This window comes from Schistocerca nitens, chromosome 5 (assembly GCF_023898315.1).
Source record: "Schistocerca nitens isolate TAMUIC-IGC-003100 chromosome 5, iqSchNite1.1, whole genome shotgun sequence".
NCBI classification, from domain to species: domain Eukaryota; kingdom Metazoa; phylum Arthropoda; class Insecta; order Orthoptera; family Acrididae; genus Schistocerca; species Schistocerca nitens.
This window is the reverse complement of record NC_064618.1, coordinates 394,578,192-394,650,280: the sequence shown is the minus strand read 5'-3', so window position 1 is coordinate 394,650,280 and position 72,089 is coordinate 394,578,192.

The following is a 72,089-nucleotide window of genomic DNA, read 5'->3' as shown; positions in this document are numbered from 1 at the left end:
GAACATCACACAAATCCATGCCTGAGGCAGGATTCGAACCTTCGACCGTAGCGGTCGCGCGGTTCCAGCCTGAAGCGCCTAGAACCGCTCGGCCACATCGGCCGGCTACATGTTACTAATAGGTTATGCTAACATCGAACGTAACTCTATGTTTCCCTAAACTAATTCTATGAAGAGTTAAATGGAAGTGTAACGTATGTGGTATAGAGTACTGACATTAAGAAAATGGAAATTTTAAACTGGGCAGAGAAGATGGTTACAGCTGATTCATGACAGTATAGGGGGACGGATCTAGGGCCATGCGCGGTCATATACCTGTCTTCACCGTCAGGAGAAGTAGGTCGCTTTTTACTATAAATCGAAACAACAGGTTTCCAGCTCCAAGGTTGCCTCAGTCACATTAAAATTTCTTCAGTAAGGACTCACAACTCTCTAACATACCAAATGGCACATTTACTATATGTTACAAGGAAAAAACCCATTAGAAACATTAACACTGGGCATTCCACAGACAAAACAATTCTTGATCAAAATACGCAATCAGTAAAAAATTAAGTAAAGCATTTTGAAGTTTAGCTTCAATCTTTGATATACACTGTAGTTTGTGTCACTGACAACTGGTGTAGAAACATAGAAATTTAATGTCCGCAATGGGTTCTCATTCTGCAGCGGATTGTGTGCTGATATGCAACTTCCTGGTGGATCAAAACTGTGTGCCGAATCGGTACTCGAACCTGAGACATTTGCCCTTCGCCGACAAGTGCTCTATCAGCTAAGCTACCCGAGCACGACCCGACGTGAACAGAGATCGAGGTTGCCCAATTAGCAGGGCACTTGTCGCGAAAGCCAAAGGTTTCGGTTTTGAGTCACCATCCGGCATACAGTTTTGATCCGCCAGGAGTGTCATTTGGTATTATCGTTGTATGAAAGGATGTCATCTTATCTCCTTCTACCACGACTTATCTTTGCTTCGAAAGTGGCTCCATTGTTTATGGGATATGGTCTTTTGCAAAGGTGCTTTATGTTTTTTTTTTAATATTTTAAGTATGACAGACCTTTTATAATGTGCTGATTATTATCAACATAACAACTTGGCCTGAGGTTCAACGTAAAATGAACACGTTTCACAACAACAAAAATTTATAAGGCCTGCAGATGACAGCAAAGTCTGTCGAAACTGATTGTCTTAAATAACGAAAAATGTTATGCGATCTAGGCCGCTGAAATGTTTTTAGCGAATATTGGAAGATCTGCAAAATTATACTTAGGTATAGGAGTAAGCAGACTGAACAGACATTTAAACCTGTAAGCTGAAAGAGCGGCAACAACACCGATGACGACAACCAGCTTATGTTGCCATCGTGAATTGTGTGGCAGAGGACTATCCATGAGCAGATTTAATTATATCAGTATAAATTTCTGTGTGTTCTTTTCGGATCTGCGCCATATATTTCTATTGTAAAGAATGTGACAAAAGTGTTTCGTATTAATATGCAATTTAATTATGAGTCTTTTTACTACGGTGGCTACACGAACTATAATGTTATAGAATAGGTAAATCACAAGTTTGGACCATCACTGACCGACGCACACCCAATGGGCCCGGTTCTTAATTGCTAGGTGTCGTTTTATTCCTTTCTTTTTCGACACTGCCGTGAACCCTGCATTCACTCAGCACTGGACTTTTTAGGCTTTCTCGATTCCTTTTGGATGCACGCTTTCCTTTGACTTGTGTTTTCTATAGTTCCGAACATGTTAGCGAGTCATCTGAGACAATAATTTTCATTTTTTTGAAATTTTCAGTTTGATACTGATTTTTACTTATATTCTGGCTACCGTTATTCTTGTCTCACTTTGGGTCCTAATATTACCCGACTTCGATATTATTGTACTGGGCCTCCCGCGACTGTTATCGAGAACGCACGGTGACATTACAGTAAACATTACATGTACAGTATCAAAACCCATATCACGCAAGTTGTCTGGTCATTAAAACAGTAGAGCACATATTCTGATTGGCTTCAAACACACAGGTAACTACACTACCGAAGCGCACTTACTCACAGGTGTAAAAATACTGTGGCCGACTAATAGTACTCCGCAAGCTCTTCACAATGACACCCGAATCGATGTCCTAGCTAAACATGTTTGCACCCTACATGAATTTGTAACTTTACACGAAGTTAATTTGTAACAGACACGTGCATGCGGCTGCATTGGTATGATGATGTGGCACGCATAACAAACACTGCGCGACAAACATATACGGACATAATTTACACAAGTGGGGTCAGCCATTGTTAACGAGTTTCTAGTCTCGTAGTTATTAACGATTCACACCCTACTATCATTATAACGAGTAGGCCCCTATACAGACGTTTTCAAATCAAAAGTAAAAACATAGGTGATGCTGCTCATTTAAAAGACATACTTTTCACGTTATCTCAACGAAACATTTTAATCGTGTGGCAGTGTAGTATCCTAAGCGACGAGTTACATCGGTGTAAGACATGTAGGTGATTTAAATATGACTAATGACATACAAAACATTGTTTAGAAAGAAAGCGAGAGGTAGTAGCAGAAGTAAACTGTGATCCGAGTCTTGAGGCACGTCCGTATAGCTTAATCTTAAGATCCTATCTGCGTTCCGTGAGGGTGCAGGTTCGAGAGCTTCCGTTAAACATTATCTTAACGTGAGATACATTTCAATTCTAACTGACATCCGCAAGTAGTGCCAGAGGCAATGTCGAAAAAAAGCTATATGCAGTTTAAAGCAAGGAAGGACCAGGAGATGATATTTCATAGGAAACGATTTAATGCTGGAAGCAAAGTAATACGAAAGATACTTGCCTAATAACTTATATAATGTTTGGGGAGGGAGAAAATTTCCCGAACCTGGAACAATATTGTAATCATTCTATTTCAATGTAGAGATGAAAGACAAGACATAAACAACAACGGACCTACAGACTACACTCCCTGACATACGAGTAAACGCAAAGTTCGACGCGCTGGCCCTAACGCGCTCACTTACTCTGGCTGCATTGTTCTTGCAGAAGATCCTTTCTGTGAGTACGGAGAACTTCAAATTATGGATCAAATTTTAAATTGTGTAATTTGTGATTTCAAAAGAGGATATCCTCAATGTCTCTGGAGCAGGCGTCCAGTGGTCGAGTAATCTTCAGTGTGATATTTGACTGTAGTGTGTGCAGCGTACATCTTACCTCCTTAACAGAGCATTTTTTTTATAACAATTCTTTTAGATTCATAATGTTTTGCGCAACCCGTTTGCAGTCTGTACAATTTATTTTCCTACCTACATAACATTTTTTTTGTTCAAATGTCATGTGATTTGTTATGATGCGTGTTTTTTTACTGTCTGATGCATTTTTACTTTGTGTTGTATTTTTGTATTCTACACGGCAAACGAATATACATCTGGCTGCTTAACAAACTAAAATAATGAAGTCAAGCAAATGAATATAGCCAATGGGCAATCTCCTACGATACAATGATTGGGAAATACACCATGGTTGTTAAGCCAGAAGCACTTCACGGTTCAGAAAGCCTGATACTGAACAAGAAAGGATAAATTGAAGAATTAGAGAAGAAGGGAAGAAAATATCTTGGGAAGATTCTCTGACCGCAGAAAAACGAACGATAGCACGTGGAAGAAGAAGGAAAATGAAGATCTGTATTAACAGATGGAGTTCACTGACACCATATGCAAGAGAAAGCTGATATTTCATGGGCGCCTCATCACAATTAATGAATTCAGATTGACCAAACAAAAAATAATCAGCTACATCACCAAACCAAAGGTGACCACAAAATTAGCTGAGGAGATAACAAAGGGCGTGGGGGAAATTGAGACGAATCAGAAAGATGGCTCTGAGCACTATGGGACTTAACATCTATGGTCATCAGTCCCCTAGAACTTAGAACTACTTAAACCTAACTAACCTAAGGACATCACACAACACCCAGTCATCACGAGGCAGAGAAAATCCCTGACCCCGCCGGGAATCGAACCCGGGAACCCGGGCGTGGGAAGCGAGAACGCTGCCGCACGACCACGAGCTGCGGACGAATCAGAAAGAGATCTAGGATAAAGAAGTATTTCGAATCAAGATCGACAAATTTTCCAGGAGCAGCAAACTACAAGGGCCAACATCCTTTGGACAGGGGAAAAGAGAAAGAACCTCAGCGGAAGAAAGAGAAGAAATTCTGAGAATAAAAGGAAGGACTAATCAACAACCAGTTGTTTCCCCTGGTCCACAGCAGGCTAAGTTGAAAAAAAGGTGAAGTAGTAATTACTGTCTGAAATTCGAAATATTACTTAACTTTTACTGTTATAAAGAGAACTAGTTTACCCATCCTCCGATATGTTTAACATAACATATTAATGTGTCAGGATGTTGCTTTTAATGATAAGTTATAAAATTTAGTTTTTAGGTAAATTTGAGTATCTCACCAATTATTTCAAGTACGGAACTCTCTCACCAGTTAAGCATAGTTAGTTGAAAAGCTCTAAAAACTTTCATCTCCATTGGTGTACGGTAACTGACTTTATTAATTTATAGGCTGGCGTGTAATTTAAATGATATTCAAAGCGTTTGCGCGTGATTAGGCACGGAACCAGCAAACATATCGGACACGACAAACGGCAGCTTCCCAACGTGGAAAACGTGCTCTGTAAGGAACCGAGGCCACTGGACAGCAGTACGAAGAATCTTATTGAGTGATTATCTCTATGGAAAATGGCAATTCGAAATGATAACATAATGAAGTGAAGGTAAGTTAGCGGAAAGTTTCTAAATTTCTAAATTGGTAGTGTCTTCACAATCTGCAGCCCCATTTGTACTTGTTTACGAAATGCAACTGTAGTTAACGTTTCGCTAGTATATAATTTGTTACGTGCACATAAGAATTGCTTACTAAAGAATCGAATGATCCATCCTAGAATATTGTTCAAGTACATGGGACCCATATAAAATGAGACTAACAGCGAAATGTTGAACGTATATAAAGAATGGCAGTGCGTTTGGTCACATGTTTGACCCGTAGCAGAGCGTCATGGAAATGATGAGAAACCTGAGCTGGCTGACGCTCTGAGATTACACACAAGAGATTCCGCGAAAATTTCGTCTCGCAAGTGGACCATCAGACTTGTTAGTCAAAGATCTTGATGAGTTTTAGATTTTTTATGGACGGGCCCGCCGTGGGTACCTAGGTAGCGGATTTTCATGCGATGGCCTCTAGTTTCCGAGAAAACCGATGAAGTTTTATGGATACTAATACAGTGTACTTCACGAGTGCACATCGTAACAGTGAAACATGCAGCTAAATTTCATAAAACTGAAATATTGTCGCGAAAATGATAATAAGTGAGTAACTAAGTGGAAAAATGGTCACCACAGCGTAACTATAATAGTGACGTTTCAGCTTTATGTAAGTACAGATATATTTTCGACAAATGCTACCTTGCCACGTACAATTGTCCCACTTGTATCCTTTTAGTCACCAGCAAATAACTTTTTGTATTTATACAGTGATCTCCAGCATATAAACATGTACATGAATGAATAAACACTTGAAGGTTGGCTCAAGATGGAAACCGGTCGTGTGACAAATAAATAACCTTTTATTGTGACTGGTAGCGGAAATTTTTCTGCACCCTATAAAGGAACAGTCACGGAGTTCAACAGCATCCACTATGGATAAAATTCATTTAAATGTTTAATCACTTGGGAATGGATGCAGTCTAGCACAGGGGCTGTGTTGGGACCATGTGCAAGGGCACTAAGAAATTCCCACTCATTGAACAGAGCATTGTATGGCTCAAGGTGGTATGTAGTAAAAGATACGCGCTTTCGTTCTCAGATGCAGAGATTCGAGCATAATTCTCAGCAAAACGCTCTGAGATTGGGACGGTATAGATAGCTACATTCGTGGTAACTGGAAATCCCAGGTATACCTGCAGGGGACTGATGTCTGTAAAGGCGCCTGATCTTAGTCCAGACCTGGGAAGGAGAGGCTCGTGTTCCAGTGGTGGAGACGTGCCGTTGCGAACACTCCTGCTTCCGTCTTTTGAGTAGTTGATGGGCCCACCCACGGAGGCATTGAGGAGCTCCATTGATGGGTACCGCTTATGACATTGTAGGGCGCGCCTACACTCTCTAATGGACGCAGATTTCCAGCGACCACCAAGGCGCTTATTCCGCTTTGGGCAACCTGAGGAACAAGGGATTGCCGATTCAGATACAGAAACAATAGTCTAGTAATATTCTGGATCACCCAATCGATACTGCCATGCGATAGAGATCGAACGTTGGTAGCAGAGATGAAAGCGTGCCAGTCAGCCATGGTAAGAGTCCATTTGGGCAAGTTTCCAGGAGAGTGACTCTGGGGGAGGGACAGGAAGAGCGGAAAGTAGTCACTACCACACAAATCGTTGTGAACTCTCCACTGTGTAGATGGCAGAAAGCCATATCTGCAACTAAAGAGATCAGTGGCCAAGTATTTGCCATTTGCCACACTGAAATGAGTGGGGGGGACACCCGTATTTAGGAGGCAAAGGTCGAGTTATTTTAGAAGATTCTCTACATCTTTACCATGGCCACTATTCTTGGTTCCACCCCACAAAGGGTTATGGATGTTATCACACAAAAGTTGGAAATTACTGCAGCAAATACATTTTGTTATACTTCTGGAGGAATATAGATGTTTCTGACAGTAATTTGCTGCGTTATCTTCAGCCAGACAGCCACAGCTCCTAAAGTTGTTTGGAGGCGCACAGGTTCGCTAGAGAGACAGGTGTACACACTCCACCTGATACCCTGTTACAGTCATTACAATTTTTGTAATACCCCCAGCCATGAAGGGCAGGGGTTTGCATTGCTGGAAACCAGGTTTCCTGAAGGGCAACACAGAAAACAGGTGTAGTGCTTCAGGTACAGATGATGAGCGTGGAGCCCTTCGACCAGCAGTTTGTGGCTCCTTCAGCCACTGGCTGGTGTTCACTTTGCATTGGGGGGAGACCAAGGTAATCCCAAGGGATCCCTTCCATGTGAGAGGAGTCAGAGGAGGCTGTTGCTTTTCTGGTTGGGAGGAGGTAACCGATATCCCAGGCGTTTGAAGGGGCGTTGCTCACAAAGTAGGTGTTTTGGGAGCAACAGAAGAAGTGTTCCCAACCACTAAGCTGGTGGAGGTAATGTAACTGCGTGTCCCTTAGGGCCCATTGGAGGAGGAACAGACGAGGGGACTACCGTCGCCAATGAGGGTGACAGCGTTGTAGCTGCTGCATAGGAGGCCGTCAATCGAATGGGGTTCAACTGGTCATATTTCTTTCTAACCTCTTGGCAAATCAGCCTGTCCAGGGTCTTGTATTCCATAATTTTCCTCTCCTTTTGAAGAATCGTGCAGTCTGGAGAGCAGACACAGATGGGAGGAGGGGCACATGGAGTATTTGGATCCAATGGACGTCCGCAGTGTCTACATGTGATGTTGAAATTGCACTGAGAAGAAATGAGTCCGAATTTCCTGCACTTAGGCACCACACAGAGCAAGGGACATATGGTTTTATGTCACATACTTGATCTTTTCAGGTAACGAATAACCCTCAAAGGCCAAGATGAAGGCACCTGTGGCAACCATATTTTCTTATGGTCCACTATAGACACGCTGGACGAAGTGAACAACCTGTTTCTCTAAACTGGAGCGTAGCTCGTCGTCGGACTGCAGTAGGAGGTCTCGATGAAAAATAATCCCCTAGAGCATGTTTAGGCTTTTATGGCGAGTGACAGAAATAGGAATATCATCCAGCTTGTCAAAGGCGAGCAACACCCTCGACTAGGCTGGGGATGCTGCCTCAATCAGAACTGACCCCTTTCTCATTTTGGACAGCGCCGCCACTTCCTCAAACTTAGTCTCCAGGTTTTCAACAAAAAATAGAGGCTTTGTAGCCATGAACGAATCGCCATCGGTTCTGTCGTAAAATAAATATGAATACGGTTACTGTGTTTCTGTAAACCTGCATTTCTCCCATAGTGCAGCTAGGGGGGGGGGGGGAGACGATTTGGGGTCATACTTCTCAGCAAAGACATGTAGCTTTGCTTTTTTAGAGATTGCTGGGGCCATTAGGCCACCACAAAAAGACGGCTTGTTCCGCTTATTTGCGAGTCATCTGCCCTGAAGCCACCCACTCCGACCAGGGGTTCTCCCCACAGGTGCCACCCAGTCACAGCAAAGGCCACCTGGCGAAATGGCGGTTGCTGGGAGTCCTGATGCTCAAGAAGACGGGCATCTAATCGCTGGCTTACGTGGGGAGCTTGCAGCTCAGGCATCAGAAATGTGATCCCTGTGTTGTCAGGGGGCGACCACTCCACGATGGACAGACTAACACAGTGGCTATTGGGTGCGAAAAGATCCATAGATCCATTATGAGACAACTGATGTTCCCCTTGTCAGTTGTGCGTTTGGATTCGCAAGTTCGTGATCTCCAGCCATAACGGTCGTGACTAACGGGAAATTACCATTCTAAACTGAATGATATCTGGGATTTCTCAAGGAAGCACCATAGGCCTTCTGCTCTTCTTAATCTATAAAACCAGTTTACGTGACAATCTGAGCAGCCCTCTTAGATTTTTTGCAAACGATTCTGTCTTTTTATCATCTGGTAAAGCCCCAATAAGATCAAAACTAATTGCAAAATGATTTAAACAAGATATCTGCATCCTGCAGACAGTGCTAATTAACCCTAAACAATAAAAAATTGTGAGGTCCACCACTTGACTACGATAAATTATCCGTTATATTTGGGTTAAATAATAAATAACGCAAATTTAAAGACTGTAAATTCAAAAAAAAAAAAAAAAGCCTAGGGATTGCAATTTCAAACAACTTAAATTGGAACCCTCATATATAAATTGTTGTGAGGAAGACGACAGCGTTTTATTGTCAGAACAGATGATATAACAAATTTGCTGAAGAGACTGCAAACGCTACAGTTGTTCATCCTCTTCTGGAGTATGCTGGGCGGTATGAGATCATTACCAGACTAGATTGACGGAGGACATCAAACAAATTCACAGAAGGATAGCTCGTTTTGTATTATTGCGAAACACAGGAGAAAGTTTTACGAATATGGTGAGTTTGGATGGCAATCGATGAAACAAGGACGTATCTCCTTGCTGGGAGCTCTTTTCACAAAATTTCAGTCACCACCTTTCCTTTCCTAAATCAGAGCTCGCACAGAAAGACTTATATCAAGGACAGTAGAGATTTCGGGACGTCAGCGATGAGGTCCGCAGCTCGCGGTCTTGTGGTTAACGTTGCTGACTCTGGGTCACGGGGTACCGGGTTCGATGCCCAACCGGAGAGGGGATTTTCTCCGCATGGGGACTGGGTGTGTGTGTGTTGTCCTCATCATTTTATCATTATTCGGGAGAAATAGCGTGACTGCACTGTGGAAAGACTGGGAATTTGTATGGGCGCTGATAACCGAGCAGTTGAGCGCCGCACAAACCAAATATTATAATCATCATCATCATGAGGCACACGTTGGTACGAGCACCACAGCTACCCTATGTGATCAAAGATATCCGGACACCTGGCTGAAAATGACTTACAAATTCGTGGCGCCCTGCATCGGTAAAGCTGCAATTGAAGATGGTGTTGCTTCACGCTTAGCTTTGATGACAGCTTCCAATCTCGCAGGCATACGTTCAGTCAGGTGCTGGAAGGTTACTTGGGGAATGACAGCCCATTTGTCACGGAGTGCTGCACTGAGAAGAGGTATCGGTGTCGGTCTGTAAGGCCTGGCACGAAGTCGGCGTTTCGGAACTTCCCAAAGGTGTTATATAGGATTCAGGTAAGGATTCTCCGCAGACTAGTCCATTACAGGGCTGTTATTGTCATGTAACCACTCTGCCACAGGCTTGCTTTATAAACAGATGCTCGATCGCGTTGAAAGATACAATCGCCATCCCTGAATTGCTCTTCAACAGTGGGAAGCAAGAAGGTGCTTAAAACATAGGGGGTACAATCCCCCTCCATGAAAAACATGACCACACCATAACACCACCGCCTCCGAATTTTACTGTTGGCACTACACATGCTGGCAGATGACGTTCACCGGGCATTCGCCATACCCACACCCTGCCGTCCGATCGCCACATTGTGTACGGTGATTTTCCACTCCACACAACGTTCTTCCACTGTTCAAATGTCCAATGTTCACGCTCCTTTCACCAAGCGAGGCGTCGTTTGGCATTTACCAGCGTGATGTGTGACTTATGAGCAGCCGCTCGTCCTTAAAATCCAAGTTTTCTCACCTCCCGCCTGTCACAGTACTTGCAGTGGATCCTGATGCAGTCTGGAATTCCTGTGTGATGGTCTGGATAGATGGTTGCCTATTACAAATTACGACCCTCTTCAACTGTCGGCGGTCTCTCTCAGTCAACAGACGAAGTCGGCCTGTACACTTTTGTCGCTTCACGTTTCCACTTCACTATCACAGCGGAGACAGTAGACCTAGGAATGTTTAGGAGCGTGGAAATCTCGTGTACAGACGTATGATACAAGTGACACCCAACCACCTTACCAGGGTGGAAGTCCGTGAGTTCCGCGGAGGACCCCATTCTGCTCTCTCACGATGTGTAATGACTACCGAGGTCGCTGATATGGAGTACCTGGCAGCAGGTGGCAGCACTATACACCTAATATGAAAAACATATGTTTTTGGAGCTGTCCGTATACTTTTGATCACGTGGTGTAAGTCATGTGGCAGCACACTCTCCGCACCGCTATACCAAACTGTGTTAGCAAGAGGAGGAGGAAAGGGCCGGGCCGGGAGAAGTGCGAAAGCGCCGTATTTAAATGGCAACGTACTCACACTGCGTACGACTTGGTATTGCATTTCCTATTTCTCAACTATATAGATGGCAAACAAACAAATGTTCAGTATTACTTAGTTATTTTAGGCGCGGTGAAGACATAATATAATTTTTATCTGGTACAAACTGTCGGCATACGGACAGACGCAGACAGAAGTGGTTCAAATGGCTCTGAGCACTATGGGACTTAATATCTGAGGTCATCAGTCCCCTAGAACTTAGAATTACTTATACCTAAGTAAACTAAGGACGTCACACACATACCCATGCCCGAGGCAGGATTAGAACCTGCGACCGTAGCGGTCGCGTGGTTCCAGACTGAAGCGCCTAGAACCGCTCGGCCACACCGGCCGGCCATACGCAGACAACTTCACAAAATTTCTCACTCAGTCTCCCACGTACTTGTGACTTATTTAGCCTCTAGAAAACCCTTTGACACATCTATGATGATTGAAATAAGCCTTTAACACACATATGTATATCGAAATATTTTATCACATTTCCAACTTCATTTCTCCTCCCGAGGAAAACAATGCAGACTTCCTGCAAAGTTTTAACGTAAAGTAATAAGTGTTTTAAATGGGAATTACACCACAGGTCAATCTGTTTAATGGCAAATTCATATGTTCACTTTTAACTGAAATGATAAACGGTGTCTTAAACAGCTCGAAAGCGCGGATAAGACTGACTGTGTTCAACAGTTTTAGAAAATTATCCTCGTAGTTCTTTCAAGGTCACAATGAATCCGTCAAAACTCACGTTTTCTGTAACGTCGGTGAGCTTAGGGAAATGGGCTGTGGTTTTTGTCAGGCCATTTCTAAATGCATCCCCATCAAATTAAAAATAAATTGTTCTTGACCGTGTAATGTCTTGCTGTGGACAGTGTTGAGTGAACAAGATGGAGGTGGATAACGATCAAGCAGCCTTCTCTACAAAGTACACCACAAAGGATCAATAACATTGAGATCTGGCGATTGTGGTAGCCGAGGAGTTGCGACAATTCTTGCTCACAGCAGAACCGGTCTCGGACAATGAGAGCTGTGTGAACAGATGCTCTGTCGTCTTGCCTAAGTTGTCTTGTAACACAGCACCACCTTTGGGAAACAAACATTGTATCATATGATGTACGTGATCAACCAAAATGATTGCACAGTCCCTGGCAGTAATGCGACTTTGCAGAGTAACCATCGAGCGTCTGGAATATCATGGTATGGCTACTCAGATCATCACCGAACCCCCGCCATGTGCCAATCTTAGGACGTAAAGCCGACCAGGAGCTGTAAACAGTGTGAAACGAGACTCATTCTACCAAAATGATTTCGGCACCACACTTTCCTGTTAGTGGAAATTGCATCACTAATGATAAGATTTGCGATTCCAGCTCTCTCTGCTTATGGGGCTTCCTTCGTGGTGTTTTGGTGCTGCCACGTTTCGCGAGTGCAGTGCCTTTTTCGTCACAATTCTCTTCAGTCACCTCCTATCACGATCACTGAACACACACTTTCGCCCGCTTTGTGACTTCGCGGATGATGATTCTCCGCTTTCCCCTTATGTGGTACCTCTTGAAACACCAAACTCTTCGACTCCCTTGATTATGTAAGCATCCACCATACGAGCATCAAAAATCTGCTCATGTTCGAATTCGCATAGAACCGACTTAGTGCGTCAACAATATACAGAGCACGGTTCTATTTACGACTAACACTTGCGACGTACTGATGACATTGCAAAGGTGCTGTTCGTGGTCAAATAGAACAGCGCACGCTGAAAGATTGGCTAGCATCTGCATTTATGTTGAAGCATGCGTTTCTCGTAGTGTTTCCATATTTTTGTCCAACTCCTATAGCTCAATATCGGGATGATTTCTTCTGAAATGCCACGATCAATTTCCTGTCCTGTCCATGACTTTTCCAAGCTTGTGTTCCATATCTGACAGTTCCATTGTCAAAGGAACTTTTAAGTCCTAAAGGATAGCTCGATAGCTAAGGGTATTCCCCGGAGAAGGTAAGGGATCCGGTTTCGTGTCCCAGCCTGGCATGCAGTTGTTTTCTCACAGGAAATTGCAAAACTGCCTACATTGTGTGGAAGATTGCAACATTCATTCTAGATACTAGATAATCGGTTTGAGGGTAAGTTTCATCGCGCTAAAGGGTCAGCAACACCTTTTCGTTTTACACTGTCTACATAGAGTGATAAGGCAGGATGCATGGCAGGCCATAGCTTTCCAACCTCCATCCTGGAGCAGCAGCCGCAGCAGCAGCAGTAGCGTAGTCAGCTCGGCTTCTGCTTCAGGGCTGGAGGCTCTGCGCCCCTCCAGAAAGTGCAGAGCTGGCGCCGGAGTGCCTTCAGGCTACCAGGCAGCAGTCGTGGCTCCTCAGCAGCGTAGATTCGTGCTTGGCTTATCTAGTCTTGGGATCGCTAAGAAATAACGCTAGATTCGGAAATACACGTGTAATGATCTGCATTGTGAAGACTTCACAAATTTCACTGGCATATACCACCGCAGTTACGTTCGGCTTCTTAATTACTTCATTAAAAAAAGCACATAATACCAAAGGAACGGTAAATAGTGCGAATGATCAGTCGACGGGCCACAAAAACTGATACCATGATACCATGGGATACTTCAAAAGCACGGGAAACATCTGTCACTTATTTCCGATTCAGTACGACACATAATGAGTACCTAAAGTAGTAACACAACTTGTCGAGATTTTCCGCATTGCCACTCAAAATCAAGCGCCCTACAAATTTCGGCTGTGTAGTTCATTTATGCGTTCGCCGCAGTGGGTAACAAACAGGCTACGAATCCAAATATCTCGATTCCCAGTCGTTACAAAGATTCTTTTCAGTCCACGAAGCACTTCTTTCACCTTTGACAACGACTTGCCGATGTGAAAAATGTTCAACTAAAGCCTTGTTTCGAAGTCCACTTAAAACTGAAAATGTTCCTTATAACTTGTAAAGTTAATGCTCTTTCTTGTAACTGAACTGCTAGTGGACCAATAATCAGTTAATAACGTTATCTGATTACGATAATGAAAACCAAGTTAAATGAATTCGCATATCTTAATAAATGCCAGTCACCGTATGAAAAATAAAACACCAATGGACATGAAAATCACTCTTAAGGTCCTATCAAAACCACCAAAGTGTGATAATGCGCAGCTTATAGACGGACTATTTGCGTTGAGGATTAATACTCCTTAAGGTAATTAGAATACTGAGATATGAAAATAGGATAACTTAGCAGTTAGACTTTCAGTCGGTTGAATGACGTTGCTATTGCCAGATAAATCTATTACATGCAGTTAACGCTATGTAATTGAGTCTATGCAACGTAAAGAAACATACTTCAAAAAACAGCTAAAGCATCTCTCCGCTCAGTGACTAAATTTAAGACTTACATTTTCTGCTGAAATTAGAATGCGTAAGAACGAGGTGAGTACTGTTATAAATAGGGAAACTACCTGAGACATTACACTCTTGTTAAGTTGTATCATATGCAACAGTTGAGACTAGGGTGTCACTGTGGCACGTAATCACAAAATGGCGGTAGACAAAGAATACGATACCACGTATTCGAATTATCAGTAATTGAATTAGGAAAATTAAAATGATTAGTATCTGCCAATAGAGTACATAACTGGTTACAAATCAAGTGAACATAATACACAAGCTATGTGGCACCCGATAAACACGTGCAACCTTAAGTCAGATACAGTAGCAATCTCATACCTCTAATTCTATGAGTGACTTCTAGAAAACGATAGAAAAAACAGAGTTGAATGGGAGAGTGACTAAACTGACTGCATAATTTATCGAGTTAGATAACAAGGATACTATTCTCAAACCAGCTTCAAGCCTATTGAAGTCACAGAAACACGAAACATTCATTGCAGCACGCGCATGGATACCAGTTCACTTTCGCAGTTCATAAGAAGTTTCGCTCACGAAGTTAGGAACAGCAATCGTGTGATGCAAACACTATACGGATGATAAAACAGAAAACCTTGAATATGAACAACAATATCGAATAACCCTAAAAAGAGGAATTTTCTGGCAAGTACTGCAAATTTGATGCCACCGCATCTTATTCCTGCAAAGTGGTGTGGTCATACTAAGCTCTCGCTAACAAGTGCACATTTTAAAGCTATTTGCCAGTATGATCTCCCAGACCCCTACGCACTGATTGGCTCACTGCCCGGAGACTCGTGACCGAAAGTTTCCATCCAAAGTCTCAGAGACACAAGCCCTCCACTGTATATACCGATACTGCTTACAGGAACAGCCTTGCAAAAGTATCAGCAAAGACAATTTCGCCAATTAATGAAAGCATATTCTTGAAAAGCTGAAAGTGATCGATTAACAAGCAGCTTTCAAACTAGAGGGGTAAGCGTACACAAAGTTCTGAATAACGATAAAGCATAGGTACCACCTTCAATAGGACGAGGCCTAGTAAAAGCACTGTGCTGTTCGATCCAGCCTATGGATTCTCATACACGTGTAACGCATCGTTATTTAAAGACAAAGGTACAATCATTTCTCCGAGAATTAATCGCTAGCGTATAAAATAATCTTTGTAAAAAGCTCAAACATCGGTTGCTTTCAAAACCTTGATCGGAAAAAGGCACTTCTCTTTTGCCCGTTGTTCGCTCTCTCGAACGGAAGTGCTGAAAAAGAGGCCACGTATTTATCTTAATAATTCATTTGATAATTGCAAGCGTACTTTGTTTCATTCTTTTATATTATCATTGTGATTTTGCATTACTATAAATGAAGCATTTACATGTTGCAGTTAATTAAACCGTTGTATGTGGACGGTTTGGTCATCGGCGCGTCTTTCACACACGAACCCGCAGTCCAATTTTCTTTTTACGAAGACCGGTTATCATTGCTATTGCAGTGCTGACCAATTCTTGGACTGCGTGTAATATTTTTAGGGTCTTGAATCACCAGGCTTTCTGCTCTCCAACGATGACTTACGTGCCTGACTTTCACCGAAAATGAAATTTCAGGTAATAGTTTTCACTCATCATAGATGAAAGCTCATTTCGATCATTAATCAAAATGATTTACAGCTCCATGTTATTTTTGTCATGCTCTGGCTGTCATCAGTGTGATGTGTTCCACCACTCGAACAATTAAAATTCAAAAATTTCACTTGATTCATTTTATTTTCTTTGAGGGTCACATTACAGGCCACGACACCTGTGAAATGCAACAGTTGACAGTTTTACCCTAGCGTACTGCGAATGAATGTATCATATCCATCTGCCGCTCACAGTTTTAAATAGCTCAATTTCAATGGTGCTGTCCGCCCCTGGTAGCTGAGTGGTCAGCGCGACAGAATGTCGTACCTAACGGCCCGGTTTGAAAAAATGTTCAAATGTGTGTGGAATCTTATGGGACTTAACTGCTAAGGTCATCAGTCCCTAAGCTTACACACTACTTAACCTAAATTATTCTAAGGACAAACATACACACCCATGCCCGAGGGAGGACTCGAACCTCCGCCGGGACCAGCCACACAGTCCATGACCGCAGCGTTCTAGACCGCTCGGCTATTCCCGCACGGCCAGGCCCGGCTTCGATTCCCGGCTGGGTCGGAGATTTTCTCCGTTGAGAGATTGGGTGTTGTGTTATCCTTATCATCATCATTTCATCCTCATCGACACACAAGTCGCCGAAGTTGCGTTAGCTTGAAAGATTTGCACCAGGCGAAAGGTCTACCCGACGGGAGGCCCTAGCCACACGGCATTTTTTTTTTTTTTCAATGGTGCTAAAGTTCGAGAACAATATTGAAAACGAATAAAAATACTTCTTTCTAACGGGTAACCGTTCATGACAAATGCATTTACTGTAGGTAACGACATGGTACACATCAGTGCACTAAGGTTTGTGGAATTTGTAGCATAGTGCCACAGATTAGGTACATGACAACACAAAAGAGAGAGTTTAGTTTAATGTGACGCCGTCTCGTGATGCACGTCCTGGTATGCAGTGAAAGAAGACCTGAATAAGCTCCTCCTCGGCAAGCTGGCGACCAACAATCCCCATGCACCATAGATGGATGCGAGTATTAGCTATGGAGATGATGGAACTCGTTACTGTTTGATGAATGCGGGACCTTCCCTGTAACATGTGCCTGGATATTGTCTAACAGAATTTCGGCATGTGGAGTAGCTCCAAATCCTTCCTGGTCTAGCGATTGTAGTTATAATACTGTTAAAGTAGTTGCCTTTAGCTGTTGATTGATACAGCCTTCGTCCAGATTCCAATCATAATGAAAGCGAATAAGTTTTTACGGCAAGTTGAAGCGGTACATCTTGAAAACATTAGACTCTGCAAGAAAACGACGGCGTCCAAAAGCCGTTTTCCATCTGAGGCATTCATCGTTGACGGGAAATGGCTGTTCTCTATGTGAAGACTAATTACAATATGAATGTTGGCACGTCGAAGATCATCGACGCTCTCCACCACAAAACGCAACAGAACCTTGCAGACTTTCAACGTGTCAGCATTCATATTTTAATTAGTTGGTTAGATGGTTGGTAGATTCGAGGGAGGGGACCAAACAGCGAGATCATCGGTCCCATCGGGTTAGGGAAGTATGGGGAAGGAAATCGGTCGCGACCTTTTCAAAGGAACTATCCCGGCATTTAGAATGAGATTTTCACTCTGTAGCGGATTGTGTGCTGATGTAAATCTTCCTGGGAGATTAAAACTGTGTGCCGGACCGAGACTCGAACTCGAGTTCGAGTCTCGGTCCGGCACATAGTTTTAATCTGCCATGAAGTTTCATCCCGGCATTTTTCTGAAATGATTTAGGGAAATCACGGAAAACCTAAATCAGGATGGCCGTACGCAGATTTGAACATTCGTCCTCCCGAACGTGAATCCAGTGTGCTAACCATTGCACCACTTCGCTCGAGCTGTAATTAGTATCCATGTTGGGAATAGATTAGTATATAGTAGGACGCCAGCGATATACACGACGCACACGACGGTGCGGCATCTTGGCGGCTGACTGCCGTCGTTCCAGATTTTCGACTTACATAGCAACGCGCACATGTGATAAGTCAGTGACTGATAACGGACTTAGAAGCTGCAGCATGGCGGCAGTTACCTCGGATCTGTACTAAGTATCTCTAGTGAGTACGCGTTCTGCCGCAGACCGATAGCGGCCAAGGTCAACGCAAAGCACATTGCCATTGACTACGTAACTACTATCTTACACACAGAGCTCAGGACACTACAACAGACAGGTTAAAAATAAAACTCGATTTTAATAGATCGATATAATTTATTAACAAAACTGTTGCATCGTTGAGATCCTGACCCTCAATGTACGCTTACTATTACACATATCACCAAAATAAATAAATCTCGCACCTACTTCACGACCAGGTATAAAAATTGGCATGGTATCGTCTTTTGACAATTTACATAAACGTCTAGTACGAACACGCGTAGGTTTATCAATACAGGGTGTATCATAATTAATGGCGTAATCGTATATACACTCCTGGAAATTGAAATAAGAACACCGTGAATTCATTGTCCCAGGAAGGGGAAACTTTATTGACACATTCCTGGGGTCAGATACATCACATGATCACACTGACAGAACCACAGGCACATAGACACAGGCAACAGAGCATGCACAATGTCGGCACTAGTACAGTGTATATCCACCTTTCGCAGCAATGCAGGCTGCTATTCTCCCATGCAGACGATCGTAGAGATGCTGGATGTAGTCCTGTGGAACGGCTTGCCATGCCATTTCCACCTGGCGCCTCAGTTGGACCAGCGTTCGTGCTGGACGTGCAGACCGCGTGAAACGACGCTTCATCCAGTCCCAAACATGCTCAATGGGGGACAGATCCGGAGATCTTGCTGGCCAGGGTAGTTGACTTACACCTTCTAGAGCACGTTGGGTGGCACGGGATACATGCGGACGTGCATTGTCCTGTTGGAACAGCAAGTTCCCTTGCCGGTCTAGGAATGGTAGAACGATGGGTTCGATGACGGTTTGGATGTACCGTGCACTATTCAGTGTCCCCTCGACGATCACCAGTGGTGTACGGCCAGTGTAGGAGATCGCTCCCCACACCATGATGCCGGGTGTTGGCCCTGTGTGCCTCGGTCGTATGCAGTCCTGATTGTGGCGCTCACCTGCACGGCGCCAAACACGCATACGACCATCATTGGCACCAAGGCAGAAGCGACTCTCATCGCTGAAGACGACACGCCTCCATTCGTCCCTCCACTCACGCCTGTCGCGACACCACTGGAGGCGGGCTGCACGATGTTGGGGCGTGAGCGGAAGACGGCCTAACGGTGTGCGGGACCGTAGCCCAGCTTCATGGAGACGGCTGCGAATGGTCCTCGCCGATACCCCAGGAGCAACAGTGTCCCTAATTTGCTGGGAAGTGGCGGTGCGGTCCCCTACGGCATTGCGTAGGATCCTACGGTCTTGGCGTGCATCTGTGCGTCGCTGCGGTCCGGTCCCAGGTCGACGGGCACGCGCACCTTCCGCCGACCACTGGCGACAACATCGATGTACTGTGGAGACCTCACGCCCCACGTGTTGAGCAATTCGGCGGTACGTCCACCCGGCCTCCCGCATGCCCACTATACGCCCTCGCTCAAAGTCCGTCAACTGCACATACGGTTCACGTCCACGCTGTCGCGGCATGCTACCAGTGTTAAAGACTGCGATGGAGCTCCGTATGCCACGGCAAACTGGCTGACACTGACGGCGGCGGTGCACAAATGCTGCGCAGCTAGCGCCATTCGACGGCCAACACCGCGGTTCCTGGTGTGTCCGCTGTGCCGTGCGTGTGATCATTGCTTGTACAGCCCTCTCGCAGTGTCCGGAGCAAGTATGGTGGGTCTGACACACCGGTGTCAATGTGTTCTTTTTTCCATTTCCAGGAGTGTAGTTGAAAGTACACGATACTAGAAGCAAAAAAGTCTCAGTAAACATAGAGTCGAAAATGCATACCTTAAGAGCTATGAGCAATTTTTCATCTTCAATACTGTGAAACAAATCTCTTGTACCACAAGTTCTTTGCTTTCCATATTTTGGTAACTGGTAGTATGGACCAAAATGAAAAAAGTAAACATATGCTCTGAAACGCATACCTTAAAAGTCACGAGCACTTGATCATTAGAAGAGTTGTGTTTCAAAGTAGCAAAGATGAGCAAATGCTCTAAGGAATGCATTTTAGAGCACATGTTTACTGGAATTTTTTTCTTTTTTTGGTCCATACTACCAGTTCCCAAAATATGGAAAGCAAAGAACTTGCAAAAGAAGAGATTTGTTTCACAGTATCGAAGATGAAAAATTGCTCGTAGCTCTTAAGGTATGCATTTTCAATGTTTACTGCGACTTTTTTGCTTTTAGTATCGTGTAATTTCAACTGTATGCGTTTACACCATTAATTATGATCCACCCTCTACAAAAGTTTGCGGACTTGTCGCTCCTGGCTGCAGACCACGTCTGATTGATCATAAATGTCCTGTCGGCAATAACATCTCGGGGCGGAAAGTTCTCCAAACTCGTCGCCAATGAAAGCAGAGCAGAATCAGTCCGAACAATATCTGCGGAAACGATCGTCAGTGCACAGTCGACTGTGCCACCACGAAACACAGCAGGACCATAGAGAGTGTCGATGACTTTCGACGTCTCAACATTAATACTGTAATTAGTCTCCGCATCGGGAACACTTATGTAAGTGGCAGGACGCAGCAAATGAATCGTCAGCACCTTGAGGATTAGGTACTGATCATCCCGTGCTGTGATCACATTCGCTCATGGGAACATTATCTTATTCTGCCCACTGGTTCCTTACACGCATCATTGCTGGAGCTACGTGTGTTGGGAATTAGAAGGTGATTGTATGACAGATCCGTTTCTCCTCTGTTGTTGAAGTTGCGCCGCTGATGTCGAGGAGACACGTTGGAAAATAGGCCCTTACTCCCGACAACTTCTGTGCTGCAATCGAGAGAGGTGGTTCAGTGATAAGACAACAGACTTGCATTCGGGAAAATAGTAGTTGACATCCTGTTCCCACCACTTACTGGACATTTCCGTAAACAAATGTAAAGGTGGCGTCCAAACCCTCACGTGTGTGAGAGAGTGCAGTTAAATGAATCAGAACTAATCGTGATGCAGAAAGTCCCTAGGACATTGTTGGATAAATGTATGCAACGTAAGGATTAACAGTATGTAAGATCGTGGAAAGCAATATTAACGTGTGGTACACACATGTTATCACTGAAAAAATATTAAATGTGATAAGCGAGGCAACATCTACTCGAATCAAAGACGCGATTTAAGTGAACGTTTTACTTTATTACGAAATGTGTGAGAATGGAGAAGCATCTAAATAGATATGAAATCATGAGATTTACAGGCACAGAATATTAACTGTGAGAAGTATGTACGTAAACTATCAGCTGAGAGAGTTACTGGGCAAGGGACAGTATTAGCTCATAATCATCTACCTCAGTTTGTGAAATTTAACGCAGCCTGCCTGCACATCAATTACAGTCATTGTTTGTCCAGCCAGAGAAGCGAAGAGGCCATACCAGTGACAATGCATTGAAGAACTTGGGGAAGTGAAACCGAACACGATTCTGAACATCCAGTTCGCGATGGTCCTAACAAGCCAAAGCTACAAGTTATGTACACCATTATCGCCGGTGCGATATGAGCTGATCAGTGACACAATGTCTGGCTGCCATCAATTACATCGCTAGGACCACTCTGTCGAAGACTCGAACTTTGGACCCGCTCTGCTAATTGAGTTGAGTGAAGCCTACGGAGTACCGTGGCATTCAGCGCCAAGTTCAGATACGATGTCCTCATTTCTAGTCAGTAAAGAACTGACTGCACCCTTAATCCTGCCAACAACCTCAGTAACCTCTTGAAGTTATGTCGAACAACCCATGGCGCAATTGTTTCGTGTGCTAAAATCTCCATCCAGAAGAAGCTAAACTTTAAAAACCAATAATCTCGATTCCCTCCCCACTCTTCTAAAAAACTTCGCCCTGCGTATTACGACCTCCTGACGCCACGTCAATTTCACCAATCGGTACTCTCTAAAACAGCGGGTAGTCTCGCATCACAGGCCATAGAAAAAGATAAATACTGTGCTCAAGTTTCTCCATCGACTCTCTGGTTTTCTCCGAAGCCAGAACTATTTTGCCGTGTTTTTTCGACAGTCGGGAGATGTTTATAATCCGAATACAATTTTCTTAGCACTGACAGGACGTCTACCCCTTCCCAGCAGAGTTCGATGGTGCAGAATGAAAGCTTTCGCATCAGCCATTCTATGTGGACACATGGAATAAACTGAGCGACAGGCGGGGAGCCAGTATGACGCTAACCGAGGCGACTTTTCCCACGACAGCGCGAGCATAGCTTCTGCCTGTCCGTCACTCGTTAGCAGTTCTACAAAGGCCGCATCCCCTCACTTCACAGGGGGTCAGTTTCGGCAGGACACATTTGTGGCTCTCCCTTTCAATATCCTCAGCACTACTTCATTCCAAAGCTCACACATAAAAGCAAAACAGCCAGCATGCGGTTAAATTAAACAATGTTAAAGAAGGAAATGAAATCAGTGCAAACAGCAACTGTAAACTCATTTTCCGATCTAAACTTTTATCTTCTCAGATCCTGTCTAGCTCAACTCTCTCATGGTCGAAGTATATTATCAAATGTGGATGGAAAGGGAGGAACTGGATAGCGTGCTGCTTTTCAGACTTCCTAATACATCAACTACAAACTCCTTTCCGCAATACTTTTCTGTCATAAAGAAATGTGCTGACTAGTGAAACAACAGAATTTAGCATTTCTGATCAAGCTAGTAGGTGCTGTGGTAAGACATTGAACCCACATTCGTGAGGACGTTGATTTAAATCGCCACGGGCCCGTCGAATACCTCAATACGGCTGCCCAAATCATGACTATTCAGTCTTGGGTCGTAAACTCGAACAGAAGTTGAAAAGAGTGTGAGACAAGACTCATCCGAACAATTCTACCTTTGCTGTGTAGTCTAGGTTTTATGACTTCCTTACCAGCTTTACTTTTACGTGCATTTGCATCACTGATGGGTAGTTTTGGAATTCCAAGCTGCCCTGCAATTTACTGCTTGTGGAACTCCCTCCATATTGTTTTGGTGCTGACACTGTCCACAAGTGCGACAATCAGTTCTGCTGTGGTTTTGAAATTCTCATCCTCTTATTTTTCGTCACAATCCTCTTCAATCATCGTCTGTCGCGATCACTCAACACGTACTTTCGTCCGCATTGTAACTTAGTGGATGAGGTTTTTCCGCTTTCCCTGTGTGTGCTATAAACTTCGATATTGGCCTCTTGAAACCACAAATACTCCGGCTAAAAAGGGGAGGCCACGACGTTTGGACCGCGGATTTACTGCAAACTTCGTACACTCGTAGTACTCCATGAGGAGAATGAAATGTGTAAGCAGTAGCGCGTTCTTCTCAAGCGTTACTGAGAAAGTCCAAAGATAATTTCGGTCGTCAAATATACACCTGCGCGTGGCCATTTTTACCATGAAGCGGCGGCAGCCGAGTGCTGCCGGCACGGTAGCTCAGCTGGTTGGCCTCTGTAATAAAAAACTGAGTGGAAGGATCAACAAACGAACCTTAACGGATGTCATGTGACGTCCGCAACGAACAAACACAACGATCAACAACGAACAAAATGAAAAAAAGTGGTTAGTGTTCAAGCACCATAATCGCTGGATCGAGTCCCGTTCGTCAGTTTTTTTATTTCTAACACAGTCATTTTCTTTACTATTCATATTACAATTGATATAATGGGAAAATATGTGTAATTGGATGAGCTTTTATTAAATTTACAATGTTATTTGGCATTCTACAAATTTTTATTATCACAAATAATATAATATTCATAACTATCGACTAGTAAACGAACAAACGTATAAAGTGATACTGAAAATGTATGCTTGTCCGTGTCTTCAAAACTGTTCGTATTTAATCGAAAAAGTACGATAAATTGCTTCTCGTGAAGACGCTATTAAAATACACTCGATATTCCATGACCAATTATCAGCGTCGATATTTAAGGGAATGCTGCGTTGTGCATGGTTTGCTTCCAAATTATCGGTTGAAAGAGAGGGTTTTGCAAATGTTAACGAGGTCTGTTGTTCCATGGAAAACCCCAAAAGACCATGCGTATGCGGAAACAGCATTTATTCAATGCAACCGGTGCCGTTTAACCATATGTTTTCCATGTTTTTACGAAAAATACCATCCTGCCATTATACTCGTAATGTCGAAAGCGATAATTAATTGTACATCTTTCGAAAGCCGTCTGTGCTGGTCAAAACTTGGAGGTAACAAGTCCTATCGGGCTCCTTCCAGGTATAAGGGATTTCTCAAATCACGGATGCACCCACCATACCAGCACTAGTAATTTACCCATGATGTAATGCAATGAGCTGAGACATATTGCACTCACAACGACACAGAACGCTGTTCAGAACACGACTGACACTTGAAACTTACTGGAGACAGTGCACAGGTACCGTTCGTGGTCAGATGCAATAGCGCAACCTGGAGGCTTGTCCTCCATCTACATTTATGTCCAAGCGCCCATTTCTCGTGGGGTTTCCTTGTAAGTCCTCCGTGTCAATACACTCAATTATGTGCGTAGATTACTTGCTACTAAGATTTCCACGGTAATTCTGTAAATTGTTGCATTTTCTGACACGAGGGTAGTCCTAATAATAGCGAAAAGTTGGTATTCAAACTGTTTAGTCTCCTGCACAAAATGAATTGTTGGTCGCAATACCTCTCACAGAACATGAGAATAGGATCTTTGAATTGTCTTTTGCTGATGAGACCACACGAACGTGCTAGGGAGTCTCCAGCTTTGATTCTGTGGAGATGATTCAGGAAGTTGACATGATTCAGGCACAGCCTTACGATGGACGTTAGGTTCCACCTGCCGCATAATCAGATTTCAGCGAACGATCTTTTTGAGAAACGAGGTAACTATCGATTTCTGTGCTGTAGTGTTTCTTCCCAATTTTCTTCCAACTTCTCTTCCCATTTTTCTTCTCATGTGTTATATGGGGTGGACATAATGTCTTACCGTGCTTGCAGAAAACTATTTCTAAGGAACTAGAGAGCCATGCGGATTGTTGCAAATGGTAGCTTAACTCTTACAGCTTTTTATGGATACCCTTACGCACTTACGCACGACATCGGTTCGTTGCCGTAGAATGGCTAGACCTGTTCTCTCCTCTCACCGTCTCTACAGCATCGTGTATTCTTGCCATAAGTGTTTGTACATCGGGACTGGTGAACTGAATACTTAATCGTTAACTTGTCCCCTTAATGTAGGCTTTTACAACACTGGCCCATGAGTCAAGGATGCCCTTGCCCTCCCCTCATCGGTCTCATAGGTAGGTGCAGGTGGTGTTGACTACCCGCCAACCGGCCGTATTTCTTGCGTTCTGCGCTCGTACTGTACACTACTGGCCATTACAATTGCTACATCAAGAAGAAATGCAGATGATAAACGGGTATTTATTGGGCAAATATATTATACTAGAACTGACATGTGACTACATTTTCACGCAATTTGGGTGCATAGATCCTGAGAAATCAGTACCCAGAACAACCACCCTGGCCGTAATAACGGCCTTGGTACGCCTGGGCATTGAGTCAAACAGAGCTTGGACGCCCATGCAGCTTCAACACGATACCATAGTTCATCAAGAGTAGTCACTGGCGTATTGTGACGAGCCAGTTGCTCGGCCACCACTGACCAGACGGTTTCATTGGTGAGAGGTCTGGAGAATGTGCTGGCCAGGGCAGCAGTCGAACATTTTCTGTATCCAGAAAGGCCCGTACAGGACCTGCAACATGCAGTTGTGCATTATCCTGCTGAAATGTATGGTTTCGCATGGATCGAATGAAGGGTAGAGCCTCGTGGTCGTGCGGTAGCGTTTTCGCTTCCCACGCTCGGGTTCCCGGGTTCGATTCCCGGCGGGGTCAGGGATTTTCTCTGCCTCGTGATGGCTGGGTGTTGTGTGCTGTCCTTAGGTTAGTTAGGTTTAAGTAGTTCTAAGTTCTAGGGGACTTATGACCACAGCAGTTGAGTCCCATAGTGCTCAGAGCCATTTGAACCATTTGAAGGGTAGAGCCACGGGTCGTAACACATCTTAAATGTAACGTCCACTGTTCAAAGTGCCGTCAATGCGAACAAGAGGTGACCGAGACGTGTAACCAATGGCACCTCATACCATCACGCCGGGTGATACGCCAGTATGGCGATGACGAATACACGCTTCACATGTGCGTTCACCGCGATGTCGCCAAACACGGTGTAACCTACCCACAGAAATAATAATTAAATAAATTTAAATATGAATAAAGAATGTGATTCTAATTTAATGTAACCTCTGAACAAATTTGGTTCCCATTTATAATCTCTGTGCAGAAATGCATTCACATTTGATGTACCCACAAAATTCTTTTCTCATTTAATGTTAAGTTCGAAACAGAAAAATTCCTAAACCCCGAAATAAAAAAAAATTCAGTAACCTGGTAAATTTTAGGACGACAGCAGCGCTGCGCCACGGCCCTGCATTCTGAATAAAAAAACAAAAATTCTTACCTCAATAAAAACGGCGAATATATCTGCTCTTACCTAAAAAAATTTCGGCACAGCTCCGTGCAATGCTGGCCTATACAGTTGTGATTCGTGAAAGGAATGATCATGCATTGGATAAATTCTTTAAATTGAAATGAATGCTTTTTAAAAAAAATTACTTTATATTATAAATATTATTATTAGGGCATTTTTTAAAAGAAATTGGATGACAGTTCACATACATTACTAGATATGCGCAAGGCTGCTTCTCTACCTTATATAATAATACTCAGCCTCCAGAATCCCGACCAGAGCAGACTGCAGACAAGCGCAGACACGCGCAGACTCGCAGACGAGCGACAAGCAACAACTAAAAACATACTGCTCTCTGGTCAGAGACTCTCCTATGCCTTGCCTATTGCAGGCAGCGCATACCTCTTACAACGGATGCGACCATCATGATGCTGTAAACAGAACCTGGATTCATCCGAAAAAATGACGTTTTGCCATTTGTGCACCCAGGTTCGTCGTTGAGTACACCATCGCAGGCGCTCCTGTCTGTGATGCAGTGTCAAGGGTAACCGCAGCCATGGTCTCCGAGCTGATAGTCCATGCTGCTGCAAACGTCGTCGAACAGTTCGTGCAGGTAGTTGTTGACTTGCAAACGTACCCATCTGTTGACTCAGGCATCGAGACGCGGCAGCACGATCCGTTACAGCCATGCGGATAAGATGCCTGTCATCTCGACTGCTAGTGATACGAGGCCGTTGGGATCCAGCACGGCGTTCCCTATCACCCCCCTGAACCCACCGATCCCATATTCTGCTAACAGTCATTGGATCTCGACGAACGCGAGCAGCAATGTCGCGATACGATAAACCGCAATCGCGATAGGCCACAATCCGACCTTTATCAAAGTAGGAAACATGATGGTAGGCATTTCTCCTCCTTACACGAGACATCACAACAACGTTTCACCAGGCAACGCCGGTCAACTGCTATTTGTGTATGAGAAATCGGTTGGAAACTTTCCTCATGTCAGCATGTTGTAGGTGTCGCCACCGGCGCCAACCTTCTGTGAATGCTCTGAAAAGCTAATCATTTGCATATCACAGCATCTTCTTCCTGTCGGTTAAATTTCGCGTCTGTAGCACGTCATCTTCGTTGTGTAGCAATTTTAATGGCCAGTAGTGTATTTGGCCACTGCTGGCCGCAGGCACTCGGCCGCTTGAGCGCGGTCGCGTACGCTACGGCCCGGTGGTAATACTGCACGCACGTCAGCCGGTTGCCCATTCCTGCTCATCTGTGCCGCCCCCCCCCCTCCCCCAGGCGGGCACGTGATAAGAAGCAACCTACCTTAACGGAAACCTACAGGCCCTTCGGAACTGTAACTGAACTGCCAGGCTGCGGTCACAGTGGCACCGACATCGGCGAATTCTGCCGACGACCAACTTCGGCCAAAGACGGCCGATCGTTTCACCTGAACGTGCAGACTTCGGACGACGATCGGTATAATTTAAATCATCGACCGACGTTCTCACACACCAAATATGTAGTTTGAGAAACTGTAAGTGCATACCAAGAAACAAGGGGTTTGTAGCATCCTGAGGATGAAAAGTCGACTATCACAACTGGAATGTAGCTCGGGACCTATGGACTGAAATCTCAGCTGTATTGGAAACCATAAGCAAACAAAATCTTTATGCGATATTTTAAGCGTAAATTGTAGGCTCAAAAGAAAATTTGTTCAAGTAAGAAGGGTGGCGTATGTTATGCTTATAGTTACTGTAGTGGATCTTTTGTGAATTCCGGTAGTTCTGAATTAGCCGTCTAAAGATCATTACCGTTTACCAGGATTTTTACGTCAGCAGGTGGTGATTCTGTTATATGAGGTTGTTTGCAAATATTTGTGTTACAACTTTTCTATGTTTAAGTGTTCAGAGCATCTTATTCTAAAATTTTCCTGCCTTTCACACTTTTGTTGAATATCAATAATTGAATGTTGGTTGGCATATGGCTGTTTTGCAGAATTTATTTGAAGTAGTGCAGTGAGTTTGTACTCTTGCTTTCCAGTGTCACCTATGAATCGTCTCGAGTATGTAAATGAACGTTGCTCTCTTCATCTCATATATTCATAAAACTTGACTGGTTGTTCTAATAAAGAGCATACAGTATTCTAAACTTCCTTTTTGAGACATACATCATTCACATGCAGTCAGCTTCTTTTTAATAGCAAACGCCACGACGCAGTACTCGTCTCCAAGCACAGAGCATAATGGAATCCATCCCGAACAAGGAGGTTAAAATCTAACCTAAATCTCCATGAAACCGCCAAAAATTGACGAAGGAGTTCGGAAGCACCGTCACCAGGGTATTGGCCGATGTTTTCTAGGGGAGTATGGCGGTTACGTCCGCCGATCGCTGTCGGTGCCACTGTGAACTCAAGCCTAATAGGGAGTGTGTCTCATGATACGACAAAATAGATCACGCTTTTCCATGTATAGACACCATTGTGATAGCAGCAGTCCTAAAATGCGCTACCTGTAACAAGAGAGGAAGAGAAAAGAAATCAGGTGGTGCAGGGCACATGTAGAAGTGTATCCATACAAACTTTATGAGTTATGTTACCACTTTCAAGAAACCACATAACTGTGTGTAGCTTAGTCCCTTAGAACGAAAATTTTTGCAGTCAAGGAAACACCTTCAACTTTTCTATCATTAGGGATGCGGTCTGATGCGCGGAAACTGTGGATAAGTGCCCGTTGCGCATTGGGACGTTTGCGAGGAGATTCGCACATTCTTTTTGTTGGAGGCGTTGGTGGGATGGAATACAAAGATAGTTGACCTAGTTTTTTGCGGTGGCAGGGCGACCAACCTCTGCGTTTTCTTCATACGACGACCATTGTCATTCTGTATTGCCGGGGCGTCGAGCGCTAATGGTCCATCACGTGTTACCGGCATCTCGTTCATTCCTAAGAGCGTGACGAACGGAAGAGCTCGCACAGTTGTCGGTGCCTCTGCCGTGAACATTAACTTGTGCTGGGAATGAAATAAGACCGCTCTGCTTCAGGACGAAAAGAGGCGCTTTATTTATACTTCAGTGGATATCTCGATTAAATCTGACGAAGACTCTTTTCAGCGGTTGTTGTGAACATGCTGTTAGTGTTCATGCTTCGCGTATGGTGAGTAGATGGTTATTGAAGAAAACGACCAGAGGAAAAAAAGATATTTTCAAAGCGCTGGTTTGTCCACTGAACTCGGCACCAGGGGAACAAGCGACTAAGTAGCTGTTACTATCCAACAGCGCGCTTTGTGTTTCTATACAGAAATGATAATTTGGTCGAAGACGTCCCTACAGCTCTGCTGGTATCTGAATAATAGGGGACGCAGTAGATTGTATTCAGACGAAATATTTATATTACCTTCCCACCTCTGGTTTTGGTACTTGATTCTAGATCCTGAAATCTTGAGAAAATTAGTTAGCATCTTATCTGCCGCCGCCCCATGAACCATAGACCTTGCCGTTGGTGGGGAGGCTTGCGTGCCTCAACGATACGCATAGCCGTACCGTAGGTGCAACCACAACGGAGGGGTATCTGTTGAGAGGCCAGACAAACGTATGGTTCCTGAAGAGGGACAGCAGCCTTTTCATTAGTTTCAGGGGCTACAGTCTGGAAGATTGACTGATCTGGCCTTGTAACACTAACCAAAACGGCCTTGCTGTTGCGGTACTGCGACGGCTGAACGCAAGGGGAAACTACGGCCGTAATTTTTCCCGAGGGCATGCAGCTTTACTGTACGGATAAATGATGATGACGTCCTCTTGGGTAAAATATTCCGGAGGTAAAATAGTCCCTCATTCGGATCTCCGGGCGGGGACTACTCAGGAGGACGTCGTTATCAGAAGAAAGAAAACTGGCGTTCTACGGATCGGAGCGTGGAATGTCAGATCCCTTATTCGGGCAGGTAGGTTAGAAAATTTAAAAAGGGAAATGGATAGGTTAAAGTTGGATATAGTGGGAATTAGTGAAGTTCGGTGGCAGGAGGAACAAGACTTTAGGTCAGGTGAATACAGGGTTATAAATACAAAATCAAATAGGGGTAATGCAGGAGGAGGTTTAATAATGAATCAAGCAATAGGAATGCGGGTAAGCTACTACAAACAGCACAGCGAACGCATTGTTGTGGCCAAGATAGACACGAAGCCCACGCCTGCGACAGTAGTACAAGTCTATATGCTTACTAGCGCTGCAGATGACGAAGAAATTGAAGAAATGTATGATGAGATAAAAGAAATTATTCAGATAGTGAAGGGAGACGAAAATTTAATAGTCATGGGTGACTGGAATTCGATAGTAGGAAAAGGAAGAGAAGGAAACGTAGTAGGTGAATAGGGATTGGGGTTAAGAAATGAAAGAGGAAGCCGCCTGGTAGAATTTTGCACAGAGCACAACTTAATCATAGCTAAAACTTGGTTCAAGAATCATAAAAGAAGGTTGTATACATGGAAGAAGCCTGGAGATACTGACAGGTTTCAGATAGATTATATAATGGTAAGACAGAGATTTAGGAATCAGGTTTTAAATTGTACGACGTTTCCAGGGACAGATGTGGACTTTGACCACAATCTATTGGTTATGAACTGCAGATTAAAACTGAAGAAACTGCAAAAAGGTGGGAATCTAAGGAGATGGGACCTGGATAAACTGACTAAACCAGAGGTTGTACAGAGTTTCAGGGAGAGCAAAAGGAAACAATTGACAAGAATGGGGGAACAAATACAGTAGAAGAAGAATGGGTAGCTTTGAGGGATGAAGTAGTGAAGGCAGCAGAGGATCAAGTAGGTAAAAAGACGAGGGGTAGTAGAAATCCTTGGGTGACAGAAGAAATATTGAATTTAATTGACGAAACGAAAAAATATAAAAATGCGGTTAATGAAGCAGGCAAAAAAGAATACAAACGTCTCAAAAATGAGATCGACAGGAAGTGCAAAATGGCTAAGCAGGGATGGCTAGAGGACAAACGTAAGGATGTAGAGGCTTATCTCACTAGGGGTAAGATAGATACTGCCTACAGGAAAATTGAAGAGACCTTTGGAGAAAAGAGAACCACTTATATGAATATCAAGAGCTCAGATGGAAACCCAGTTCTAAGCAAAAAAGGGAAAGCAGAAAGGTGGAAGGAGTATATAGAGGGTCTATACAAGGGTGATGTACTTGAGGGCAATATTATAGAAATGGAAGAGGAGGTAGATGTAGATGAAATGGGAGATATCATACTGCGTGAAGAGTTTGATAGAGCACTGAAAGACCTAAGTCAAAACAAAGCTCCGGGAGTAGCCAACATTCCATTAGAACTACTGACAGCCTTAGGAGAGTCAGTCCTGACAAAATCTACCATCTGGTGAGCAAAATCTATGTGACAGGCGAAATACCCTCAGACTTCAAGACGAACATAATAATTCCAATCCCAAAGAAAGCAGACGTTGACAGATGTGAAAGTTACCGAACTATCAGTTTAATAAGTCACAGCTGCAAAATACTAACGCGAATTCTTTACAGACGAATGGAAAAACTGGTAGAAGCCGACCTCGGGGAAGATCAGTTTGGATTCCGTAGAAATGTTGGAACACGTGAGGCAATACAACCCTTACGACTCATCTTAGAAGAAAGATTAAGAAAAGGCAAACCTACGTTTCTAGCATTTGTAGACTTAGAGAAAGCTTTTGACAACGTTAACTGGAATACTCTCTTTCAAATTCTGAAGGTGGCAGGTGTAAAATACAGGGAGCGAAAGGCTATTTACAATTTGTACAGAAACCAGATGGCAGTTATAAGAGTCGAGGGGCATGAAAGGGAAGCAGTGGTTGGGAAAGGAATGAGGGTTGTAGCCTCTCCCCGATGTTATTCAATCTGTATATTGAGCAAGCAGTAAAGGAAACAAAAGAAAAATTCGGAGTAGGTATTAAAATTCATGGAGAAGAAGTAAAAACTTTGAGGTTCGCCGATGACATTGTAATTCTGTCAGAGACAGCAAAGGACTTGGAAGAGCAGTTGAACGGAATGGACAGTGTCTTGAAAGGAGGATATAAGATGAACATCAACAAAAGCAAAACGAGGATAATGGAATGTTGTCGAATTAAGTCGGGTGATGCTGAGGAAATTAGATTAGGAAATGAGACACTTAAAGTAGTAAAGGAGTTTTGCTATTTGGGGAGCAAAATAACTGATGATGGTCGAAGTAGAGAGGATATAAAATGTAGACTGGCAATGGCAAGGAAAGCGTTACTGAAGAAGAGAAATTTGTTAACTTCAAGTATAGATTTAAGTGTCAGGAAGTCGTTTCTGAAAGTATTTGTATGGAGTGTAGCCATGTATGGAAGTGAAACATGGACGATAAATAGTTTGGACAAGAAGAGAATAGAAGCTTTCGAAATGTGGTGCTACAGAAGAATGCTGAAGATAAGGTGGGTAGATCACGTAACTAATGAGGAGGTATTGAATAGGATTGGGGAGAAGAGAAGTTTGTGGCACAACTTGACTAGAAGATGGGATCGGTTGGTAGGACATGTTCTGAGGCATTAAGGGATCACCAATTTAGTATTGGAGTGCAGAGTGGAGGGTAAAAATCGTAGAGGGAGACCGAGAGATGAATACACTAAGCAGATTCAGAAAGATGTAGGCTGCAGTACGTATTGGGAGATGAAGAAGCTTGCACAGGATAGAGTAGCATGGAGAGCTGCATCAAACCAGTCTGAGGACTGAAGACCACAACAACAACAACTTATCTGCCGCTATCTTCGATTCCTTTGTTATTGTAAATAATTACGAAAAGTGGAGAAGAATGTAGATCCTACGTTCTTAGGTGTCCTGGTCATAGTGTGATCCATAAACCAACTGGTATCTACATCTTCGAGCTACGAGCTGCTATCACCTATCCCAACGCAGTGGTGTATTACGGACTCTCGCTTGTAGGGCTAAGGGTATCTCAGATTCAGGAAGCTTATTAGGGGAGTTCAGTCATCTTTGCTCTGTGTTTGTACAAAACGGGTACGCTGATAAACAGACTCGAAACGCACTTCAACCTGTACGCTCTAAACCTCAAGAGCGGCCAGAAGAAACGGAGAACACCACAAGGATGGTTTTTCTGCCCTATGATGGTGGCGTGCGCTTTAATAATGGCAGGATGTTCAACAAACATGGAATAAAATGTGTCTTCCACCCCCCAATGCGAGTGCGACCGTTGCTGGTTTTTGTTAAGGACTACTCAGCGATAAGGAGACCATGGATGTATAAAATTCCGTGCCAATGTGTAAAATCATACATTGGCCAGTCGTGTCGTACTGTTAAAGACAGGTGCTATGAACAGACGTCGCAACAGATTCGGTCGCCCAGAAAAGTCTGCTATTGCTGAACACTGTACTGACACACGATATAGCACGAACTATGGAGAGACAAAGATCCTTTCGCCCGCTCTACGTTCTGGGAATCCATCATTAAAGAAATAGTCAAAATATGTATAAGTATACCTGAGACACGAGATTTCAAATTAGCAGGGCATGGGACCAGTCAGTATTGGTCATACTGAGGCATCGTTGGCTGCAGACGAACGAATCAGAGTCAACACATATGGGGAATCGGAGTCCAGACAATTGAATGGGCGCCAACACACTGCCCGCGTGTGCGCTGGGTCCTTTTTTGACGCCGCGCTACTCTTGCGTCGACATTCGAACAGAGTGGCACGTTTATCCGGCAGGAATTAATGGTTGTAGTCATCCTCCATGATTTGTCTAGCTCCACCCCTCGACGCCTGAGATTTTCTAGCGAGCCAGCGCATATATTGGCGAGTCACTGTAACAACAAGTCAGTAAGCATCTGAAGATGAAGAGCAGCTGTCTCGTTAAAATATTATGCAGCTTTCACAATATTATCCGACGCAACGCCCGTGAAACACTGAAGCAGTTATGAACTCTCTCGATTTGTTTACTTGATCACATTTTACGTATTCGTTCTGCTAATATACTACTGGGAAATTTGAGTTGAGTCAGAATTAGTCGCTCCTCCGCTATGCCCATCCTTGTGATTGTTAAATATAGTATTTTAGTAAATTGGTCAACTCAGACTTCGCAGATGCTATTTCAGTTGCGTGCTTATGGAATATCGTCTCAGTTATGTGACTGGTTTTGTGATTTCCTGTCAGAGAGATCACAGTTCGTAGTAATTAACGGAAAGTCATCGAGTAAAACAGAAGTGATTTCTGGCGTTCCCCAGGGTAGTGTTATAGGCCCTTTGCTGTTCCTTATCTATGTAAAAGATTTGGGAGACAATCTGAGCAGTCGTCTTCGGTTGTTTGCAGAAGACGCTGTCTTTTATCGACTAATAAAGACATCAGAAGATCAAAACAAACTGCAAACCGATTTAGAAAAAATATCTGAATGGTGCGAAAAGTGGCAGTTGACCCTGAATAACGAAAAGCGTGAGGTCATCCACATGAATGCTAAAAGGAGTCCGTTAAGCTTCGGTTACACGATAAATCTGTCAATTCTAAATACTGTAAATTCAACTAACCTAGCAATTACAATTACGAACAACTTAAATTGGAAGGAAGACATAGAAAATGTTGTGGGGAGGCTAACCAAATACTGCGTTTTGTTGGCAGGACACTTAGGAAATGTAACGTATCTACTAAGGCTGTTCCAGCTCGTGGGCTCCGTTGTGGGCCGCGGAGCGCTCCCTGCTCCAGGGAGCCGCGTCGCTCGCTGTGACCATTCAAGTGGGCCGGCACGCCGGCACGTGACACGGCTGGCTGAGGCAGGCGGCAAGGCAAGCGTTTTGATGTGCCAGCTGCGTCTTACAAGATCGGCAACCTCGTATTCTTAGCTGCTAAGACGTGGTGACATGCTACACCAAGAAATACGTTGTTCAGAAAATAAATAAGAAACAACTGTTTTACAAGAATTTGCATACTAAACTTATTGGGTCTCTGTAGCTTGACATTTTCTTTTCATTACAAGATCGGAAATTTCAGGCGCCAAAGTGCTCGCAGCGTTAATGCGGAGGATGGCCTTCATTGTTGCATCCTGAAGGAACGATCGTTCCTTACTTTTTACTCTTTTCATTGCTGAGAAAAGCTGCTCACAACAATACGTGGATCCAAACATGCACATGATCTGAGCGGCATTGTTGTGAAGCTTGGGAAATGTATTTTGCTGTAATGAACGATACCATCGTCACACATCCAACATGTTGTAGTACCTCTCTTTCTACAAAGTTGAATTCTGCAAATCAATAATCTCCAATTGAAGTGACGATGACAAGTCATAGAGGGAAACTGAAAAAGGAGTGCTGAACACCTTAAGTTCCATTTCCAAACTAGTGAGGTCTCGGAATCGTGTTTGAAACGACCTGATGATCTGCTTTAACTTTCCTTGGTAATCGTCGAAAGTAGTACGTTCAGATAGTTTTAAAGAAGCAAGACGATTGAAGAACGTTAAATGTCCATTACTCATCTGCCTCTCAAATAAACGTAACTTTTCCATAAACGCTTTGATCTGGTCGTGCATGTCAACGATTAGCTGCCCTTTGCCCTGCAATGACAGATTTAAATTATTCAGATGCATAGTTATGTCAGCTAGGAACGCCAGGTCTGATATCCATTTTATCTCTTTCAGACAACCCATTTCTTCCCCTTTCATTTCGAGAATAAGGGATATTTCCTCACTAATGGCAAATAAAACACAATAACTTTTCCCCGACTCAGCCAACGAACTGTATTGTGGTAAGTTATATCCTCATACTCCGCTTCCATATCTTTCAACAATCCTTTGAATTGGCAATAATTCATACCGTGAAGCCGCACAAACTTCACACACTTCACGACATCTTTCATTACGCCACCTAGCTCTACTGTTTCTGCACACAGTGCCTCTTGGTGAATAAAACAATGAAGAGTCAAACTGTCTTTCCCGAATTCGTCCCTGAGTTTATTTTTCAAAAGAGAAGCAAAACCTTAGTGACGCCCGATCATTTGTGGTGCACCGTCTGTCGCTACAGAATGGAGCTTATGCCACGGCAAATTCATATTGCCCACTGATTCTCAAACAGCTTCAAAAATGGGATGTCCTGTTGCGGTGTAATCGAGTGGTACCACATCCAAGAGTTCTTCAGTTACTTGCAGCTCCATGTCGACCCCACACACAAAGACTGCAAGCTCAGCACAGTCCGATATGTCGGTGCTTTCGTCAAGCGCTAGCGAAAATGCAACAAAGCTCTCTGCCTTTTTCCTGAGCTGTGTCTCTAAATCCGCTGCCATGTTCAGGATTCAACGAGACATTGTTTGCTTCGACAGGCAAACCCCTTCAATTGCCTGCACCTCCCTTGGAAACAAACATTCTGCAACTGCTACCATGCACGATTTTACGAGTGGTCCCACCGAAAACGGCTTGCCACTCGTCACAATGATGCGAGTGACCCTGCAGCTTGCTCGAATTACAGATTCAGTAGTGTTTTCTCCGCTCTCATTCACCTGAAAATTATAAACGCATTACAGAACACGAACTATGTTGCATGTTTTGATACCGTCTGTATTACGAAAGCGTTTTTAAACTTGCGTCTCCTGATTTGTCGTTCTTAAGCCTGGCTACCAGTTCTCTGCGTGCAACGCCTACTACCTGATCGTAATGCGCTGCGTGAAGACGTGTATAATGTTGTTATATATTGCACCTCTTCCTAGAATTAAATACTTTATGACATACAAGACACTGCGGACAACCATCCCTCTCAATGAACAGAAAGGTATCCTCCAATAGAGGTACAGGGCTCCCGCGGCTAGTCATAGCTGTCACTGAACACGGATTATTCCGTCAGTTGCGGCTGCATGCGGCCAGGGGGCAGTGAGTTCGCTTTCCCCCTCCACGCGGACCCCGAGCTGCCGCAGTGAGCGCTCTGGAGCGCTCCAGCTCCCTGGAGCTCGGTTGGAACAGCCTGTACTAAGGAGTCTGCCTACACTACGCTTTTCCATAATCTTTTAGAATACTGCTGCGCGGTGTGGGATCCTTACCTGATAGGATTGACGGACTGTATCGAAAAAGTTCAAAGAAGTGCAGCACGTTTTGTATTATCGCGAAATATGGGAGAGAGTGTCACAGATATGATACAGGATTTGGGCTGGAGATCATTAAAAGAAAGGCGTTTTTCGTTGCGACAGAATCTTCTCACGAAATTTCAATCACCAACTTTCACCTCCGAATGCGAAAATATTTTGTTGACACCGACCTACATAGGGAGGAACGATCACCAAGATAAAATAAGGGAAATCAGAGATCGTACGGAAAGATGTAGGTGTTCATTCTTTCCGCGCACTATACGAGATTGGAATAATAGAGAATTGTGAAGGTTGTTCGATGAACCCTCTGCCAGGCACTTAAATGTGATTTGCAGAGTATCCACGTAGATGTAGATGTAGAAATAATGTTGGCAGGTGCCACATCGGATAATGATCCAAGAATCAGTCGTGCCTCGTTAACAGCAAAGGGCGTGCCTTCGGCGAGGCTGCAGTCTGTAGCGAGACGGCTCGGAACGCTGATCGGTCACTGTCCGCCTTCCGCCTATCTGCTGCGGCGGCGCCCCTGTGGCTGGTAACACGCACGTTCTTGGCGAAGGCTCACACGCGAAGGCAACCGCGTCGTGATCTGTCACGAATCTGGCTGCTCCTGAAGATGCAACGACTAATTTGCAGACGTAGCCAATAAGACGGTGTCTGAAGCACTGCTGGCGACAAGTTTACGGAAAGTCTAAACAGATTACGTCATGGGAGCATTGGTCATCTTTATTTCACTGTGACAATATGAACCGCGTGACCATTTAGAATTATAATGACGAAAGGAAGAAAAGCTATGGTGCAAGTTACAAACCTGTCGACTGAAAGACGTAATCAGTCATATCTAGTTTGGAACCCTTCGCGTGACCTACTGGACCTAGTCGCCGTGGGATGACTTGGTTTCTCGTCTGTACATAGTATTCATTGGTGCATCCACAATGGAAGGATATCTTTGGAGAGGCCAAACAATCATAAGAGTCCTGAAGAACGGCAGCAATGTTTTCACTAGCTACAGGGACATCAGTATGCATGACTGTTTAGAAATTGTAACAGCAGCAAAGATAAAATTTAAGGAAGTATTCTGTCAAAATAAACCACTATCACTGTGTAGTAGAATGAACAGCTCGATTTTACAAAAACATCAGTCAGTGTCTTCGCTACTGTCTTCTATCACAGCTGAAACACTACGATAGACATCCGAAGAGTCGGACAGCGGATCCCTCCTCTGCGTTTTGACCTCTGCCATGATGCCTGTGGTGCGCTTCGCCGGAGCGTAACTATCGATATCGACAAACCATTCTTATTGTAAGCAGATACAGCCATCTTTGCTACGAATACTTTCAACTTGGACATACAAATTCCCATAATGAGCAGTCTACACACAAAAACTATCGAATCATGTCTGTTAGTTCGTTTCTTTGATTTAATTATGCTAGAATTGTTGCGAATCCTTATTTATGTAATTCCTCTTTATATTTCTATATCTATTTTCTTGCAGAGTTGCCTACACCATGCAGTGTTGCTTACCTCATATAAGAAGTACATAATTGTTGTCAACGGTGTAATGCTGTATCCCATGGGCGGACTTGCAGTAATATATACTCGGATAATGCTTCCGTATTCATCAGTTGTCCGTGCTCTTACCGATATCGGTCCGTCCACTGACATCATGGGCTCTTTGTACAGAAATCCCTCTGAATATGTATTACTATTGTACTGCAGTCTCTACGGCCAGAATTTGGTGTAAATTATAGACTTGAACCGATCCGCAACCTAAATAAACTTTTGTTCAGATCGAGACTGTTTTACTGAATTTCGACATTAGCGAACGTGATCTTGCGATACTGGTAATTCGGAAATGATAAAAGCAAAGGGAAACTACAGCCGTTATATACACGAAGGAGATGCAAGTATAGGTTACCTAAAATTAATACAAAAAAATCGGACGACGATTATAAGAGTCGAATGACGTGAAAGGAAGGCTGTTGGATGCATTACAATCTCTGTCTTTCCCTGTAGGTTTCACCCTCTACAGCTCCCTCTAGTACCATGGAAGCTATTCCCTGATGTCTTAACAAGCATCCTATCATACTATCCCGTCTTCTTGGCAGTGTTTTCCATTATGTTCCTCTCTTTGGCAATTCTGCGGAAAAATTATTATTATCTTATCTTATCCGTCGCAGTGACTTTCAACATCCTTCCGCAGCACCGCAATATCATCGCTTTGATTCTCTTCTTTTCCGTTGTTCACACATTTCATGACACTACGATGCCGTGCTCCAGACGTATATTATCAAAAATTTCTTCCTCAAATTAAGGCCTATGTTTGATACTAGTAGACGTCTTTCGACCAGGAATCCCTCTTTTCTGTGACAGTTTGTTTTTTGTGTCCCCTGTACTTCATCTGTGGTGTGTTATTCTGCTTCGCCTACTTTGTATCCTCCAATTTTTATGTTAATTTTATCTCCTAATCATATTTTTACTACTCCTCATTACCTTAGACTTTCTTTGGTTTACTCTGAGTCTGTTATGTGCATTCATTAGACTGTCCATTCCATTCAATAGGTCCTGTAATTTTTCTTCTTTTTCATTAGGGCGGCAATGTCTCCAGCAAATGTTATCATTCATATCCTTTCACCCGGATTTCTAATCTCACTTATGAACTTTTCTACTGTCTCCGTCATTGTTTCTTAAATTTGAAAACTAGGGGCAAAAGACTGCATCGCTGCCTTACAATCATTTTACACCAAGGAATTCCTTCTTGTTCCTCTACTCTTATTGATCCCTCTTGGCTCTTGAACATTTAGTACATAACTTTTCCCTAGAGCTTACTCCTATTTTCCTCAGAATTTCGAATATCTTGCACCATTTTACACTACTGCAAGTTTTGTCTAGATCGACAAATCCAGTCAATCTGCCGTCATTTTTCTTTACTCTTGCTTCTTACATCAAGCATTCCACCAGAACTACCTCTGGTGCCTTTACCTTCTCTCAAACAGCCCACCATTTAATATTTTGTTTGATCTCATGTCTTCCAGACCTCTGTTAACCTCTAATACTGGATCCCCTATATCCTCCATATCGATTCCCATTTGTCTTCTGTCATGTCGAAGTTCTTCCTCATAATAGAGGCATTCACTGTACTATTTCCACGTGTCCACACTTTCTCTGCATGCAACAGTGGAATTCCCATTACAGTCTTCACGACTTTGCTTTTAATTTCACAGTCAGTTATTTTAACTTTCTTATATTCTGAACCACTCTGTTTTTTTTTTCGATTTCTTCAAATTTTTCCTGTAACCATTTCGCTTTAGCCTCCTAGTTCTTCATATTTAATTCACACCTAAATGACTTTATTGCTGTATTCCTGTCTTATACTTCTTTCGTTGATCAATTGAAGAATGTTTCCTTTTCCCAAGGTTTCTTAGTAGTCATCTTACTTGTATATACACTTGTCTGTCCAACTACTGTGGTTGCTTTTTTCAAGCAAGTCCATTCCTCTTCAACTGAAGTGCCCACTTTGGTATTCATGTTGCAGTAGGTGCAGCATCAGATCTTCAAACCCACCTTATCATCTTTCAGTGTTTCAGTGTCCAACCTCTTTCCACATTGTTTCTACCTGACCAGTCTCTGAAACTTCAGACTACTCTTCTTCATTATTAAATTATGATCTGAATCTCTATCTGTTCCTGGGTACACCTTAGAGACCACTATCTGAATTCGGAATCTGTGCCTGACCAAGATGTAATCCAACTGGAATCTTCCCATACCTCCAAGCCTTTTCCAATCATATCACCTCCTCTTGTGATTTTTGAACTGTGTATTCACTATTACAAGCTGAAATTTATTGCAGAACTCAATGGCTCTTTCTTCTCTCTCTCTCCCCCCGTATTCTTCCGTGGTATTTTCTTATGCCCATCCGGTAATACAGCGCTCCAGTCCAGTCCACATGATTATTAGATTTTCATCTTCCTTTACGAGCTGTGCCACCCGTTAAATGTACTCATATATCTTCTCTATTTCTTCATCTTCTGATTATGACGTCGGCATGTGTACCTGAAATTTTGTTGTCGGCGATGGTTTGCTGTCTGTTCTGACTAGAATAAACGCCCCACTAAACTGTTCACAGTAACTCACTCTCTACCCTACCTTTTTATTGATGATGAATCCTAGTCCTGTTACACTATTTTCTGCTGCTGATGATCTGATCAGGTGTCTTCTTTCCATTTCACTTTAACGCCTCCACCCCTATTTCTAGACTTGGAGTTTGCATTTCCCTTTTAAGATTTTGTTGCTTCGCTAGCACATTTAGGCATCTGAGATTCCATGGTCCGATCAGAAGTTAGCCTTTCTTTGGTTATCTTCTTCTCGTGGTTACTTCTCCCTTGGCAGTGCCCTCCCGAAGATCCAACTAGGGGAATAATCTGGAATATTTTGCTAGTAGAGAGATCATCATGACACTTTTTCAATTCAAGCTACTTGTTCTGTGGATGCACATAGTGTGTCTTCGATGCAGTCGTCACCATTGCCCTCTGCACCATCAGGCCGTTAAGCATTGTCTATACTTCTGCCCTTTAGGGGTATTTTCCTTGTCCAAGGGCAAGATGATGTTCTGAAACTCTTCTCCCACAGCTCCAACCTCTTTGACACGGTCGTTCGTAGAAAGAGTCTGAATCCCTATACCGGTTGTCTTTGGCCGCCATTTCTGATGGATTTTATTCAAAATTTAAGAAATGAGTGGGTTCTAAACTTGGATCGAGGACGTTTTGGTCACGAAGCAAAGACAGTTCCCCCTTTTTTTCATAATTTATAACCTCGTGGTTTCCAGGCATGCACTTTACCGGCTTTCTAGGCTAGGTAAAAACGAAGACTGAAAATCCATGTTTTCACAGTGAGTCGATACCGTAATCTTTATCCCTTTTATTACTATACGAGAGTGAGTCATATGAAAACCTTAATTTTGTAATAACAAATCGAAATTTCGCGCCGTTATCCTGTAAGTTGGTAAGCGTGCTACAAGCAGCGTGCAGAATGGCCTATAGGTGGCAGTATAGTGCAGATGCACACATATCGTCGCAGTATCAGCATAAAGATGGTCGCCCCACTTGCGACTTGCACCAGGGAGGAACAGCGTTCCGTTACTCGGTTTTTGCGTAGTGAAGGTGTGAAACCTATTGAAATTCATCGACGAATGAAGGTTCAGTACGGTGATGCATGTTCGTCACAGCAGCTAATATACGAATGGAGTAGGAAGTTCGAAAATGGTGTGACTTCAGTGGAGGATGCTCCTCGTCCAGGTCAGGCACAACGAGTTGTGATTCCACAGAACATTGCAGCAGTTGAAGCCATAGTGAAGGAAAACCGCCGAGTGACACTGAATGACATTGCAGCTTGTTTACCAGCTTGTTTACAGAATAGTCATTTGTTAGCACACCACATTGTGCATGATGTGCTCCAGTTTCACGAAATGTCTGCAAGATAGGTGCCACAGCAGCTGACCCCTGAAACAAGAGAACGACGTGTTGATGCTTGTGAAGAACTTCTTCGGCGCTTTGAACGAAAAGGTGAAGGCTCCCTTGCAAGAATCGTTCCTGGGGACGAAACCTGGGTTCACTTCCACCAACCGGAAACGAAGGGAGCGAGCAGGGAATGGCGGCATTCCTCATCACCAAAACCAAAGAAGTTTCGAACAGAACCAATAGCAGGTAAGATTATGCTGACGCTCTTTTGGGCCGAAAAAGATGTAATTTTGGAGAATTAAATGCCTAGAGGGACCACTGCCACCAGTGCATCATACACAGATCTCCTAAACAATCATCTGCGACCTGCAATCAAATCAAAGCGACGTGGACTGCTGTCAGCAGGTGTCCTTTTGCAACATGACAATGCAAGGCACCACACTGCCCGTACAACAGTTGCAACAATCACAGACATGCATTTTGAGTGTCTTCCTCATCCACCATACTCACCAGACCTTACCCCAAGTGATTTCCATGTGTCTGGACCACTCAAAGACGCAATGGGAGGAAAGAAGTTCCGTTCTGATGAAGAGGTACGCCACGCGGTGCATGAGTGGTTGCGCGGACTACCAAAAGAATTTTTTTCTAAAGGAATTTATGCACTTTGTAAGCGCTGGAGGACTTGCATTGAGAGTGGTGGAGATTATTTTAAAAATCGATACCGCTTTGTACCACTTCTGCACAATAAATAATATTTAAAAGAAATATTTAAGGTTTTCATTTGACTCACCCCCGTACAAGAGTTTTATAACCGAAGGTTGATGCCATGCGTGGGAGAAGGAAAATTTCTTTTGCTCCTTTATTCTCAAGGGGGGGGGCAAATGATAAAGATAAAAGAAGGTTCTGTCAACATCACTCGATCCTGGGACCCCACGCCCTCAAAACCAGGCTCTTACTCGCTTTCGTAATTATTTAAAAGAAAAAAAAATGGAGCGATAAAAATGAAATAAACTGCGAAGCAATTTGCCCGATAAGCGGGAATGATTAGAAAGGCACAAGGACCAGCTAACTCAGTCAATATCTTGACAACAGAAGACAAGGTCCAACATACTGGTGAATAAGTCGCGACACCATTGCAGGCTAAACACTTCCAATATGCAGCGGCTGTATATTGGCGGAAAGCGAGTGGTTCCGTATCGCCCCATCTATCTACAATTTAACGAATTTTGTGTCCCACCAGTCATGTAGCTGTATTTGAAATTGTTCTCTGGTAGCAGAAGGAGTCTGGACGCAGCAGTATATCAGCCGGGAAGGCTGTCTCAGTAGATCGAGTTAGAAAAGCTAATTGTCTTTTAAGACAGTGCCAGATTATTGGGATTAGGTGTACAGCACAATCACCTCTGTTTCACACAGGCGGTAATTTGGAAAGCAGTTGCAATATTTCTAACGTTTTATGATCAGTGTCTGTGCCATATCTACAAGGTGTCTGGGATGTCACCTTTCAGAACTACAATACAGGCCATCTTTCCTACATCGAATCAAAGGGTATTCGACTATCTTCCTTGTCAGCACTTTCTCCAGATGTCCCAGCCAATTAAAACATCTTGTCACTGGCTGCCGAGAACTTCGCACTTCTGCTACTACAATTGATTAATTCTGGCATAGAGATGAGTCAGTATGGAAAGGCATATCCGTATCTGCCATCCAAGATCAGTTCAGCTCGATGCCCAGCCGGGCTACAGCTGCTGTTTCTGCCACAAGTGGCAGCTCTGTGTACACCACCCTGCGTACTTCATACCATCTACGAATATAATCATGTTTTCTTCCTGTAATAATGCTTACACTCAATAAGTCAATTTTGTTATTTGCTATCCTTCCAAGCGAAGTAATTTTAATAGCTAACAATGTTGATTATGAGAGCTAAAATATGGGAATGAAACTAGTATTTCCAGTGTAGATACTGAAATGTTTACGTGATCTAGTAAAAGCGATATTGAGAAATCGGCTTACGGAAAACAGTCGTTGTGATCTCAGTGACTCTCTTGATTAACTGCGTGAAACATTCGTGAACCCCTGGATAGAAAGCAGCTGCTGCGCCTTATTTGCATACGTGCTAACGTTGCTGAAACGGGGTTAACAGCTGGCGTCAGCCACGTAGTGGAAACCCCTGGAGTGCAACTGCCGCAGTGCTTCAGCATTTAGCTTGGAGCGTGCAGCGCGGGTTGCCTTTCTGCGCAGCAAGGCGCTCCGACACTCGCTGCACCGCTCCACTCCGGTCCCACGGCGCAGATTATACCTGTTGCGCTACCTTCTTAGTCACTGGTCCAAGACTTGCAACGGCAGAGCGCATACAAAGGCGTTTCTCGGACGACGACTGCGCTATTCCTACTTCCACGTGCTTAACGAAAATTTCCGTGTGTTGCCGACCACCAGACCACAACAACAATACCTCCGTACAGACGGAAAGATCTTTCGAGAAAGATAATCAAGTTGTGTCACGTGTGTTGCTCTGCACGCCTCTAAAGTTTAGATGGGATATTCTCTTCCACATGCAAAGAACATGCGGAAGGCGTCGAAGATTTTTTCATGTGCTAAATATGCACCACGTCGAAATCAACAGTGGGGATACCTCACAACACTGCGGGTTGTCTTGTCTACAAATACTGAGGCCATAATAAGTCGGGATAGTATCGAAGCACGTTACCTGCAGTAAGCGGTCATAAATATGTAACTTATCAGCTGCTGACGTTCGCAAATTTATACAGGTATAAAATCAGTGCGTACTAAAGATTTGAATGTCTCCAGTAATACTGAAACGCAAATAAAAAAAGCTATGTTGTTTCTAGGAAAAGTCAATAAAAAATTAAGCTCCCTTTGTAAATCTATATTCATTTTTGTTAACCTCAGTTCCGTAGCAAGTTAGTGGGGTCTTAGTGGTTGGTAATACTTCGGAAGATATGCGATTAAGGTGTGATTAATAAAATTGTCATCACAAATAAAGAGACAAGTATTACGACAGCCAGAAGGGGTGGCGGATGACTCCAACTACAAATGAAGTGTAAAATTACGAAGGAATGTATTTTTTGTCGGTCACAGCATGTCTACTACTAACGGCAACAACATCGGACAAGAGAACCGTTTGCATACATAGTCTTACAGCGATGTAAACTAAAGAAAAGTTATCGAGATTTAAGTGTATATGGTTCACGAGTTTTTAAATAAATGTTCCTCGGCTGCTGTGAAATGGTGTCTGTCGTGCTGTGGCTGGTTCCGTCAGTAAACGCTATCTGATCAACAGTATTCGTACGTCCGTTAATGGTCATTAACTTGCGGTGTATCCGCCCATCGTCTTTATGACGACTTGAACTCAGCTGGGAACACTTTCATTGAGGTTTCTGAATATCTATCGTGGAATGAGAACCCATTACATCCACATACACATCTACAGGACTCCTCTACAATTCACTCTTAAGAGCCTGGCAAAGGGTTCATCGAACCATTTTCACACTATTTCTCTATCGTCCCACTCTCGAAAAGGGCACAGAAAGAATGAACACTTAAATCTTTCCGTGCGAGCTCTGTGTTCTCTTGTATTATTGAGATGACTATTTCCCCGTGTACGTGGGCGTCAACACAATATTTTCGTATTTGGACGAGAAAGATGAAGGTTGAAATTTCATTGAAACATTGCGTCGCAGTAAAAAAGGCCTTTGTTTTAATTATTGCCGCCTCAGCTTGTGTATCATATCCTTGACATTCTCTCCCCTATTCCACGATAGTGCAGAACGAGCTGCCCTTCTTTGAACATTTTCAGTGTCCTCCGTCAATCTTATCCGGTAAGGATCCCATGCCGCACAGAGGACGGACGAACGTGGTATAGTCAGTCTCTTTAATGGATTTGTTGCATCTTCTAACTGTTATGCCAATAAAAGGCAGTCTTTGGTTCACTTTCCTCACTACGTTACATATGTGTTCGTTCCAGACTAAAAGAATGGTTCAAATGGCTCTGAGCACTATGGGACTTAACATATCAGGTTTTCAGTCCCCTAGAACTTAGAACTACTTAAACCTAACTAACCTAAGGACATCACACACATCCATGCCCGAGGCAAGATTCGAACCTGCGACCGTAGCGGTAGCGCGGTTCCAGACTGAAGCGCCTAGAAACGCTCGGCCACTCAGGCCGGCGTTCCAGACTAAGTTCGTTGCTGTCCTTAGGTATTTAGTTGAACTGACAGTCTTTAGATTTGAGTGGTTTATCGTGTAAGCGAAATTTAGTCGAGTCCTTTTAGTATTCACGTGTAAGACAATAAATTTTCCATTATTTAGTTTCAACTGCCACTTTTCGCACCATACACTTTTTTGACTAAATCATTTTTCAATTTATCTTCTGATGAATCAACTAGGCGGTAAATGACAGCAACCTCTGTAAATAATCTAAGAGGTTGCTCAGATTGTTTATATGGATTAGGAACACCAAGGCCCTAAATCATTTCGTTGGGGCGCTGGATACTGCTTCTGTTTTACTCGATGAATTTCCGTCGATTACTACGGACTGTGACCTTTGCTGCAGGAAATCAGGAGTCCCGGCTCACAAATGAGACGGTACTCCATAAGCACGAAATTCGATTAGAAGCTGCTTTTGATGAACGGTTTCAAACACCTTCTCGAAATCTAGAAATATGGAATCAATTTGACATTCCCTGTCAATGGCACTCATCACTTTATAAGAATAAAGAGCTAGTTGTGTTGCAGAAGAACGACGTTTTCTGAATCTGTACTGACTGTTTGTCATAGATCGTTTTCTTCTAGGTAATTCATAATGATCGAACACAGTACATGCTCCAAAATCCTACTGCAAATCGACGCCAGTGACATAGGTCTGTAATTCAGCGGAGTATTTGTTTCATACATGTGATTGTCTAGTCTTCACGTACGGATCTTTCTTCGGACGAGCGGTTGTTTATGATTTTTACGTATGTGGCTATCATATCAGCATACTCCAAAAGGAATGTAACTGGTATACAATCTGGATCTGAAGACTTGTCTTTGTTATGTTATCCGAGTTGCTTCGCTAGGCTGCAGATACCCACTTCTAAGTTGTTCATGTTTACAGCAGTTCTTGATTCGAATACTAGAATATTTGTTTCGTGTTCTTTGGCGAAGGAATTTAGGAAAACCAGATTTAGTTACTACACTTTACTGGCATTGTCAACAGCAACATTACCTTTGCTGCCACGCAGTGAAGGTATTGACTGCGTCTTACCGATAGTGTTGGATTTTATGCCAGATTTCAAGACAGTCTTTCGTTGTGGAAACTATTAACACCATTTCACTTTGAAAAACATGCTAAATTTCTAGCTTCTGTAACACTTTGCCAATCTTATCGATTTTTCCCTTTTTTTGCCACGTTCTTTTTTCGTTGCTTCTGCAACAGAGTTCTGGCCTGTTTTGTATTCCATGGAAAATCAGTTTCGTCCCTTATTAATTTCATCCTCAAGAGCTGACATCTCAGAAGGTAGTGAGGTTGGTCGTTGAGATCTGGAGTGAAGATGACTTGACGTATCCAAAAATTGTTCCATTGGGTTCAGATCGGGGCTGTGGGCAGCCAACAAAACATTGCCTTACAGATAACAATAATTACGTTGTAAAACCAACGGACTGGTGCGAATCTTGCAATCTGGCACCACTTTGGTGACTTGCGTGTTCCTGAGACAAGGGCACCCAACGATTCCTGACGATCACCCATCCAAGTCGCTTGATGATCAGGCGAGAACCTGTGATCCAAAAGTGGCAATGCCATTGGCGCCATTCAAATGCTGGTTTTTGGCAGGATGCATTGCCACGATCATACACTCATCGTCTCTGAACTGTTCTTCTACTGTACGCAATGTAAAATGTGTTCACAGCCTTCCACATGTGGCATTTTATTAAGCTCGACAAGGGAAACCCAACGCCATAACATCACATCCTAGATACTTAACTCTTGTTACTACAAACGATGGCAGAAACGTTCTCCGGGCATTCACCAAATCCAAACCGTTCCATTGGATTGCCACAGCGTATAGTGTGAATCATCACTCCACATCACTCCAGTCATCCACTGTCTAAAGGCGTCGATCTGTACAAGTGTCATTTAGCACTGACAGCAGAAATGTATAGCCTATGAGGAGCAGATCGATCATTGCATCCCTTTGTTTTTAACTCCCTACACACAGTCACCGTGCTAGCTGTACTTCTGTTAGCACTCTGTAACTCGTGAGTGACTATTCCGCTGATTCCAAGCAAACTTTTTATAACATTTCTCCGCTGACACGCCCTGCTAAACCCTCAGGACAGGACAGGAAGTTTAACTTTTGGATAGGGGCCAAAATAAGCGGCTGTCCGTTACTCTCTAACATACAACCTTTCATTTGATCAAACATTGGAAGAGACAAGAAAATTTTAAAAAAACATAGGTGTAGTTTCGGAACTTAATTAGCGGCTGAATGCACACACAATCTCATGAATTAATGGCAAGACCACTTTAATTTAAAAACGACTGAAAGCCAGTAACTTAAAGCTCAAGAAAAACAGAAATTTAAAAGGCAAACCCTTATCTAAAAATAGTTCCTTAATTAGACACTTCAAGAGCAAACAACTTAAATTCAAAATCGGCTGAAGGCCCAACACTTAAGACTTAATTTTAAAAATTCCAAAGTCTTTACGTAAAACACTTCTTAAATTAGGCTGAATGCCCAAACCATCTGACGCGTTAGGGGCAAAACAACCTTAATCTAAAAATCGGCTAGAAACCATACGTTCGAACACTAACGCTCGCTTAGGTGAGACGGGCAGTCAATCCAACCATTGTCGATCCGACGACAACCCAACCGACAGACAGCCAACAGACCCACCGACGAGGTAACCTCTGCATCACCCGACCAGCACACAACAGGGAGTTCAATGGAACAACGTAGAAGGTATTGGCGCCCACAACCAATTGTACAATGAGCTGTCACACTACACACCATGCTGGACAGCGACAACACGATGAGGAAAATACACCGAATTTGCGTCAACAGTCAGGGCAGGTAACCGGAACGTTAACGAAAACGAATTGCAGTTAAACCCCACAGGAGGGTGGCTAAAATTTTCCAACTTTAAAACACACGTTGTTGTTCGCAGGAATATCCCAACAGCCAACAACGGACTCCAAACGACAGACTGTAAACAGTCGTGACTTACTGGTAGATTAAGTCAAAACTCAACTTTCATGTCCAGGATCGGTGAGCCACGAACCTCGCAGCAATGGGAACAGCACCACACACTCCGACACTGCATAGAGGCCGCCAGTGGGCCCAGCCAAACCACGCGCCGCGGAGATTTCCTCGTTGCTCCACGCCAACCAGCCACTGACTGATTTATTATAAGTTTATGTTTCTTTTTTAAACCCTCACCTTTTTATGACATAATCATAACCGTTTTCGGCCACAATGGCCATCTTCAAATGCTACAAAAACAAAGAGCTTTTATTAAAACCTTAATCAATTAACAATATTCTCACTAGATCTGTCAATGAGCTAGGTAAAGTGCTGTTAGAATACAGGTGTATTTGTTGAGTACACATCCATGCGTTATCTAACTGAACGTAAAGATGAAACTCAGGGAATTATATACACTATGTGATCAAAAGTATCCGGACACGTGACTGAAAATTACTTACAAGTTCGCGGCGCCCTCCATTGGTAATTCTGGAAATCAATGTGGTGTTGGCCCACCCTTAGCCTTGACGACAACTTCCACTCTCGCAGTCATACGTTTAATTAGGTGCTGGAAGGTTACTTGGGGAATGGCAACACATTCTTCATGTAGTGTTGCACTGAGGAGAGGTATCGATGTCGGTCTGTGAGGCCTGGCACGAAGTTTGCCGCAGCCGCTCGACCTTGAAATCCAAGTTTTCTCACCTCCCGCCTAACTGTCATAGTACTTGCATTGGATACTCATGCAGTTTGGAATTCCTGTGTGATGGTCTGGATAGATGCCTGCCTATTACACATTACGACCCTCTTCAACTGTCGGCGGTCTCTCTCAGTCAACAGACGAAGTCGGCCTGTACACTTTTGTCCCTTCACGTTTCCACTTCACTATCACATCGGAAACAGTCGACATAGGGATGTTTAGGAGCGTGGAAATCTCGTGTACAGACGTATGACACAAGTGACACCCAATCACCTGACCACTTTCGAAGTCCGTGAGTTCAGGGGAGCGCCCCATTCTGCTCTCTCACGATGTCTAATGACTACTGAGGTCGCTGATATGGAGTGCCTGGCAGTAGGTGGCAGCGAAATGCACCTAATATGAAAAACGTATGTTTTTGGTGGTGTCCGGATACTTTTGATCACATAGTGTAGGCACATATAAGTGTACATTTCTTTCCCAACTCTTTGCGCTAGATCCGCACGTCCTATGTAAGACAATCTTTACTTTTGAAAACCATGAAATGTGACAAATGTATCATTTATTGGGAAAATTTAAAAGTAGAGCGCAGGTGGTTAAACCAGTAGAAACACATCGCGAGGTGCCGGCGTTGAGAGGTATCAGTATCTGTAGCCCCCTTGAGCTGCCACTTTTTCTAACTGCGATGGTCAATAATTAATGCTGCAAAAAATTATTTGGGCCTCTGAGTGGACAGTTCAAGAGTTGACACCTGGTTCTTAACTTATTTCGGTGATAATTCAGTTAATTAATATCCCCAAAAAAGGTATGCCACAGTGATAGAACATTAAACGTCATACCTTAACTACTGAAATGAGAATCAGTTTGGGTACCACTATGAGATTTATTACCTTACGGCCTAGAGTTAATTCAATATACAACGTAAAGATTCTCGTAATAGAATCAACACAAAAGATAACTGAGAATGAGCTGCTGGCAAAGTCAAATGGGGATCTATGTTACTACGTTTCCGTACGTTCTCATGAAAGCCGGATGAAATTTCAAATAGACTAAAAAATCGATTACGCTGTGGAACAATGATCGAGTAAGATTACTCATCTACAGTCTCACACACGCAAAAATATCTAGTGTGGCCACAATGCGATGGTGGCCACATTGAGCATCCCTGAGTGCCACAGAGACCATCCCAGAGAATCCCAGAGTCCTCAGAGACCATCCCAGAGTGCCCCAGAGAACAACCCAGACTGGCCCAGAGAGCATCCCAGAGTGCCCCAGTGAGCTAAAACAATAAGAAGAATCGCTTCTCGGCTTTTGGAAAGATCAATGTGTAGAAGTAGATATGAAGTAATAAACTAGTAAAAGAAATAACCCACCCACCTCCCCAGGAGTCGGAACTCCTGCAGAAATAGAGAAACATGTGATAATAATCATTAGTAATCAATATAAACGCTGCATGGCTGTGTAAAACATGCAGTTGCCTCGACAGATTAAATGCTGCTGCTTCGTAATATAAAGCAACTACAAGTCGTCAAAACATGGGACAGCTGCCTGCAAGTACTGATAATAGGCGCGCCATACGTCACACTTCCTGCAGATAATTAGAAGCTGGCTGGGCGCGGCAGGAAGTAGCGCGCCAGAAAACAGCAATGGCGGCCGGAAAGACCCTTTTCCAGCGGCCCGCGCTTAGTTAGAACTATAGCGCGGTCCTCCGAGCTCTAGCGGCAGCCAGGCGAACCTCGTTCAAGGTCACCCGCCTTACACAGCTGCAGCGGCTAGATGAGCACAGCTATGCAAGAACACCCGCCCACCTCCCCAGGGTTCGGAACCCCTGCAACCCATCGATACATTATTAGCTATAAAAATATAAATAATACACATTAAAGATAAGACTTTTAAATGAAACTAGAGGTAGTCTTTTAAAAAAAAAATCTCACGAGATAGATAAGGATGCTTCGCAACTTTAAACTGAACAATAAAATAAACAAGGCAGCGACACATTCGTAATTTGCTCGCGGCTAAGAAACGCCGGGACTGGCGACAGACATGCACCCGTTTAAATGCTACCCTACCAATCAACTCGTCCAAGTTCTGATCGGCCTTCCGTCGCCTTACCGGAACTAAACCCTCCCCCTATTATCCTCTTCTCCATGATGATCACCCTTTCCCTGACACCCTTAGTAAGGCCAATCACTTTGCCTCCTACCTCTCCAATGTATTTTCCATCCCCGATGATCCCCAGTTCGATTACTCCCTCTTCCCGGATATCCGCGATCGCGCTGACACCTCTGTCCCTCCCCTCGCTCCTGGTTTCCAGTACTTGGACAACATTGCACACACGGAACTCAATGCCCCTATCACTACACAGGATCTCATTGTTACACTCCGCACAAAACGCAACACCGCTCCTGGTCACGATCGTGTCACCTACCGTCACCTTCGTGAAGCTCCTGTCTCTTTCCTCTCCACCCTACAATGTAGTCCTGTCCACCGGTTACTACCCCGACCTGTGGAAAACCTCCCATATCCTCATGTTCCTTAAACCTGGCAAACCGCCGTCCGCCGTCTCCTCCTACCGTCCCATCAGCCATACCTCGGTCTTCAGCAAGGTCCTGGAATCTATCCTCACCCGACGCATCCACCAGCATCTCCGCCAGCACCGCCTCCTTCCCGTTACCCAGTGTGGCTTTCGGCCGTCCTTCTCTTCCGACGACCTTCTCCTTCACCTCACTCATCTCCTTTCCGAACAGCTTAATTCCCGTCGCTCCGCAATCTTCCTCTCCCTGGACCTCGAACGTGCTTACGACCGCGTATGGCATTCCGGTCTCCTCTTCAAGCTCCAAACCTTCGCCCTTCCCATTAAATACGTCCATCTGATCGGCTCCTTTCTCTCCCGCCGTCCTTCCTATGTCACCATCCATAACACAGATTCCTACTCATTTTTCCCCTCTGCCGGTGTGCCCCAAGGCTCCGTCCTCTCCCCCCTTCTGTACTTTTTGTACACGGCGGACATGCCGCCGCCGTCAGCCCCCGTCCACCTTCTCCAGTTTGCCGATGACACCGCCTTTCTTGCCCTTGCCCCCACCCTACAGCGCTCCCAACACCTTCTCCAATCCCTTCTTGACCGGTTCACCGCTTGGTGCAACCAGTGGTTGCTCAAGGTCAATCCCTCCAAAACCCAGGCGATCATTGTAGGCAAAACCACCCCTTCCTTCCGCCTCCTTGATTTCTATCTCACCATCTATGGCTGTCCTATCGCCCTCACTCCCACCCTTAAGTACCTTGGCGTCACCCTCGACCGCCGCCTCTCCTGGACTCCCCACCTCCGGACAATCCAAGCCAAGGCACACTCCCGACTCAGTCTCCTCAAGCTCCTCTCCGGCCGTACGTGGGGTCTAGACCCCTCCACCATCCTCCACACCTATAAATCCCTCATCCACCCTATCCTTTGTTATGCCCATCCGGCTTGGATCTCCGCCCCCCCCCCCCTACCTTTTATAAATCCCTCCAAATCCTTGAACGTCATGCTCTCCGCCTCGCCTATCGCATCCGTCTCCCCTCCTCCACACGGATCCTGTACGATCTCATCCCCTTGCCCCACCTCCTCCTTTTCCTCGAAAGGATACGGATCCTGTACACCTCCCGCAAACTCGATCCTCCTCACCCGCTCATCTCCCCGATCCTCTCCCACCCCCACCTGCTGCCGCGCCTGTATTCACACGTCCCACCCGATCTCCATCTCTCCACACTCCTTACCCTCTCCCAAGGTGGCTTCCGCCAGCTCCCCCTCCCTGATGATGCCCTCCTCCCTTCCATATACCCCTCCTACCAACTTTGATCCTCCCGCCCTCCTCCTGTGCTTGCTCCTCTGGGCACCCTCCCTCCCTTCTCTCCCTTTTCCACCCCTCCCCCATTTCTCCCCCCTCCTCCCCCGGGCTTCCCCTCCCCTGTCCCTCTCCTCCTGCCCCCATCTCCTCAGCCATTGGCATCCTTTTTCTCCCCTCTCCCCCACCTCACCCCTGTTCCCCTCTTGGCAGGTCCCCGGACTCGCACACGCTAAGTGGACATTCGCGCGCCGGAGATCACCACCATCATTGTTTCGTGTGTGCCGTCATGTTTAGTGTTCAGTGTTCACCGTCACACTCCATCGTTTACCAGTGCCATTGTCTTCTTCAGTGTTTGTGTGTCGTGTCAACAGTTCATAGTGTGGATTGTCATCGAGTGTGAACGGCTTCATGTTTTTTTTTTTATGTTCATGTGTCTACTGTTTTTTCCCGCCGTTTTTCCAAGTGATGTCTCTTCTCTGTTTATATCATTGTACTCTCTTCGGCTGAAGAGCGGCGTCCTGTGCTGCTGCCAGCCTAACTGTTCCACAGGTTTTAAAATTACAATAAAGAAAAAAATAAAATAAACACGGCCACATTGAGCATCCCTGAGTGCCACAGAGACCATCCCAGAGAATCCCAGAGTCCTCAGAGACCATCCCAGAGTGCCCCAGAGAACAACCCAGACTGGCCCAGATAGCATCCCAGAGTGCCCCAGTGAGCTAAAACAATAGGAAGAATCGCTTCTCGGCTTTTGGCAAGATCAATGTGTAGAAGTAGATATGAAGTAATAAACTAGTAAAAGCATGAATAAACAAGTCTCTACTTTGTGGAGGCTGTGAATACCTTACGGCCGGCGGCTGTGGCTGAGTGGTTCTAGGCGCTTCAGTCCAGAACCGCGCTGCTGCTACGGTCGCAGGTTCGAATCCTGCCTCGGGCATGGATGTGTGTGATGTCCTTAGGTTAGTTAGGTTTAAGTAGTTCTAATTGTAAGGGGCTGATGACCTCAGATGTTAAGTCCATTGTGATTAGAGCCATTTAAACTACTTTTTAATACTTTACGAAAGTGTGAAGTCGAATCGCGAGTGGACGTGTATGAGCAAGAGATTCCTCTGCACGCAGAAAAACTGTCGGGGCTGCCGTGACCCCTATGTCGACCAAGAATTTGATCTTCTACTCCTCGATGAAATACTCTCTCTATCTATATCTACAGCATACTCCGCAAGCCACCTAATGGTATGTGGCGGAGGGTATTTCCGTACCACGATCTGATCCCTCCAACCCCGTTCCACTCTCGAATAGTGCGTGGAGAATGATCGTCGGTAAGCCTCTGTATTGGCTCTAATTTTTCGACTTTTCTCCTCGTGGTCAATATGTGAGATGTATGTGGGGGAAAGTAATGTGCTGTCCGACTCCTCATGAAAAATGCTACCCCCAAATTGGCGTCCCAGAAGAGACGCCACGACATCTCTCTCTGGCAGCCCGGATGAGGCTCCACGAAAACTCTCCTCAGCGGAGTAACTCCGGAAAACTAGAGCGCCTCGGCCCCTCAGCGCTGCAACTCTTCCAATTTTGGCTGTATGCGTTATCATAAAATACGCTGCCCACGACCCCTCCAAAACCACCATGCAAAATCCAGCTGCAATAGAGAGACTTGCCGCCAAATTTGAGTGGCGCTCTTTGACGCCAGCGTGAACCATCATCAGTCCTCCAACCATCTTGCTCCCTTTTTTTCTGAGCGCGGGAAGACAAGGGCGTGAGAAACTGCACCCGAGCTCTGCAAAACAACGTCTACGTGTGGCGCCTATCCGTCCTCATTGCAAATGAATATGACGCGGGAATAGTAGACATCAGATATTATCAAAACACGAGTTTGTCATTACTTTTCACATAAGAACAATAAATATGGCAAATCTGGGGTCTATAAAACATCATTCCGATATGCAAGAAAAGCCATATCGGTCATATAGGCAGGTCCATTCACGTGAGATTTAAAGAGCATACCTACGCTAGAAACAAGCATTAAGTTTGCATAAGAAAAAGAAGGGACATAGTATTGGCAATTGTGAAGCAACTACGAATTACACGTAAAGTTGAAAATAGTAAACGGTTAGAGATTTCGGAAGAGTTGGACCTTATTCTTTTCTTAAATGTTGTTCTATTGATTTAACTCCCTGTACTCTATTTTTATATAATCGACTGAAATTTAATTGTTATATTTGTCACGTTTTATTGATTTCAAAAGTAAATATTGTAGTGTACACAACGTGCGCATCTAGCGGAAAGAGTAGGGAAAGACAAGTGCACTTAGGTATATCTATATAATTCCATGATTTTAGGTTTTACGTTCATTTTGTCAGTACGTGAACATATGTTCACGAAATGCCGCTTTTAAGCATAATGCACGTGTATTCTAACAGCACTTGACTTAGCTCACAGGCAGAGCTAGGAAAAACATTTGATACTTCTTTAAGGTTTTAATATATGCTTTTTATTTTTTGTAGTATCTTAAGATGGCCATTGTGGCAGAAACCGGCTATGAATGTGTCATAAAAATGTGATTGTGTCAAGAAATAAACTTATAGCTTGTAACATAACTTTCGAAGATTATTATTGTGTACTAGGACTCGACTTTGGATTCCGGGACTTTCTGTTTAAACTATCTTGTTCTGTTTTTTGTCTAGAGAATTTTGATTCCTCACAACCAGTTTCTGATTTCTTACTGTGACTGCGTTTCGGTTTGTGAATAAATTATTCATGTAATCAGTGTTGAATATTTCAGCTGTTTTCAGCAAAGAGAAGGTCATCGGTGTGCTCCACAACCTATGTTATGGGGTGCTATTTGAATACCACTGTTCAAAATTGTAGATACATTTTCAATTCAGGTTCACTCCATTTGTAATCGACATCCCAGGGTGAAACTATTGTCTCGTTTACGGTGTTTAGCTGAGGACAACTGAATGCATTCGGTGTACACACAGAAAGAGCATTTCACACAGTGTGTGGAAAAAAACATTTCAACATGCAATCATTTGTAGCCCAACTTCTTAGAGCTAATTGCCGGCCGTGGTGGCCAAGCGGTTAAAGGCGCTACAGTCTGGAACCGCGCGGCCGCTACGGTCGCAGGTTCGAATCCTGCCTCGGGCATGGATGTGTGTGATGTCCTTAGGTTAGTTAGGTTTAATTAGTTCTAAGTTCTACGCGACTCATGACCGCAGAAGTTAAGTCGCATAGTGCTCAGAGCCATTCTTAGAGCTAATTGAATAGTTCAGATTCACTCCATTAACCGTTAATCAGACAAGCGGTGCGGACACGTGACGGCACAAACAGGGTTCCACTGCGGTGCATCGGTCATATCAATCGTCTCATTTAAAGCTCGTTTAGTCTCATTCAGGGCCTCGCGCGACTTCTTTCTCGAGCATGGGTCGCGCCGCTTGTCAGAATGGTCGGTCCCTAGTTCCACGTATACGTTTTGAGATTGACCTCGGTAGATTTCGCTACTCATTAAACTACTCGCAAAATGTTTTGCGCCACTTGCATATACAAGGTGCTTAAAAAAGGTGTCATATACTGAAGAGCAAAGGAAACTAGTACACCTGACTAATATCGTGTAGGGCCCACGCGAGTACGCAGAATTGCCGCAACACGACGTGGCACGGAATCAACCAATTTATCAACTAATTTCTGAAGTAGTGCTGGGAGAACTGACACCATGAATCCCGCAGGGCTGTCCATAAGTCCTTAAGAGTACAAGGGGATGGATATCTCTTCTGAACAATACGTTGCAAAGGCATCCCAGATATGCTCAATAATGTTCATGTCTGGGGAGTTTGGTGGCCAGCGGAAGTGTTTCAACTCAGACGATTGTTCCTGGAGCCACTCTGTAGCAATTCTGGACGTGTGGGGCATCGCATTGTCCTGCTGGAATTGGCCAAGTCCGTCGAAGTACACAATGGATATGAATGGATGCCGGTGATCATACAGGATGCTTACGTACGTGTCACCTGTCACAGCTAGACGTACCAGGGGTCCCATATTACTCCACCAGCTTGAACAGTCCACTGCTGACATGCAAGGTCCATGGATCCATGAGGTTTCTCCATACCCGAACATGTCCATTGGCTCGATACAATTTGAAACGAGGCTCGTCCGATCAGGCAACAGGTTCCTAGTCAACAACAGTCCAATGTGGACGGGCCCAGGCGAGGTGTAACGCTTTGTGTCGTGCAGTCATCAGGGGTACACGAGTGGGCCTTCGACGCCGAAAGCCCATATCGATGATGTTCCGTTGAATGGTTCGCACGCTGCCTCTTGTTGATAGCCCATCATTGAAATCTGCAGCAATTTGTGGAAGGGTTGCACTTTTCTCTTCAGTCGTCGTTGTCCCGCTCCTCTAGGGTCTTTTACCACACCATTGATGTGGAATGACGCAGAATCTAGTGATGAGTCCATTACTTGTTCTCGGATGACAGGCGCAGATGTGGAGGGATTGCGATGTGCCTGGCGCACAATACGGCGATCCACCCCTGAGGTGACCAGACGCAGTCAACCGGAACCTACACGACGAATGCGCCTGCCCTCACGTTTCCATGCAGTCTAACATCAGGTCACTGTCACATCCGACTGCCCCACAAATCTGGATATTGCACGATTCGATTTGCAGACCCACACTGAGGCCCCTTTCAACCTCTGTCAAAGGCGTGAGAGGTGTCTCATAAGAGAACGTAGCATCTCCACGAATCTCACAGTGATCATCCAACATGGAACACTGCTCCCGCCCTTGTATACTGTGCAGGGCCTGGTGAACACTAAATACGATCAACACTAATGCCCTGTAGTAGCCGCTCTGTCACAGAGAACTGCAATTCTAATCATTTACATACCCACAGATGGTATGTATGTGTATAAAGTCACATTTACGTCCGACCATGTCTTCTTGATCTTTTTTTTTTGGGGGGGGGGGGGCAGTGTATGACTTAACCACATTCCTAATGAGCAAATGGGAATGCTTGGCTCCAACATCAGGCATACACTCTTCTTTGACGATCACCAGGGATGTGGCAAACCGTGCATTCGTTAGTGAAGAGAACCGACCGGACCAAACTGGTCCAGGTTACGTCTCACATGTTCCCGTTTCCCTCTCCTCCGCACAGCACGATGCTGGAGTGGTTGTACTGTCCTTTGTACCTCACATCTAGAGACCATATTGAGGCCATATTGTTCATTTTGAGTCGGTTATATCGTGACTGGATCGAAATGGTGTTCATCGTTGCTCTCAGAAAGGCGATGCACATTTCTAAGGTATTCTCCTCGGGGATACTGGGAATACTTTAGAGCCATAATCAGCTACTCAGCAGCCGTTGTTGTTGATGGCGGGCGAGCGCTATGAAGCAGATCTTCTACGTTCTCCTTTCTTTTTGTGGAATGTTCGTAATACGTCGTTATGGCGTAAGCGAATTAGGTGGAGCATTTCCCGTGCTGCAACCTTTCTTGCTGCATGGTTACAATGAGCGCGTAATTCTAAACCTTCAGACGGCCTCTGGAACACGTTGACGGATTGATCAGCATACACGAAGCGCAAGGTCCCGGTCACGATTGGAGACAGAGTACACTTCACCAATCTGCAGTCAGAAGGAAGGTATACTTCGAAAGTTAGACCCTATTCTGGATCACAGCTGAGGAATGTCACTGCAATGTTCGTTATTAAACAAATCTTTGATTGTACAAGACGATTAAGTTTAATGCTACTCCTTTTCTTTAAATGCTTAATATGACATTTAATTGTGTTTAGCGATTGTACACAGTGGTAACGCTTCCATTAGCTGAGTTGTGCACCAGGATATTTATTATTAGTAGGTCGCCTATTCATGGAAAAGTTAGAGGACAATGTATACGATCTGGGTATCCAACTCGAGGCTGAAACAGATCTTTATTTCGTCTAATGGGAAAATAGTTCTTTAACAGCCAAATCATATTCCAAATTACACTTACACTCTGAGGTGGTGTCGAAGAATTTGGAAGATTATATGGAGAAACTAAACAAGACCTACTCATCTGGACAGCTCGTGAAATGCCACAAATTACAACCACATTAAACAACACAAGTTACGTGGTCTAACGGTTCTCTTTTAATATTCTATATTGGTTTTATGCTTTTTGATACTACTTAAGATAAGAGGTTAGCATTAATTATTTTCTTTACGTAGGTGAGACCGTTGAAGCAGAGTATCTTATAGGAGACCAAAATAAATCTTTTTTTTTTTTAGTTTAAATGAGCGCCACGCTCCCTACAAGATTATCATACCTGGTTGTCATCTAAATACAGTCGAGGCCAAAGTTCACTGATCTACGACAGATGGTATCTCTGAAAGTATTTGAACTCTCGCAAAATTAACTCATGGAACTATTCAAATTCAAATAAAATAATGTTTTAAAATGATTCTGTCACTTCTGCTCTTGTGGAAAGCTGTAAGAAAAGTTAATATTAAGTCCGCCGCGCAATGGCTGCCAATTGTTGCCAGTCCGTGATCACTGCTTTCGTCTTCTTGATAGCTGAAAAAACTAATTATTCTCTCTTTTCAGTTAAAACATTGCAATTAGTGGCTGGCATGTTCTTGAAATAATACAGTGAACTCACTTTTACACATATATTTCCATCAATTACCTGATTCACACCTTTTTTATCACCTAGTCGAAAGAACAAAAGGAACATCTGCTAGCGTTCAACACCACACACAATATCTAACAATAGTAACATGAGAATCAGAAACAGCAGAAGAGCGAATAATAACTTATCTTTTCCATCTTCTATAGCTATACAAATATATAAATGTTTTATTTCACCCTGTTCTTTACTGCGATATTGTTTATCATCGTTATTTTCTTTTCCTAACGTAGTATCGACGTTATATTTTTGGTACATATTTTTTGTTTCACAATTGACTTTCAGTCTGGCCTATTTGGTATTATTCAATATTTTTATACACACTTCACTCATTATTCTTAAACATCGCAAAAGGGACACTACAGTGGCAAAGTATGTAAGTAACGAGCTGCTCAGAATATGGTAGGTCTCAATCTACCACCGTTTACTTTCAAAAACCTCTATATGGAGGAGACGACAATGATGTTGCCAACATGATGAACGAGAATCTCGCTTATTTCATAAGAAACGGAGGAATTCTGCATAAACTTCCAGCTCTTGGTGCAAAAAACGCATATTAACGAATAAGCGGCTGGTACTGGGATGGATCATTGTCTCATCGATTGATCGGCTTCTTCGTGCCAAGCACGGTGGCGGAGCAACTCTGTTCGACTGGGTACACCAAATTTTGGAGTGAAAGCAATGGTCCTTCACACGCCGGTCAGGTGGCATCTCTGTTTTCTCCTTTGTTGTTTGAACATAACAGGCGAACATTTTATGTTCCGTTATTCTCTGGGGCTGTCTGCGACAACATGGAAGCTTGTGCTCAGTGCTAGGAGAGACTCCGCTATACAGGCAATAACACAAGGGAGCCGCAGTTTTATTTCCGCAAAAACTGCCCAGGGAGACCTTCACCCTTCCTAAAGAGATTCACTGGCCACCTCCTGCCGACGAAGACGACCCAGAAATCACAATGGAGACAAATGCTTCCTCCTAGAAAATGTGCCCAAAACACAACAAATAAAATTAACCACGAAATGGTGGCACAAATGAATCAATATCGTGTAGCGATATGTTGCAGTAATGTCACAAGCCTTACCTCCAGTACAGACATAGTGATTTCCTGTTGTCACGAGATAACTAACAAAGAGGTTGCCAATAATAAAAATAATAAAAAAAGGATATTATGCAAGTGATGAGGGTGCTGCCAATTTTTTTTGGGGGGTAGTTTATTACATACATCAGATTAGACACAGGTCGCTGAAACTTTACACTTGACATACTCGTTTCAAGTTGGCAGCGCAACACCTTAACAAGTGAAAAACGAGAAGCGCGAGGAGCTAGGCGTGTGGCATGAACCAGTCCCAGCGTGGTAATCGCTGCCTGTCGTGACGTCAGAGTTCACACGTTGCCGCGTTGTTTTTATGTGAACATAAACAAGGTGCTTTGTGTATGGTTTCTAGCGTGTGCTTGAGTTGTACTGTGCTTTGTTTAGCTGCGGTTTACTTCAAGCTGTGCCGCTTGACAGCGAGGCACTGAAGTTACTACAGAGAACTCGTGAGTTTTACGACCAGGAGAAAGAAAAAGCAAGTGTTCATGGACGGCCATCAAATCCTGCCGATAAAGTTGTGGAACGAACATCAAAAGCTCTTGTAATTAGTGCAAGAACGGTAGTAAGCAAGGGAGTGTTATTACAACGTGAGCCCTTACGATTCTGGATCAGATAATATATTTTTAGCGACGGCTACAAAGAAGAAAAAGCAGCCTCACTCTGCCACTTTCAAGACTGCTGCAATCTGCAAGCATATTTATGCTTACTATAGCATGAAAAACTATCGTACCGTAACAAAGTTACTAGTGTCGTTAAAAGAAAGTGAAATTTTCAGGGGTGGGAAAACGTCACTAAAAATTGTGCAGAGAAGTACGGATTTCCGTTACAAAGCGCTAGACGAACGCAATGTCCTGTTAGAAAAGGTGCTATTGTTACAGCTCGAAGCATATTCTTTGACAAAATTGTGGGCAAAGACAATCATTCGTTTTGCGTTCGTGATGACGACCATGAAGGCGGTTTTGGCGCTGATTCGGACTACGGTGACGACGGGGAGCTGCACCGTTGTCCCCGTAAAATAGTGAGTGAAAAGCAACGAATAACGGTTACTTAGTGCATCATTATCACTATAAAACGTAGAGCGAGGAGTTAGAAATTCGGATACTATTTATTTTGTAGACTATGTAGCGTACTGTTTTCAAGGTATCGGTTATCATCAAATGCTTGTTTTCTGTATCTCTTTGCACCGTTACCGAAAGCGTGTCTTTGTTATGGTTATATATCTACATTATTATGCGGTTGTTTATTTGCTGTCATTGTGGGAGCAAGTCAGAAACGAATTCTTATATATACTGTTATTGCTCAATAGTATACATTTAAGCGATGGAACAGAAAATAGTATCGTCTGTTATCTGTATAGAGGCAGCTGTTGCAACATTGCTATTGCAGTATAGCAAACCTAACTTGACGTAATGCGAACACTCAAGTGCAATGTTTCACCTACGCAGTTATGCACGTCCTTTAAGCTTTGTTGTAGCGCAAGGGGGAATGAATTCACTGAAGGCCGTAAAGAGTTAACACCATGTTTATGTACTCATCGCACATGTCATGGTCATCATCACTAAGTTTGACATCACCTGCTGGATAAAGGCCTCCTCCACACACGTATTACAGTCTTCAGCTGCATCACCCGTGTTTCCCCTGCATGTCTTCTAATGCTGTTACCTATCTCGCACCAGGTGATCCTCCCGGTGTTTTCTTTTGGAATGCAGCAAAGTGCTAACAAAGGAATTGCATGAATCTCGTAACACTTAGAGCCTCACGAAAATTCGCTTATAATATAAATTACTCTTACCAAAAACAGTGGAACGAACCATTTGCATGATAAACTGACATTTGAATCATCAACTATTCAAAGTCTAAGACGAAACGTTGGCAACGCGAAAAAACAAAATATCTGTATAAACACTCATATTTCTTGTCATAATTTAATGCTATATTTTTCTCTACTTAAAATAATGACGCTACGTCATTAACAAACTTTTTCCTCTGACGTTATAGCATTGCACAGCCATTCAGTCTTCAAAGCACAAGTGTGGGATTTCACTGAAGTGGTTAAACCAAAGTGGTGCAGAACAACATGCAAATCTGACTAAACCGACTTTTCCACACTCAGCTTCACTTCTGCATTTAAGCAAATGCCACACTAATTGCATTATCAAACTGTGATATTGGTATGTCAATCTCAAAAACTCCGTTTTGCCAAGAATATTGTAACATAGGCTTGTACTTCGGTGCATAGTATAGAGTGAAGTGCGATGACGAAACGACATTCATGTAAACTCCGGTTTTCACGTTGTAGTATTATAAAATCAATGATCCTCCTCGTATAGAGGTCATATTGCCTAAAGAAGCAAACATCAAGATGTTGGTACATTTGCTGTCTTCGATGCGGTTTTGTTTCTATTACATCGATATTTTGTTTCTTCGTGTTACCAAACGACTTCTTTTAGTCCTTGAAACGGAGATCATTCAAATGTCTCTCGTGGTAAGTACAGCAGTCTTCATTGTGAGTGACTGATACCACTGCTTTTGAGACGATCAATTAAATTCTAAGTAAATTTTCGTACGGTGGTTCTCAGCATTAGAGGTCTCACACTTCACTTGTAGAACGATGTATTCACCACAGACATATGATGTCCACATTCCTTTTTTTTAATTCAAAATTATGTTTTCCATCCAGTCACAGCCCTAATTCATTATATTTCTTATTCTGCTCTTTCTACAGCCCTCACTTGTTCAATGGTTTTCGGACAAGTAGTGCACGTCTCAATGCTTAAGAGAAAAACTGAAATAATACTGCATCTACAGCTACAGGGATTCTCTGCAAATCACATTTAAGTGCCTGGCTGAGGGTCCATCGAACCACCTCCACAATTCTCTATTATTCCAAACTCGTATAGCACGCAGAAAGAAGGAACAATTATATCTTTCCAAACGAACTCAGATTTCTCTTATTTTATCATGGTGATCGTTTCTCCCTATGTAGGTCGGCGTCAACAAAATATTTTCGCATTCGGATGAGAAAGTCGGTGATTGGAATTTCGTGACAAGATTCCTGCGCAACGGAAAACGCCTTTGTTTTAATGATGTCCATCCCAAACCCAGTATCATTTCAGTGACACTTGCTCTCCTATTTCGCGATAACACAAGACGCGCTGAGCTTCTTTGAACTTTTTTGATACAGTCCGTCAGTCCTATCTGGTAAGGCTCCCACACCGCGTAGCAGTATTCTAAAAGATGATGGACAAGCGTAGTGTAGGCAGTCTCCTCAGTAGATATGTTACATTTCCTAAGTGTCCTGCCAACAAAACGCAGCCTTTGGTTAGGCTTCCCCACAACATTTTCGATGTGTTCTTTCCAGTTTAAGTTGTTCGTAATTGTAATTGCTAGGTTAGTTAAACTGACGGTCTTTAGATTTTATAGAATTATCGTGTAACCGAAGTTTAACGAGTTCCATTTAGCATTCGTGTGGATGACCTCACACTTTTCTATATTTAGGGTCAATTGCCAATTTTCGCATCATTCAGATATCTTTTCTAAATCGTTTTGCAATTTGTTTTGATCTTCTGATGATTTTAGTAGTCGATAAACGACAACGTCATCTGCAAACAACCTCAGACGGCTGCTCAGAGTGTCTCCCACATTGTTTTTACAGATAATGACCACCAAAGGGCCTATAACACTACCTTGTAAAACGCCAGAAATCACTTCTGTTTTACTCGATGACTTTCCGTCAGTTACTACGAACTGTGACCTCTCTGACAGGAAATCTCGAATCCAGCCATATAACTAAGACGATATTGCATAGGCACGCAATTTCACTACAAGCTGCTTGTGTGGTAGAGTGTCAAAAGCCTTCTGGAAATCCAGAAATGCGGAATCAGTTTGAAATACCTTGCCGATAGCTCTCAACACTTCGTGCGAGTAAAGAGCTAGTTCGTTTCACAAGAACGATGTTTTCTAAATCCGTGTTGACTGTGTGTCAATAGAATATTTTCTTCGAGGTAATTCATAATGTTCGAACACAACATATGTTCCAAAATCCTGCTGCATATCGACGTTAATGATATGGGCCTATAATTTGCTACGTTTCTTGAATACTGATGTGACCTGCGCAACGTTCCAGTCTTGGGGTACGGATCTTTCGTCGAGTACACGTATGATTGTTAAGTCTGGAGCTATTGCATCAGCATACTATGAAAGGAACCTAATTGGTATACAGTCTGGACCAGAAAACTTGCGTTTATTAAACGATTTAAGTTGCTTCACTTCTCCGAGGATATCTACTTCTGCGTTACTAAAAAAATGGTTCAAATGGCTCTGAGCACTATGGGACTTAACATCTATGGTCATCAGTCCCCTAGAACTTAGAACTAATTAAACCTAACTAACCTAAGGACAGCACACAACACCCAGTCATCACGAGGCAGAGAAAATCCCTGACCCCGCCGGGAATCGAACCCGGGAACCCGTCTGCGTTACTCATGTCAGCTGTTTTTGATTCGAATTCTGGAATATTTACTTCGTCTTCTGATGTGAAGGCTGTGTTTAGTAACTCTGCTTTGGCAGCACTGTCTTCGATAGTATCTCCGTTGCTATCGCGCAGACAAGGCACTGATTGTGTCTTGCCGCTAGCATGCTTCATATACGATCAGAATCTCTTTGGATTTTCTGCCAGTTTCTTTGTGGAAACTATTACAAGCATACAAATTTGTTAAGGCTTTCGTGGCCACTTGTTGACAAACTGCCTATTGGCTTCTGTCTCGGGTTCTTCGGCCGACGTTCATCTAATGATTTTTCTGACGTTTCGCCAGCACGAGTGGCTGGCATTGTCAAAGCTTCACCCTCCATTGCCGGTGGTGAACTGGAGGCGAGCTATAAATATATAAAAGATGGGGCCCCTCCACGCCCGCACCAACGTGGTGACCAAACCAAAAGTTCTACTGTCACCTCCGTAAAACATGTTAGTTATCTAGTAAGTGGATCACAGGATGCTGGGCTGTGATGTTGTCCGTGCGTCTGGGTAAGGCTACGCATTAACACGGTCCATCAGGTGATAGATAGTGGACGAAACGCGAGTGAGGGTAGCGATTTGAAGAGCAGAGGGAAAAAAGTGCCATGGCTCGTGCCGTGGGAAAAAAAACCTCTGCGACAGTGGGATGGGTAGTAAGAGCAGTAGTGGCTTACTAGCTGCGATAGCTCATGCAAGGTTGGATTTGTTAGTATGGATATCATGCATCATTACCGTGACAAGCGATGGCGATGTATCCCAGTGGCTGCAGCTGCTACATTCCTGGAACATTCAAGATCGTTATACAGTAGTGGGAGATCGGCCATAGATCGTCTCACTGTGTGGGGGATGTGTGGAGCTTGTTTGCATGCGGTGTACGGTACGGCTTCCCTGTGTGGTGCCAGTTATTCGGCAGTGTATTTCAGCTGGATATCCAGTAATGGCGTCTGATTAACAGGGGCTCGCCTGTGCCGTTATGTTTGCGTATGCTTGGCCATAGATGTTATGCCCTTACAAGTATGTCTTTTGGTCTTGTATGTTTCCATCTATGGTTATGGTCATAGTTCCCCAGATTCAGAATAAACGGGTTCTGCGAATGTCTGGAGTTTCTGTATAGTCTTGTGGTGAGTTTGTGGATTACCTCCGTGAGAGTCTCAAGTCGGTATTCCCGGTGAAGGTCCGCGATGCGTGTGTATCGTGGAGCATTGCTTATGATTTTGAGTACTTTGTTTTGTATGAGCTGCAGACGGCGCAGGCGTGTAGGCGCAGCGTATCCCCAGACAGGAGCTGCGTACGTCATCAGGGGTCGGATAAGTGTCATGTACATGGACCTCGACACCCTTCTATTCAGTGTGCTACGCCTGTTGAGCATAGGATAGAGCTGTTTGAGCCTCGCGCTAGCTCGGTTGGTCATGTGTTGTATGTGGTCCCCCCAGAGTAATTTCCGGTCCAGCCAGACACCGAGGTATTTGACTTTCTCGCGGAAACGTATTGGACGTGCATGTAGGGTTATTGGTCTGCAGTAACGGTGTTTGCGCAGTTGCTTCGGTCTTCTAGTGAACAGAACGGCTTCGCACTTGTCGACGTTTACTCTAACACGCCATTTCTCCAACCAAGGCTCGGCCACTCTGAGTGCAGTCTGTAGGCGTGACGTAATGTTTGATGGTTTCCAATCTTGCGCAAGGATGGCTGTGTCATCCGCGTAGATTGCCATCATTGTGTTGTGTGTGGTTGGGAGATCGTTTATGTAGAGGTTAAACAGTAGGGGCCCTAGAATGCTTCCCTGGGGTACTCCCGCGTGTATACCGTGTCGTGTTGATTGTTTTCCCTGTACATCAGTGTTGAAACTCCTGTCTGTGAGGTATGAGTGTATTAGACGCAGCAGCCCGTCGGGGAATCCCGCGTCGCTGAGTTTGCGGATGAGGCCGTTGTGCCATAGACGGTCGAAAGCCTTTTCGATGTCCAGGAACACTGCCCCTGTAGCTTTGTTTATGTTGAAACCATGTGTTATATGTTCAACGACCCGTAGGAGTTGTTGTGTTGTGGAGTGGTGATTCCTGAAGCCGAATTGCTCCGGTCTCAGGATGTCATTTGTTATGCAGTGCCTAGTGATGCGTTTGAGAATCACCTTCTCAACAATCTTACTGAGCGAGCTCAGAAGGCTGATGGGTCGGTAATTTTGTGGGAGGCTGTGGTCTTTCCCCGGCTTCCTGAACATCAGGACCTTGGCCGTCTTCCAAAAGGCGGGGAAGTGTTGGTGTTTTAGTATGGCATTCGTTATGTGTGTTAGGTACTCAGTTGCTTTATCCGTGAACTCCTGGAGGACACGGTTTTGAATGCCATCATGACCAGGGGCTTTCCTAGCGGCGGAATACATTATAGCCCAGGAGACTTCGGCTGTGCTAGCATGTCGAATGTCGTCGCGCGATGGTTGGGCTAGAATGCGTGTAACCTCTTGGTCAGAAGCAAGTGTGAACACTGGATCTGATGCTACCAGGTTCGGTGTGAATGACGCTGCGAGTGTTCGGGCCATTAGTTCTGCTTTCTCTTCCGCTGAGTATGCAGGTCCGTCGGGCCCTTGAAGCGTTGGGGTGTATATTTTCTCCCTGGTGAAGTGTCGGGCTAGTTGCCACACGCCAGGTCGTGTGGTGTCCAGCCCTTCGAGTTTTTGGTTCCACTGTTGTGTTCTATGTGTTTGTATTTTATCATGTATGATGCCCTGTAGTCTGTTAATGTGCCGTTTGAAGTACGGACGCCTGGTGCGCTGCCATTGTCTCCTGAGGCGATTCCTCATTGAGATTAGGCCCAGGAGAGCTCGCGGCCGCAGACTATATGTACCTGGCGCGCCAACGTCCGAGGGCTTCTCCGCGGTCATTTCCGGTGCGGTTCTCCTCTTGCTACCTGCGACGGTCGTTCGCTGCAGTACGGGAAGCCAGGATCCGTTTACCTTAAGGCTTTCCTCTTTCTTGTTGAAACTGTTCGCGTGTTTTTGGATTTCTACAGCTTCTCTGAACAAGCGCGTGTGATAGTGCTTCTCTACAGCCAGAACTTCCGTGTCGGCGAATTTTATTACGTGGTCGGTCTCATTCAGTGCGTGCTCTGCCACGGCCGATTTCTCCACCTGCCCCAACCTGCAATGTCGCTTCTGCTCTTTGATCCTGGTGTTAATGGATCGTCCAGTCATTCCGACATAAACTTTTCCGCATGTACAAGGTATACGGTATATTCCCGACTTTGCAAGTGGGTCTCTTTTCTCCTTCGCCGATCTAAGACACTCTTTGATCTTTCTTGTCGGTTTGAAAATCGTCTTTACGCCGTGTTTGCGCAATATACGGCCGATTCTGTCCGTCACTCTGGGAATGTATGGCAGAAAGGCCGTACCCGACATTTCTTTTTCTGGTTCCTTACTTCGCCGAGTGTTTGGCTCTGTTACACTTCTAATGTAATTTGTTGAGTACCCATTGCTCCTCAGAACAGTTTCCAGGTGTTGCATTTCTCGTTTGAGGTGTTGAGGCTCACATATTCGTCCTGCTCTCGTTACGAGCGTACTAATCATGCCTCTTTTCTGGCTCGGGTGGTGGTTTGACAGTTTGTGCAGGTATCGGTCCGTGTGTGTCGGTTTTCGATACACGCTGTGTCCCAGGTTTTCGCCGTCCCTTGTGACCAGCACATCTAGAAATGGCAGTTTCTTGTCGTTTTCTACTTCCATGGTAAATGTTATGTTGGCATGGAGGCTGTTCAAGTGTCTCAGGAATTCACCGAGCTGTTCTTCACCATGGCTCCACACCACGAAAGTATCATCGACGTACCTGTACCACACCTTAGGTTTGCAAGTCGCCGAGTCCAGTGCCTGTGCTTTGAATTGTTCCATGAAGAAGTTGGCCACCACTGGACTGAGAGGACTACCCATGGCGACGCCTTCCAGCTGTTCGTAGAAATCGCCATTCCACGTGAAATAGCTCGTGGTGAGACATGCATGGAAGAGCTTTTTGATGTCTTGCGGGAACATGGAACCGATGTGCTCCAGAGCGTCGCTGAGTGGCACTTTCGTAAATAACGAAACAACATCAAAACTGACCAGGATGTCGTTTGGCGCAAGTTTCAGTTTCTTCAGCTTATCAATGAAATGTCCTGAGTCCTTAATGTATGTGTCGGTCTTTCCCACGTGTGGCTGGAGAAGAGAGGCCAAGTGTTTCGCCAGTTTATACGTTGGTGAGCCAGGAGCGCTAACGATCGGTCTCAGTGGAACGTTGTTCTTATGGATCTTGGGTAATCCATACGGCCGAGGTGGTAGGGCTTCTGTGTTGCGCAGGTTTCTCTGTATGTCCGCCGGCAGAGAAGACGCCTTGATTAATCGATTCGTATTCCGAGTGATACGCTGCGTCGGATCTGCGCTTAGTTTTCGGTACGTCGTCGGATCTAATAGGTCTCGGATCTTTTGCTCATAATCTTCGGTCTTCATTACGACGGTCGCATACCCCTTATCGGCAGGCAGTACCAATATACTCTTGTCGGCGTTGAGATTCTGAATGGCTTGTACCTCTTCTTTCTTCAGGTTGCAAGCTGGTGGTTTTGCTCGGTGCAGTATCCTGGCTGTTTCAGTGCGTATTTCCTCTGCCCTTTCACAAGGAAGGGTCCGAATGGCTGCTTCGGTGTTGGCAATGATGTCCTCCATAGGTATAGTTCTCGGGATGATAGCGAAATTCCAACTTCTTCATGGAACAATTCGAAGCACAGGCACTGGACTCGGCGACTTGCAAACCTAAGGTGTGGTACAGGTACGTCGATGATACTTTCGTGGTGTGGAGCCATGGTGAAGAACAGCTCGGTGAATTCCTGAGACACTTGAACAGCCTCCATGCCAACATAACATTTACCATGGAAGTGGAAAAGGACAAGAAACTGCCATTTCTAGATGTGCTGGTCACAAGGGACGGCGAAAACCTGGGACACAG